Raw genomic sequence first — 70,289 nt, forward strand, 5'->3', positions numbered from 1 at the left:
ATCCAGATACCTGGCCATCCCCAGGTGGCAGGGGGCCCAGGGTGTGGGGAGGGCCAAGACACTGGCCTAACAGAAACTAGGACAAAGCTGAACACCAGGAACCCAGGAAACACCATTATACAACTTGTGCTAGGCCACACAACTTGATGGCGCAGCAGTGAGCTGACATTGGTATGGTCAACCACACATGGAAATCAGAGAAACACAAGCATACTACACACGGACAGGTGTGCATGGCACAAATTTATTCCATAAAATTCTTCATAGCACTTTTCCCTTATAGATTGAAAACCCAGGATATTTTCAAAAGGTTTTATATTGTGCTCAGTTTAAAAAAAAAAAAAAAATACAAAAAAAAAAAAAAAACAAAAACAATCACCAGGATTTGTGACATACTCCATGCGCCAGAGGAGAAGCACCATGGAGTCCTGGCGACCAAAGCCTGAGACTCCAGTTACAAATGTAGAGAGGACAGTCACAACAGAAAGAGCCCAGGGACTATTATTAGGAGGGAGCACGGGGCCTCTTCCTCCAAGGCCGGGCAGCTCCATCCCTGAAGGACTCCAGGATCTCACTGCCCGGCACACACCTGAGTGGTGGCACAGGGTCCCACCCAGGGATTCAAGTGCCTCTGGAAAGCAGAGCAATTAACATTAAAACGCCTGAGCCATTCCAACACCGTGCTGTTAAAACCCAGAGACAGTCCGGGACACTCGCCAGCAGAGGGGACTGCCGCAGCAGAGAGCTCCTGGCTGGCTAGAGTGTCACTCGCAATTCCCTAGAATGGTGTTCTGGCCGTGGCAGACATACATGAGCAGGGGTCCCAGCAGACAGCTGTGAGGTGACGGGCATGCTGGGCAGGTGCCCTGGCTTCAGCCAGCGCTTGAGAGAACAGTACAGCTGAGGGAGCCAGGCCAGTTAAGGACAGGGAGTATATGTAAAACTTCACCTTCATAGAGCGAGGTGGAACAGTGACCACATCGCTTCTCCGGTGTGCTGTCACCAAATGTCACCAGCCCCACATCCACAAGGCTTGTGCCAACCTACAGCAGCAGGGCTGAGACAAGCCTCAATGTGCCATTCTGGTCTCCGAAGGCCAGGGCCCACCCTGGAGCATGGGAGACCTGGTCCCCACCAACGACTCGGGAACGGGAGTGCTGCTTCCAAGCCCGCAGCGTGCACAGTGTCCGGGGCCGTCTGGAGCAGCTGTTGTCGCTAGAGTGTCCTGAGATCCCATCACATGCCAGACAGCATGAGAGCCACTGGCTCAGAAGTCCTGCAGCTCAGGGATGTCCCGGTACAGGTCCAGGGTCTCAGGGTTGGAGAAGGCCCCCCGGTGCTCCACGGTCCTCCCGGCCATCACCTCCTTCACGGCCACCTCCACTTTCTTGCCGTTGAGTGTGTACTGTGGGAAAGGCGCAGAAAACACAGCAGGGACTGTTTAAACCAGAGACACACAGCATAGCCTCATCTGGCTTCTCCCCACATTCTCTTCCAAGAGGACCCATGAAACCTGATAGGCAGCGGCCTCGGACGTGTGCCCCACACACCTGAGGGACCCCGAGAGAAAGGACATCAGAGGCTGTGCTGGCACTGTCCATGGAACCCACCGTGTGACCCCATGCCTATGTCAAAAAGCACGTGAGCATGTGGGCGACCCCCAAGCTGCGCCCTGCCCGGACCCACACGCTGGTGCTTTCTTCAGACGGGAAACAGTTGTGAAAACAGACTTGTCCCATCTGAAGAAAGAGGTCTGTCAGAGGGAGTGGCACCTGAGCAGATGTGGTGTCACTCTGGGTAAGGGCCCTGTGGCACCTGGTGTGCCCACTGCAGTGTCCGGTGCAGTACACAGCATGGTGATGGCTGGGAAGGCCATGGAGCACACACACATACAGGCTCATACACACACTTGCTTACACATGCACGCACTGACACACAACACATGCCCCCACTCCCAACTCTAAACGTTAGTGCACCAGAATGGGGAGCCGTCAGGCCCCTTCCTCAACACAACACACCCGCAGATCCCTTCAGGGTTCACATTCTCACAGCTGTCTGCAGGGCATATCCAGGCCATCAGCCCCAATATGGCATCCCACAGAGCTGCTGGAGATGCCGTCATGAGGGAGAAGGCAGTTGCTAGGCAACGTGATATACTTATAGAGACAAGAGCAAGCTGCAGCCACCCAAGCTCTCGAAGGCCCAGGTGAGACACAACGTACTGGGATGCCTTGGGTCTCCAGGATGAGGCTGGGCACGTGGCGAGCAGACAGGCCAAGGCGGATGGCATCACGGATGCGCTTCACGAGGTCTGGCTGGAAGGTGTGCCCAGAGGCCATCTTCAGAAACAGGACCACCCGCTCCTCGCCATCTCTGTTGTACTGGGGGACACACAGGCTGTCCTCCACCTCATCGAAGGCTTCCACTGTGGAAGCAGAAAGGAAACAGCCTCACACAAAGCTCTCCACAGGCCACCATGCTAATGGCCCCTGTCAGAAAGGAAAGGTTCCAGGTACCGGGGCAATGCTACAGCTGCACCTGGACTGGGGATGCCCATATGAGGGCGTACATCATACTCATGTACTAAGATGCCATTGACAGGGAGAAAGGGACCAGGCCCAGGAGGAACTGAGTTCAGATCTGGCACTACCTGGGTCTCAGGTCTCAGCATAGCAAAGGAGGTCTCCTCCCAAGAAGGGTGATTTTGGGGCCTGGCCCAGGACTAAGCCCCTAGGCCAGAAGCTTTGAGCATCCCTCACAGGTGTGCATCTGGTGTCTTGCATTGGGCTACGTGACCTTAAGTCTCCACATACTCTCTGTGCCTCTCTATGCTTGTCCAAAAGGCAGAGCTAATATTAACCAAAGTTCTGAGCTTGCTATGGGGACAGAACCTGAAGGAAGGCCAAAGCCAAGTGACCTTAACCCATTTTGAGGCCTTAGGTGCCACAGTGTGGCCAGGAAGAGAGAATGTGTGTATGGAGAGCCTGCTACATGGATGCCCCCCCCCCAGCTCTTTAAAACTCAGGACCCTGGTGCCTGTGGGAGCACCCTGGACCCAAGGGACAGGAGCAGGAGAGATGCACGAACCAATGTTGTAGATCTCTGAGCTGCCGAAGCGAACTCCATTGGGGTTGAGGGTGCCATCACTGCAGAGACAAGAAGCACATGGCTGAAGCACGTGGCAATGCCCCATCCCTCTTGGCAGTCTCCTCCCCCAGGACCCAACTGCTACCTGCTGCCCTCTCCTCACCCACTTAACAGGCATGTCCCCCAGGTCTCCAGGAGGAACGGCAGGAGGAAGGGGGACATCTCACCTCCGGCCCAGCATGACAATGCCTCCTGTCTTGGGGTTGATCCTGCAGTAGTCACCATGTGCCCAGACACCTGGAAGAAAGGCACCACAGATGGGCCACGCTAAAGGGACGGGCTGGGGCGCACCTGGACAGAAGCCTGAGGCGGGAACTAGTGGGAGGGGACGCTGGCCACGGAGTTCATAATTCTAGGAACAGGCAGTGTGTGGCTGAGCACTGAGGCCAGGGAGGGTAAGCAGTGGACTACATGAGCCAGGTGTAGTAGCAGACGCCAGTAACCTCAGCACATGCGATTGCACACATGTAGTTTACACAGAGCCAATAAGCCCTTGGAGACTGAGGGTACAAGCAGAGTCTGTCCCCGAAGTGAGGCTGCTTCTTCCCCTCAAGGCAGGAGTCAAGGCCATAGAGAACGGTCCTCTACAGCAGCGCCTGACAAGAACTGCAGGGGTTACTGAGTAAAGGTGGCACAGGTGTCATAAGTCAACCTGCCACACCAGCATCAGTCACCCTCCACTGTCTCCAGAGACCCGTCCCTCCAACTGTCACTTCCACTGAACAGGCAGACAAGCCCTGAGCAGAGGGCAGGCAGGCCTCAGCCCTCTGCCCAGTGGCCCAGGTGGCTCTCAGCACAGTGCTGGTGGCTGGAGGCTTTCCAGGCAGGGGTGGGTTAGGGTGAACTGAAGCCAGTCACAGATCTTGGAATGTTGTCAAGCTGACACTGATGAGACACAGAGACCTGCTAGGGGGGCGGGAGGAGCACCCGTGTGAGCAGAGATGCCAAGCCGCAGCCGGGCACGGCGCGGCGCCAGCAGGCTCCCACCTACCTGGGAATTTGGAGAAGTAAGCCTTCCTGTACTTGTTGCCGTTCTCATCGTTCCAGAAGTGTGTGGGCTGGCAGGGGATGGGTTTGGTGCACACCAGCTCACCGCTCTCTCCCCAGATGGCCTTCCCTGGCATATGGGAGAACACTGAGCCTGGCACACTCATGACCACAGTCTGGCACACATTCCCTTCCTTAAGCCTCATGTGCACCATGCCTGCCCCGACCGCCACCCCGGGATCAGAGGTGATCAGGACACTTCCCCACGGGAGAGTGGTCACTGGAGAAGCAGCATCAGCAAGGGAAGCATCTGCTCAGGTGTTTTTCCCGCCTTCCAGCCCAGAAGGGTCAGGGAGCCACTCACCTTCCTCGTCCCAGGCTTCCACGGCCATGCCAAGGTTCCGCGCTTGGATCTCCCCCTTGTACACAGGGATAGATGAGTTCTGGCCCATGAAACAGGAGATGATGTCAGTGCCACCTGCGAGCAACAGCACAGGACAGGCGACCCTCAGGGAGAGGTAGCCCTGGGGGACAGGCAACCTTCAGGGCTCCCTGTCAGCAAGACGCAGAGCCTGGACAAGCACTGGCCCTCCCTCAGACCCGTGCATGACAGCGAGGGCTTCCTTCAGGGAGAGGCAGCAGAGACAGAGGCTGGACCCAGCTCTCCATCTGTCCCCCGTGCCTGGTGAATCTTCTGAGCTTCCCTGCCTAAGGACTCGGGGAAAATGCTCTCAGCTGGTCATAGCCCAAGACTTAAGAGGGCACTCACACACCACACGCCTCCCCCCAGGCACACATGCACCCCAGACACACCTCACACAGACACATCCACCAAGCTGCACGTGGAGACTCACTCACGCTGGCACACAGCAAAGTGAGCTGGGGCACCGTGAGGTTGTGAACTCCCAGCCGGGAGTCCAGAGAAGGGGAGGAATCCACACAGACACCCTGCTCCTCACACTGGCTATCTAGATGCCCCCAAAACCTCGGCTTCCAAGGGCCACCTCCCACTTCCCTTCCCACTTCCCCGGCCCTCCTGCAGCCACTGCCTTTGCCCTACCTGAGATGGAGCCGAGGAGCACGCTGCTCTTGATGCATCTGTACACATACTCGTAGCTCTGGGCTTTCAGTGGTGAGCCAGTGGACAGGATGGTGTGGAGCGTGTGGAGGTTGTGAGTTTCAACTGGGGGAAGAAGCGACCAGAGGTGAGACCAAGCCCACTGATGCACACAGGACACAGCCAGAGCAGATGTCAGTTCCTAGAGGATGAACATGGGCTGAGGGGCTGCTCACCTGGCTTCATGTCCTTCTCCTCCAGCACTGACAGCCACTTGGCTCCCGTTCCCAGGATGGTGATACTATGACACAGGTGGGAGAGAGCACACCTTCAGGTCCCCAAAGCTTCCTACCTTAGTAACAGAATTCAGCCAGAGCCTCCCATTCAGCTCCCGGACAGCTCTGGCCCATCACCAGCCTGACATCCAGGTCCAGCAGAGATCCACATGGAACAAGAGACCTATGACTGAGAAGTGGCCGACTCCCTCCAGGGGAAGAATGGCCACTCACGGTGAGGACTCCATACAGGGCTGTCTTACTGCCACACAGGTGGCTGCCGTATGTCCCAAGATAGAGACTGCAGAACTCCGGCCCCATCTTTAACCAGAATCTTCTCTCCCTGGGTCACCTCAGTAAGATAAAAACACCCTTAGAGGGTCTCATCTGGGCCTGGGAGGTAGAGGTGGTGATGCTATGCTGATACCACAATCTAAAGGGTCCTTCCTAGTTTATGGACATGGATGAAAAACTCTCGAGGTCCTAAGGATGCTGCCAGCCTGCTGATCCTGGCCAGCGCCTCTGACTACAAGACAATGGCTCTCCTTCTTTCTTTCCTTTCTTTCTTCCTTCCCTCCTTCCTTCTTTCTTTCTCAGGACAGGGTTTCTCTGTGTAGCCTCAGCCAATCTGGATTGCTTTGTATTCTAGACTGGCCTCGAACTCACAGAGCTCCACCTGCCTCGGCTTCCCTGAGTGCTGCGATTAAAGGCATTCACCACAACACCCAGCTCTTCTCTTATTAATTATGTTTTTATTTATTTATTTTGTTGTGAGGAAAAGTGCACACATGTAGAGGTCAAAGGTCACCTTGCAGGAGTTTGTTCTCTCCTTTTACCATGTAGGCCCAGAGGACTGAACTCAAGACTATCAGGCAGGGTGCAACAAATGACTTTATCCACAGCTTTTTCTTTCTTTTTTTTTTTTGGTTCTTCAAGACAGGGTTTCTCTATGTAGCCCTGGCTGTCCTGAACTCATTCTGTAGACCAGACTAGCCTCAAACTCATGGAAATCCACCTGCCTTTGCCTCCTGGAGTGCTTAGCAACTACTAAGACATCTTGCTGGCCCCACAACTTCTGTGAGCATACTTAACTCACTTTAGTCTCAGGACTGGGTGGGAGGGGCCACCCTGACTACTGCCCATTCCCCTGCACCTGTGCTTCTCGCTGCCACGGACAGCTGAGCAGGGGCTTGAGGGCTGCAGCCCCCTCCTAGGGACCAACACCTTCATGCTGGGCAATAGGGAGGTGCGCCCCACCAAAGCATAGGTGGCTCCTGACAAGACCATGTCTTACTATTGGGGCACAGACCCAGTGCGTACACCCTGCATAGAGCCAGCCCACAGATCCATCTCTGAGGATGATGGCTTCGCATGTGTGCATGCACACAGCTGCAGTTCACACTCATGTGCACACACATGCGTATGTAATCTCGTGCACATGGGCGCCTTCACATACATACTCTCACACACTTGTACCACACGCTACACGGAGCGCAAAGCCCCAGTGACACCCACTTCCTTCTCCACCTCCCTTCTGGTAGCTTCCCTGACAATACTCACCCCGCACAAACACACACACACTCACACACTCACTCACAGAGGATCTTCCTGAAGCCTGGCTAGCAGCTACCAAGGGATACAATTAACCTTTGGCCAACTACAGTCTCACTAGGAAACAGACTCGTCATTAACTCTGTGAGTCACATGTTGGGATTTTTTTTAATAATTTATTTCTTTTTATTTTAATGCCATGATGTTTTGCCTGCAAGTATGTCTCTGTGGAGGTGTCAGATCTTGAAATTATAGACAGTTGTGAGCTGCCGTATGGATGCTGGGAATTGAACCTGGGGTCCTGTGGAAGAAAAGTCAATGCTCTTAAAGGCTTAGCCATCTCTCCAGCCCCAACATGTCAGGATTTTAAAAGGATCATCCTGGCCAGGCAGTTTTTATATAAAATGCTAAAGGCCAAGATTTTAAAACACTGGTGGTGGGCCCGCTCAGTGGGTAAAGGAGCTTGCCACCAAGCCTGACAACCTGAGTTCCATCCCCAGGACCCACATGATAGAAGGAGAAAAACCAACTCCAACAACTTGTCCTCTGACCTCCTCTTGCACACCATGGCATGCCCATAGCTCCATGCAAAAGAAATAAGTGTTAAAACGTTTAAATAAATAAAAGCCACTAGTAGCTCCTGCTTCTACCATGCTGGTTCCAGCTGGTGACTGAGCATGGCAGAGCAGCCTGCCAGCACCAGAACTGTGGGCCCTCATCACTGGCAAAGGGTCCATCCACCAAGTGCCGGCAGCACAGGGTGTCTAGGGGTCTCTATGGATGGCATTTTCAGAATCCCCAGCCACCAGGAGATGTCCAATGTTATGTCCTACCTAACCGTGACCTCTGCACCTTAGAGCTCCCGCTACGTCCACCAAGGGGAGAGAACTGGGCTAAGCCACAGGAAGGCACCAAGCCCTTCAGAGGCCACAAGGCACCTAGGGTACAGCTGATTCCCCAAGGAAGACTACAAGAGACAGCTGGCCACTCGGCCTGCCCCAAGAAGCCACTAAGAACTGGCCAAGCTGTCCTGAGAAGACTTTTAAGCAAGGCTGGTGGGAAGCTCAGTTTCTATAAGCTACTGGCCTCACAGCCCACATCCGTGCCTTCCTGCATGCACCAGCCTTCTTCTCCAGTTCACCTGAGCCCAGGGACATCCTATAAACAGCTACCTATGCCCTCAGCCCTGCTTGATCCGAGAGCCCTGGAACCTCACAGCCTTGGTTGGGAATAATCTACACCTTGTTCACAGTGCTGCATGGGTCCTAAGGCCTGTGCTCTACAGTGCACACAGAAAAATACAGGCACCACTCAAGGCCAGGCTGTGACAGCAGCTGATTGACAGCAGTTGCTCCTTCACCGTACATGGTCAACCAAAACATCACCCGAACTCCTTCAACACATGTACTTTCTACTAAAGAGTAATTTAAGTAAGAATTCAGAAACAAAAATAGTAAGGAATGGAAGAAGGGAGAAGAGGAGTGGAGGGAGGGAAAGAGGAGAAAGGCAGACATCTGCAGGCTGTAGCTCAGAGGTAGAGTGCTTATCTTACACATGAGGTCCTGGCTTCCCCCCCACTAGGACAAAAGCCAAGAGCTAGCCCCACTCCTTTGACCTCACAAGGTTCCCTCCCACCCTGAGGACCCGTCCCACTCCACAAGCAAAGGTGCTGAGGGTGGGACCTGCCTTGCCCTTCATCCCTTCTGCCTCCAGCACCCTCCACACCCTCTCAAGCAGAAAGACAGAGCACTCTAGAACAGAAGGAGGATGTTAGCTCTGTCTGATGCTGAGCCTCCCCCAGCAAGCCAACCACAACAATAGCTTGTCATCCTGTGGCTGAGCAGGACCCAGCGTACCTACCCTATCCTGTCCACAAGGTCCCACAACACATTGGGTGTCGGGACCAGCGGGGAGCCATCATACAGAACCAAGGATGCTCCTGTGGCCAGGGCTGACACCATCCAATTCCACATCATCCAGCCAACCTGCGGCAAACAAGGGGAGCAGGTAAGCAGGCAGAGGGAATCCTAGCACTGGGACCACTAGGGAGAGGCTGAAGGACTTCAAGTTTGGATCCAGCCTTAACTACATTGTGAAACCAGTCTAAAAGAAACAAACAAATAGATGTGTTTTCAAAGGAAATGACACAATGGGGGTCCACTGACTCCTCCATCTACATAGGGAAAATCTGGGAAGATCTAGAACAAAACACAAAAGGAGGGAATAGGGTAGACAGGTTCCAGCAGCACTCTCCAACCTGGTGGACATAAGGGGCACCAAGCTCTCCTACATGGGCCTACAAGGAACACGTCCCTCTGGAAAGCCTGGGCAACCTTGCTGGGGATCTCAGTGTCACCCAGGACCCCAGGGTCAATATTGGGAGATGGGGACATATAGCTGGTGAGGAAGCTCCCTGAAGGCAGGGAGTGGTGGTTCATGCATGTAATCCTAAGATTTGGGAGGCTTTGGCAAAAGGTCAGGAGTTCAAGGCTAGCCTGGGCTACAGAGTTAGACTCCATATACCCATGGCAACTCAGGTAGATGCTACCTCAAGATGACAAAAATGAAAGGACTAGGGATGTGCTTCAGTGGTAGAGCCCTTGCCTAGCATGCTTGAGGACCTGGGTTCAATCCTAGGCACTGAGAAAAGAAACATGAGCCAGTTCGGCCATGCACTGCTAGATCCTTCTGGGACCTCTCCAGACTGGACGAAAACACGCCAACTCCCAACTCAAGCTCTGCGCTAGCGGCAGCGCCCTACGCTGCTCTAGGCCATGCAGCAGGCCCAGGCGGGGCAGCAGGAGGCCGCGGGACGCACCGTGGTGTAATAGAGTAGAATGTCGCTGCTTGTCATGTTGCCGTGTAGCGCGTGCTCCTTCAGGTGCTGGATGAGGGTGCCCTGCAGGAGGAGGGGCGGACATCAGAGAGACACACCAGCCTTCCCCTCGCCCCTGGGGAAGCCGAGCAGTGCTCCCTGGCTCCAAGGGCCAGCATCGGTGTCACGCTGCCATCTGACACCTGAGCTTCAACAGGGAAATCCCAGCCCACCCCACCTGCCTACGAGCGGCTGCCCATCCCATCAGGGACACCATCAGGGCCACACTAACTTCACTGAGGTGGAGGAGAAAGCTCAAGGGCCAAAAGTATGTATGTCCCCACACTTGGACTTCTCCTGGAAGAAGACAGCTAAACACAGAGCTCAGGGACACCATGGCAGAGGGGACCACATGGGACACCTCCCACCCACTCTCTGCTTTTAGTTTCAGTATTTAGTAGGCCGTATAGTCCCAGGCTCCAAACCCACAAGGCACAACCGAGAAAATGCCCTCCTCTCCCAGCCCTGCACTGGTTCCTCCTGCTTCCCCGGAGCGGCTCTGCAAACCCCCTCCCTTGCACATGTGCAACCCCAAAGACTGGCTGGAGGCTGGGGGCCAGGCCTTCCTTCTCAGAGCTGAGTCTGGCTGATACAGTGAGTGTCCACTGCCCATCATCTTATCCTCGACCTTGGTTTTCCTGTCTCTATTGTGGGTCCCCTATTTGATCCTGAGGACAAGCTGGGGATGCCACCCTTTGATGGTGCTAGAATGATCGGCTCACTACCTGGCCCTGGCTCATAGGTTCGAGAGCACCAGGTTCACAGGGAGGCTCACAGGCTACAGAAAAGCCATGGGGCTGGTACAAGACCCCACATGTCACACACCAGACTCATGTCATACACTCACACTCAAGAGAAGTCAAAGGACAAGCCAATCGAAGGGGGACCTCCGCACTAGAGGTCATATACATGAACACATGGCCTCCAGCAGGTGGCGCTGTTTGTGAAGTTATGAACCCTTTAAGAGCCGGAGCCTTCCCAGAAGAAATAGGTCTGTCTTTCAGGTTTTGAAGTCTGGCCTCACTTCCTATTCTCTACTTCCTAACAACTAAGTGGCTTCATGTTCCTGTCGCCATGCCTTCCACACCCTGATGGGACCTGTAAGCCAGGAGAAGCCCTTTTCTCCTCTAAGCTGCTTTTCGTTGTGAGCGTCTTCCTAAGGGAGACATGGGCCTGCTTGTCACCCTCAGGTTCTAAGCTCAAATGGGGCACTACCTTTCTCCTCCAGCTCCACACCCACACTTGTCCTTTGATTGTTAAACACGCATGCTGACTGCCTTCCCTGGGGGAGGTGACACAGTAGCATGGCTCCCTGGGTCTCAAACAAGAGCTTCATTTTCCTTCCGGTGTTGGGGATGGAACAGTGTACATGTACTGGGCAGACGTCATGCCACTGAGCCACAGCCCTGGCTCTAGGTAAGTGAGAGGATGGAATGTGACACTGCTTTCTAGTGGACATAGGAATCCGAACAACAAGCCAGAAATGACCTCTGACACAACACAACGGGCAACACTCTCCTCTGGTCTGTATTCACCTTCTCCATGTCAATGAGCTCTCCACTATGAGTAGTAACACATGCCAGGATTCCCAGTGTTTAGGAGGCTGAGGCAAGAGGACTGCCATGATCAAGGCCAGTCTGGGCCACACAGTCAGACCTTGTCTCACGTAACATAACAAATGTGGGTGCGGGCCCTCAAAACCAGGCAAGAAGCTTAGTTAGTTGGAGTTACCAGGACAGGGTGAGGCGAGAGAAAACATGTCCCCTCCCTCCTATCTGTCCCTAAATGCATCAGACAGGAACAATGGGGGTCCATGAGCCCTCACCAGACCCTCCCTTGTCTGAAGCATTCAGTTATAGAAAAAACAAAACAGATTAAGGCCTGGTATCTCATGAGAGGCCACTTGAGGACGAATGAAGGAGGCCACTGAGCAGGCGAGGCTCTCGGCTGTGGGAGAAGCCGACACTGCTAACACTCAGTCTTCACTTCCCACCCCTAGAAAGCAGGTGTCCCTAGTGTGAGCCTCTGGTCTCAGCACAGGAAGCTCTCCGTGAAATATACCTTTGCATAACCCAGTGGGTTTCCAGTGTTCTGGGTCACAACCTGCAGTTCCATACAAGTTTCAAAGGCCACCCAGCCCCTGTTCAACTCCATACGCATGCTCTACACTGCCCTGAAGTCCCCTGCAAACCTGATGTGCTGGCACAGTCCGACCTCTTTCCTGCTCGCCTTCAGAAAATGCCGGCAGCCCACCCTCTGGGCTCACCATCCCTTATGGGGCCACAACCTGCAGTGTCACAGTGGCTGGCTCCGAAGCACCCCCAGCCTATCACAGCCACCACTGCCCAGGGTGCTCTGTCGCCTTGGCCCTGCTCCAGGTCTCCGGCAGGCATCTCGCTTAGAGAAAAGCATGCCCTGGGGACTCTGCAGAGGGGCCAGCCTGATGACTGTGAGGCCAGCCTCGGCCAGACACCTACCCCAGCAGAGTGCACCATGCACTTGGGAGCCCCCGTTGTGCCCGAGGAGAACATGATGAACAGAGGGTGGCTGAAGGGCAGCTGTTCAAACTCCAGCTGCGGCGCCTGCGCGCCTGTCCCGCTTGCCAGGAAGTCATCCAGGAACACGCTGTAGGCAGGAACATGGGAAACCAACAGTGAGCATGCCAGAATACCAAAACAACTCTGCTGATTCTGCCCCAGCTAGATACGACCCAGGATCCCACATCTACTGTAAGAGCCTGGAGGACTGGCTTGCCTGGTATCCAGGGATGCTTAGTGGGAAGCCCTGTGCCTGAGGAAGGGGAGAGTAGGTTCCCCAAATTCAAGATGGCTAAAGGGGAAATTGCTGAACATGAAGATTAGGTGCTGTAGTTTCTTGGGTCAAGGGCTGGCTTTTAGAGACACCACACATACACACGCACACACACGCCCACAGGTGATCCCCTCTGCACTGCTGGGAAGACTAGCTCACAGGGAACCTATCCACAGACGCAGGACCAGTGTGGACAGTCCACTTCCTCATTCACACTTCACCTCCTGATGAGCAGCCCCGTCTTCCCCACCCTGGGGCAGATGCAGAAGGGCAGCATGAGGAAGGGAGGACAACTGGCCCAAAGTCACCACAAGCAAATATCTGTCACCCTCATTTATTACCTCCTGGGGCTCCCCTGGGGCTCCCCGGCAGCCATGTGTAAATATCTGACCCAGAAGAAACACAACTAACCCAAGCTGTTAGTTGAGGCCTTCCCTGCCTCAGCCCACAGCCAACAGAAGCCACCAGATGTGGGTGACCCAGAACCACAGAACAAACAGGAACACTGGTTCTCCGTTTAATGATGACTCAAACTTTTTCTGCCAAGCAAGGAGGTAGGATGTCATTAAGCTGAACAATTTGCTGAGGCTAATGACATTGAAGCGCACCCACCTGGCAGGGGAAGCCAAGCCTGAGACCAGGGAGAGCATGGCTTTTAAAAAAGACATTTAAAATGACTGACAGCCCGCCCCGCTCCTCTGCAGCCCTGTTCTATGAAGTGCCCGTCTAATGGACACTTCCCACAGAGAAAAGCCCTTTCTTTCAAAGGCTCATAAATCACAGTAAATAACCATTGCTTTTGTTTCTCTTCTAAAAGCGAAAACACCAGGGTGGCTCTGCCCTGCGCTCTCTGGACCAGCGGTCCACTATTCAGGTTTATCTGTGACAGCCAGCAATCTTAAAGAAACAATGGCAGTGCCTGGCACCTGGGGCTTGATGATGGGGCCACTCTGTGTTAAACAGAGTCAAACCAGCCGGCAAATGTGGTTCTCCTGGCTACGTCACTTCCTATCAGTTACAGATAAACACAGAGGTGGCCCCTTGCTCTCCTCCTCACTGCCACATCACAGCCTCCATCAGACACACTAGGCGAAATCTCAGGTTGACTGAATAAGAACCCACCTCCATCTATCTGGTTGTAAGTGACCTGGTCGGCAAGGTGCCTGGCTCAACGGGAGCAAACACCTGGGCAGGTCCACAATGTGTGTCCACAGCTGTGGCTGTGGGTGGCTTCAAGGGACAGAACCCCCTGGGCCTCACGGGGACCCACTGTCACCCGCAGCTGACTATACACTTGGCCCAGCACTGAGCGATTTGACTCAGAGAGGGACGTGCCATCTGCATTTGAAGGACAGTGAGAGCACAGCCAGGTCACTACTGTGTTGAGGCCACCCAGCTGGGATCAGAAGCCGAGTTGGGGATATCTAGCAGCCAGGCCTTGCAAACTGCACACTGCCCTTAGCACACTTCCCAGGTAGCACACGCCCCATGTCGGACAGGCCTCAAGGCCAGTGAGCAGTGTAAGAAAGAGCAAACACGAGTCTTTTCTATCAAACACCAAAACTCCAGTGTTTAGTACAAAGAATTCAAATCTTTGTATCTCCCCACCTTGTAAGACTTTAATGCAAATATTTTATTCCCCATCCACCACTAAAACCTTTGTTTACCCTAAGACTCCAACAGTATTCCAGGAATTTGATAACCTGGGGAAGAGGAACCTTTCCCCTTCCTTTCCCATGCACCATGCCTTTTTGGACTAGCAAACCCAATGAGACTGTGAGGTCCGACCGTAGCCAATGGGGAAAAGCCAGTCACCACCTGAGTCATGAGAGCCCACCCTCACCGTGTCCAGACACCTCAGTGGGACTGGTGGTCTCTTTGGGACCCTGAGTTGTTTCTGACTGAAGCAACCACCCTGGTTCTCACATGGAAGCAGCCAGGCAGCTCGGGGCTCCTGAGTACATCCGCTCCCTCCTGATGGATGGATGGATGGATGGATGGATGGATGGATGGATGGATGGATGGATATAGTATGGCCTGTGGGCCTAGCAGTCAGGACTTCCCCACCCACAGGTGTGTCAAAGCCTCTGGAGCAGATGGCACCTGTGGAGGTCAGGACATATGCTTCACAGCCTGCAGGGCCCCAGACAGCACTCAGTGTCACCCATCTTAATCCTTTCCTCTCAAAGGGCATAGGGACCTCTGCCATGTCCCCGCCTCACAGCCTCAGATATTGGGGGGGGTGAGTATCTACCAGTAGCATGAGCTAAGGCTAAGGGAAAGAGCCCTGCAAGGGTACCCAGATCCACAACAAAAACAGACCCCCTTGGCCTAATCCACTGACAAACTACCAATGGCAGAAAAGCAAAGGAAGAGTCATTGTCATGCCAGGAACAAAAAATATCGTTCCGCAGTGTCCTGGGGAAGCACAGGTTCAAAAAAACCCCTGTAGGGACCAAAATCTGCAGGTGCTTGGCCCGCATGCAAAAGGGGACATTATCAGCACATGCTCCCAGCATTAGGTCACCTCAAGAGGACACACAGTAGGAATGCTGGGTAGGCAGTGTCCCTGGAAAGTCTGCACATGCTCAGTGCAGACGAATGTTTCCCAAATGTTTATCCTCCATAGTTGGTGATATCCACAGTCGAAGAGCCCACCGAGTCTAATCAGCTGCACACATGAGGCACATACATGTCCATCCACACAGCATTCACTTGCCAAGTACAAGCCAGAGCGTGCCACATGGGTGATGGGCGAGCATGCCTGTGCACACAAGTTACATAACAGCAGCCCCCTCTACCCCATTCAGGAAGCCATGCCTGGCGCCCTGTGGGCCAAAGCAAAACAGGAAGGAAGCTGACAGTTCATTGCGGTGTGGTCTGGAGAGAGCCACCCCTGGGTGCTTCCTGCGCTGCAAACGGCAGTGTGTACTCAGCTAACGGCTCCCCACCTCTACAGATGGGACCTAGTCAGTACTGTGGTGGCTCCTCACCTGTTGGGGATCTTGGAAATGTCTATCTTCTCCCTTGGGAGGACGTACGGGATCAGCACCACTTTCTGCAGGTCAGGCAGGCCTGAAGAGGGATGGGACAAGGTCAGGCCCAGCTGTTGCCTGCTCATGCGCCCAGCACAGTCTAGGGAGAGACTGGGAAGGGTGGCCCATGGGACTTCTGGGACAAACATTCTCTTCACACACATGTACATACATCCAGAACTCCTGGGCAGAGCCAGGAGTTATCTGCACACACAGCTACAGGAACTTACACAAACTCAGGGCTCCCAGGGACACAAATCGGCATGTGCACACACACGCTTGGGGCAGGACCCCAGTACCTTTCACAACTCGCTGCAGCTTCTCCAGGTGGCCGTGCTCCTTGCCATTGTAGACAACAGCCTCCACTGAGAAGATAAGTTTCGGCTGAATTTGAGAAAAACGGTCCAGAACACCCTAAAAACGAGAGGATGGGTCAGCAGAGACTATAAATGCCGGAGAGAAACTGTCGGTGTCAATGTTAAGCAATGCCACTTGTCCTCAGCACAATGCCACTTGCCCAACACGGGCAGTCCATATGAGCTCCATCTGCACCTAGGAAGCGGTGGCCACACCACAGAAGGTGAATGACAAGAGGGTCGACACCCCAGCAGAGGGTCCCCACCGCACAGAACACCTCTCACCACTCCATGTATGGCAGCTACCTTGGGTGGGGGGTGGAGAGACAAGGTTCTGTGAAAGCTCAATGCAAGAGGAGCCTGCATCCTCCTGTAGCGTTCACATTCTCCTGTAAGCAAGTGCACTGCTCAGGAAGCCCGGGCTGGAGGAGCAGGCTTGACCCAAAGAACTCTATACCACAAACTCCATACCACATGAGAGAATCTACAGCCAACCAGCATGCCCTTTTCCAACCTCTCATACAAATTAATGTGGGCAGGCCTTGGGCCCAGGTAGTTGCTGAGAATTGAACTCAGGACCTTTGAAAGAACAGCTGGTGTTCTTAACCTCTGAGCCATCTCCCCAGGCATGGGCAGGCCTTGGGATGCCTCAGCTGCACCCCCAAGGGAGAACAGATCAAAGCACCACAGAAGACGCTTTAGCTCCTTACCCCACCCAGGGCAGCCAGCAGGCCATCACCACTGCTGAGCAAGCAAGGCAGGCAAAGGCAGGTGGAGACATCTCAGCCCAGGAAGGCTCCACCCTTTCCCCTCTGTGCTCCCACCAGCAGCTGCTCAAGAGAAAAACAAAAACAAAAACAAAACAAAACACAGTGACAGCAAGCGTCACAGACAGGGTCCCCACATGGCTGCAGGCCCAGCCACCTGCAGAGGGATCATTAGGTTAATCAGGGCCCTAAATGTGACTAATAAGCTACTCTGCAGTGTTTCCAGAGCCCCCTGGGCAAGTCTCAGCAGGGAGAGGTGCTCAGCAGGAATCTAAAGGGAGGGGTCGGCTCAAGATGGGGTTCCACCAGCTACAGCAGCATCCCTTCAGCCCACCTGTAGTTCGGATGTACCCTAACATCTAAGCATACGGAGCTCAAGGTTCCAGGACTGGGTTCATTTCAATGCTGTCATTCTCCCTAATCCCACACGGTCTGATATGGTGGAGCCCAGGCAGAGGCTCCAACTCCATCTCCCGTGTGCCAGGCACTTTCAGGGAACCCACGAGGGTCCCCACTCTTCCAAAATGTGAACAAAACCAGAAAGCCATAAGGAAAACACCTGCTGGTGCCCTGCTTTCCGTTCCAACTCTAAGAGAACGCACAATACATACTGCTCAGAAAAAGGCGATGGGCACTTGCTGCGCATGCCTGTCAGCCCAGAGGCTAAGTCAGAGTTTACAAGTTCAAGGTCAGGCTAGACTCACAAAAACAAACAAACTGGCTGCTGAGAAGCTCAGAGTGAGAAGGTGGTACTCCACTGACAGCAAGAGTTTAATCCCTGGAGACCACATAAAAGTGGAAAGACAGAACTAACTCCAAAATTGTCCACTTTGTCCTTTGACCTCCACATGTGTGCTGTGTCATTCGTGCCACACAGACACAACACACACACACACATAATTATAAAAATAAAATAAAATAAAAACAAGAAGAAAAACAAGAGCCAAGCATGGTGGTACACTCCTTTGATCCCAGGACTTAGAGGCAGAGGCATTCAGATCTCTGAGTTTCAGGACAGCCTGGTCTACTCAGAAAATTCAAGGATTCTCTGTATAGATTTCATGAATTCTGCTGGGGGGGGGTAAATTAAAAAAATTTAAAACACAAAACCCAAAGGAAAGAATTATGGATGAATAGTGGATGTCACTAGTAAAGCCTATTTTTTTTCAAGCCTGGCATGCATAGTGGCACATGCCTTTAATCCCAGCACTTGGGAGGCAGAGGCAGATGGATCTCTGAGTTCAAGCCCAGCCTGGTCTACAGAGTGAGTTCCAGGACAGCCAAAGCTACACAGAGAAACTCTGTCTCAAAAAAAAAAAAGAAAAGAAAATATCTTTATCCCAATAAAATAAAATCCTTGCCAGATCTGATTGAGAAGAAGGTCAGTACCCGTGGCAGTCACTCACACAGCCCCTTACAGTGCAACAGGCCATGTGCAGAGTGGGGATGGCACCTCAGACAGTCTCTGAGGAGGGACCATCACTCACCTGCCCACAGTGAACACAAAGGCCTCACCTTCTCTGTGAGGGGCTGTCACCCCTGGGAATTCATGGGACCCCACTGTGGGGCTCAGGTCTGAGCAGAGAGAAAAGGGAGTCTCCTGTTGGGGTAGACAAAATCCAGCCTTCCTGCTCTACTCTTCCTTTCCCCTCTTCCCTTCCCCCAAGTTTGAAAGCCCCGTTTACACCCAAGACTCCCCCAAGACAGGGCTCCAGGGACCTCAGCCCTCTCTCCCCATCCTCCATATCTGAATAGCCCTGATTCCTCTCTGACTCTTGCCTCCCAGACACTGGCCTCTGAGTGGTGAGCACCCAGGACCTGGCTGCAGTAACCACAGTACCCTGCACCTATCTCCCTCCAGCCTCATCCACCCAGCAAACAAAGGGTACCCCAATACTGCAGGACTCCTAGACACCTGCAGCACAGACACAGGGGTCTGTCAACTCTCTGCTATAGGAAGCAGTTGACCACAAAAGCATATGAACTCAGTCCCTGAGACCCCACAAATGGAGAGTCCTTGGTTAGGGGGTCAGTAAAAATACATAACAATGTTAGAAGCTCTCAACCCGAAGGCATGTTTTAAGCTTTTCAAACGCACGTCCTCCTTTGACTCCCATGGCACCAGGACTGGGGAATGCCACTAAGAGGAAAGACTCAGTTAAGACCTTCAAGCATAGGGGATGGAGAGATGGCTCAGAGGTTACAAACATTGGCTGCTCTCCCTAAGGTCCGGAGTTCAATTCCCAGCAACCACATGGTGGCTCACAACCATCTATAGTGAGATCTGGTGCCCTCTTCTAGTGTGCAGGCACACATGCAGATAGAATGTTGTATAAATAATAAATAAATCTCTAAAAAAAAAAAAAAAAAACCTTCAAGCATGGGGGCTGGAGAGTTTAAGAGCTTTGACTGTTCTTCCAAAGGACCCAGGCTTAAAGCCTAGCACCCACCCACATAGCAGCTCACAACTATCTGTAACTCCAGAATCTGACACCCGTGTACATGCAGGCAAACCATGCACATAAAATTTAAATAATACAGAAGAAGAACAACAACTTCGAGCAGAGAGTGTCCAGTGGCACCACTCAGATTACAGCCTGGACAGACTACATCAGCACCTAGAAGGGAACCCCACAGCCAGGCATGGGACAAAAGAACGGTGACCAGTCTGCTAGAAGGCTGAGAAGGAGCTGGCCTTGGAGGCTGCTAGCAGGTGCGAGGCCTTCATCTCAGAGGACCATCTCCAGTCACAGGTGGCCATAAGAAGACCCAGTAGCCAGAGGTCTAAGGCTCAGACATCGCAGAGACACCCCCAATCTCGGTGACAGAATTCAGACATTTCCAGATCAGAGTCTGCAGATGGCAGCTGAGCAGGTGAGGCTGAGAGCTCAGAGCATGTGAAGGAGCATTTGACCTGCTGAGGTCCACAGAGCTGTGCAAACTGCCTTGTGCCATCATGGGTCTGCCCTGTGCTTAGCAACCAATCAAGTGATGAAACCAGGGGCCCCTGCTGAATCACACAGATGGCCACCCAGAGTGAGGACAGTGGCTGTCCTATTTCCACACACATGAGCAGCTGAAGTGTACATCAAGAATGAGGACGCTGCGGGCGGGGCTCTAAGCATGTGGGTCTTGGGGGGGGGCTCCAGATGTCTCTAAAAGCACCACCAGCTCAGAAGAAAAAGGAAAGCCCAACGCTGCTGGCAAGTACGGCACTGGGCGGGTCAGGTCCTGTGGGACAATGGCCACACGTGTGGGCTACACAGCACAGCAGGGTAGCAGTGGCGGGGGACTGAGACAAGCCAAAGTGGGGCACCATGGTGCTTGTCAGAGGAGTGGACCCCCATCATCACAGAGAGATGTACCCATCCTTCCTGGGGCACCACAGCCAAGGACATAGCCCTAGAGGACTCCCTGGTCACTGATAGTGATCCCGACGGCAAACCCACCTGCCTTGCCCCACCCTACTGTAAAAAGGCTGCCTCAAAAAAACACACCAGGGCTGGGGATGTGGCTCAGATGATAACACTGACTGCCTAGTGGACACGAAGCTCTAGGCTTCCTCCCCAGCACTCCATAAAGCAGTATGGCACACCATCATCCCAGATCGAGACAGGAGGACCAGAAGTTCAAGGGCATCCTCAACTACACAGTGAATCTCAGGCCGGCTTGGCCTTATGTGCTAGGGTCAATATGGATCTGGGGCTGACCCCACCACGAGGAGGTCCTCAGTAATTGATAGCAGAAGACACTAGTCAAAATAGGAAATTGCCTGACTTAAAAATGGAGCCTAAAAATGGGGGTGTTGAGTTGGACATAGTGGCACATGCCTTTAATCCCAGCACTTGAGAGGCAAAGCCAAATAGTGTAAATTAGAGGCCAGCCTGGTCTACAGTGAGTCCAGGACAGCCAGGGCTACAAAGACTCTCTCCCTCTCTCTCTCTAATATGTATATATACATAATTTATACATATATATACATATATAATGTATATATACATATATACACATATATACATAATTTAAAAATTAAAAGGGGCTGTGGAAAGCCTAAGGCACGATGCCCTCTCTCTTCAGGAAAGGCAGAGCTCAGAGCATGAGCCTGTGGCTGGGCCTCTGCCCAGTTCCAGGTCTCTGATTCCCATTCCAGAAACTCATCCCAGCTGATTTTCACCCTGAACAAGGGTGATCAGTGTTGGGTAAATAGCCTGAACAGCAGCTTCAATGACTTTAGATCTGTCCCAGGCCACAGTTCACAGGAACAGGTGTGGAGATGAGCAAACAGTGGCTCTGCCAGAGGATGCAGGGCCCTAGGCCAGGGGCCAGCAGGCAAGGGGCTGTCCCTGAAGCCTTTGGTGCCATTGATCTGTCCCAAGCTATAACAGCCAGGTCCTCTGGCAGGCAGCTCTAGACTCACTTTCGGTGTAAGAAAGGAAACCCTCCCTAGAGTCTGAAATTGAGTGGCTAAGCACATCTGAAGGATGCAACCTCTTGTATGAGCTGAGAAGACAGTGGGGCCCTGCTGCCCTCTAGTGTCCACAGCAACAAAGAAGTATCACACACCCAGCCAGTAGCCTGCAAGACAAGAAGTCAGGATGCCAACCACTGGAAACCACTCAGGAGTCACAGGGACCATCTCCCCAGGAGAGGGCTCTCCAGTGCACTGAAGGGTGCTTCCCTATCTGTTCTCAGCATCCGATGGCCAATTCTGACCTGAGGTGAGCTCTACCTCAGGTCCGCAGCCCCCACCACAGGCCACCCCAGCTCTGACAACAACTCTGCCTCCTCTTAAGGCAGAGCCAATACTCACTGACCCCAGAGTTAACAAGGTCCCAGGCACACAGGCCTCCTGTGCCCACAGGTGCACTGTGGGTCCCCATCCTAAGCTCCAGACCCCAGGTGGGTAGCCTCATACCCAAAGGCCCTTCTGCCTCCTTACTCTGGCCAATGCCTGAGGAACCCAAGCAGGACTGCACCTGAAGCTACCTTGTTAGAACCTCCCATGAGAACTCCACGGGCCCCAGCTAGCTCAGACAACTCCACAAAAGACCCTGGGGCTGGAAGTCACCTGTGGTGTTTCAGTCTAGGCCAAGCCTTGTTGATCCCAGACAGTCTTGGGGTTAGGTATGGGACAAAGCTAGTTAGTGCCATTAGGAGGGGAAAGGGCATAGGAAGTGGAAAAGGACACACGGGCACCACCTTAGCCCCCTGGGCCATGGACCCAAAATGAGAGGCCCTAAGCAGCCCACACTCCTCCTCTATGGAAAGACAAGATGATTCCTCAAAGGCCTTTGCCAAGAGAACACACCTGAGAGCAGATGTGATTTTACATGTTCACCCCTGAAGAATGAGCCAGGGAGTACCCCAAACTCAGCCCATGCTTTACCAGCCCAACACCCAGACCAACCCTCAGCTGCTGGTCACACCCACTGACCCAGCCGGGAAGAGAAGCGGCTGGCCCACAGCAGCTGGCATGGACACCACGTGTCCTCCTACTGGGCACATTCTTCTGGCACTTGTGAGTCCATGATGCCCAGGACCCTACTGACCCGATGATGACAGCCAAGGCAGGCCGTCTTCAGTTGCGACAGCACACTTCAGTCACCTAAGCCACTCTGACCACGCTCTGAGCATCATGTTTCCTCAGAGCAACCAATCCAAGAAGGTCAGGGCAGGCATTCAGGAAACCTCAGAGCTCCAAAGTCCCCCACAGAGAAGGCAAGGTGACCGCATGACACCAGCCCAACTCTCATTGCTACACCGGCCACCTGACAACCGCACACACCACCTGATAATGGAGAATCGAAAACCAGTAGGCAGGACTTTGAGGAAGGAAGCAAGAACCAGTTTGCAAACTTAAAAACAAGGTCCGAGCCGAGTGAGGTGGCTTATGCCTGTAACCCTAGAACTTTAAAAGGCTAAGGCTGGAGGATTGCTCAAGGGCAAGCTGAACTAACAGAGTATGACTTGTCTACAAAAAAAAAAAAAAAAATTTTTTTTTAATTAAGTTACTCAAAACCAGATCCCTGTTCGTGCTGCAGATATGAGGCCATGTGCTCAGTCGCTCAGTCTATGGCACCCAGAGCAGATCCAGCCTTTGCAGCCTTTCCCCTCCCTCTTAGGCAGCCCAGGGAGACATTGGCAGCTCAGCTCAGACAGCCACAAGCTCCAAGGGAGTGGGGAGTCCCACCCCAGCAGGGACACTCTTTGACCCAGTAGCACCCCTCCAACTGGACCCCCACTCACATTCACACCAAAGTCTGGTGAGGTAGAACTCCAGATGGCCCCAATACTGGCAGCGGCCAGCATGGCCTCCACAGCATGCGCACTGTTGGGGAGATAACCTGTGGGACGGAGGGGAGAAAAGCCCAGGGTTGAGCAATCAAAGCAACCGACTTCCAGAAGTTTCCCTGAGAGCCCTAAAGTACCCAAGGAACAGAAAAGCCAGCCTGTCCATTCACTGTGCCTCACTGGTTCATCTCCCACATTAGAATCAGAGTGACCCCTATGCCCTTGGTAAACAGCTCTACCCTTCCCAGTTCTTCTCCCTCATTCTGCTCTCTCCATTCACCTCCACAAGTGCTCATCTCCTGCCCCAGGGCCTTACAAGCTGTTGTACTTAAGCAGCTCAAGTACACATATACCAGTCTTCCATGCTCAGTATACACCTGTCCTTCAGCTCTGACATCACATGGTGCTTCCTCAGGGAGGCCTTCTTTAAGCTCAGCACCTAAGAAACACAATGGTACTTCCCCTTTGCTGGGAGTACTAGACCAGCCTGACCACGTGTGCACCAGGTATTCAACACAGAGACAGTGGTTCTTGCCTTCCTAAAGCTGCGACCCTTTAATAAAGTTCCTCATACAGTGATGATCCCCAACCCCAAATTATTTTACTACTGCATAACTGTAATTTTGCTACAGTTACAAACTGTAATGTAAATATGTGTTTTTGAATGGTCTTAGGCAACCCCTGTGAAAGGGTCATTTGACCCCTAATGGGGTCATAACCCACAGGTTGAGAACTACTGCCCTAAGAAATGTGCTGGCTGGCATATGGCTGGGTGGAACAGGAGAGGACAGACGAGCACACACACAGGGAGAGCTATGTATCACCCTTTGGGGCAGAATGAGTGGAAGCCCCGTCACCAGGGAGGTTGGCATCACAACAGAGAGGCAGAGAACATCTATGGTCAGAGGGATCACCATCAACAAAATGGACAGTGACAATGCTCAAGTGAAAGGTCTTCAACACAGGCCTTGGGAAAGGCGCCATGAACAAGCATCCTGGGGCCCCCTAACGACCTTCTCCAGAGAAACACAGCAGTTTGGACTCTGCCTCTCTAAGCGCATGTGTGTGCCCTGTTAGCCCATAGGCACTTGAAGGGCAGGGCTCCAGCACCGTTCCCCTCAACCTCACAAGAGTCCACCGGTGCCTGACAGGTGGCCAGGCCCGTGGCAGAAGTGTACTTTCCTATGAGCAGAACTGTGAAGAGCCTCATCATTGTTGTTACCCCAGGGTGCCTGGCCTCCTCCTAAGTCATCAGGCCTAGCATGGGGGCCACGTTGCAAGCAAACGAAAACAGCTATGAACAGTTTGATGCACTACCTCTGCCCTGCAGGGACCTGTGCCACTTGCTACTTAGTGACTCTTTATGTGGAGCTATAGTCAGGGCAGCTGGAAGCCAACTGAAAGCCACAGAAGGCCAACAGCCAGCCTGACTGAAGAGCCAGTCTCCCAGGAGAGCCCAGTCCCAGGAAGGGTCTCCAATGTCCCCAGGCCACCCTGGCTCTGTGTGCTCCCTTTTCTCTGAAACACCTGCTGTGGACCGATTTGAAAAACTGCAAATGAGGGCTGGCTCACGGCTCAGTGGGGGAGTCTTGCCAAGCATCTGCCCAGAGTTCCAGTCCAGCCCTGTGGAACAAACTGGGGGGGAGGAAAAACAAAAACGAGAAGAGGCTTCGGCACTGCCAAGCTAGATTTTAAAAGGTAACACCTAGGGTGCCTGGAGAGATGGCTCAGGGATTAAAAAGACTTGACTGCTCTTCGAGGGGTCCTGAGTTCCAACCCCAGCAACAACATGGTGGCTCACAACCATCTGTAATGGGATCTGATGCCCTCTTTTAGTATGCATGAAGACAGAGCACTCAAACACATAAAATAGATGAATGAATAAATTTTTATTTTAAAAAATGACAGCTTATATAGGGCCAAGAAGGACACAGAAAAATGAGGTTTCAACCTCTAAAGCCTACACTGGCTACAAGCAGTGATACAGAAGGACCAAAGTTCCAGGCCAGCCTGGGCCACACGACAAGAACCTGTCTGAAAACACAAAGAAACGAAAACCCAAACGAACTGATTTCTGGCCCAGTGCTCACATGCATTCACCTAACAGCTATTTATTAAATGCCGTCTGTGTGCCTGGCCTTCCACAACATGTATCAGGCCAGGAACAAAAACAAAGCCTATCTTCAGGGACAGGCATAGAACCTGTCCCCGGGGGACTTCAGGGCAGACAAACAACATAGAGATGACATCAGAGCTCACAAAAAAAAAAAAAGTCAAGCTGACTTTGGAGACTGGGAAGGAATTGCCAAAGCATTGGCGGGGTGGCCCTTTGTGAGACAGGGTCTGTTCACCTCAAAACGCCAGGTACAGTGGGGACAACAGAGCGGGGTAAGTTGACACGTGTGTTTCCTACCAACCAGCACGGGCCCTGCCCACTGTCTAAGAAGTTGCTGCAGAGCTCTAGGGCCAGCCCTGGACCTGGTCCCTGTGATGTGGCTGTACAAAAGACCCTCTGCAAACACAAGCTGGCACCTGCCGTCAGTCAGTCCCCTCAGGGAGGGGCATAACCTGCCAGAAACAGCACGTAACTACTCAGATCATCGCCCTGGCCTGTGGCCTTGTCCAACTGAGGGTCGGGCATTGCACCCCAAGATGCCCCAGATGTTCACCCCAGGCACAACCTTCCAGCCGCCAGCTAACTGAAGTTACTGTAAAGAACAGCTCCCACAGGTCTTCGTGATGCCTGGAAGTCAAGGTGAAAGGAAAACTAGAAAGGTGGCTGAGCTCTTAGCGGGAAGTCTGAAGCCAACTGAGGGAACAATGGGGTGGACAGGAGGGACATCCAGGCCCAGAGGCCGGCAGACTCCAGTGTGCCTCCTGAACAAGTCTCCAACAAGGTCCAGAGGAGCCCTCTGCCCACTCCTCCTGCCTTTGGGTTCTACTATAAATGGAAAGGGGAGGGGAGGCAGTGAGAAGGAGCATGGCTTTGAGCAATGCGGGTGGGGCAGGTAGGTAGAGGTGGAAAAACTGACAGATCAGTGTGGGGCATCTGTCACAGTGCCCTCCCTCCTACAGACACTTTGTTCTAGGCAGCCACAGAGCCTTTGCACAGGCTGCCTGGCTGTTTCTTCCTCCACAATGCCCCAGGGCAGTGCTAACTCCTATAGGTATCTCTGTTAATCCACCACTGCACAGATATCCTGGCCCTTTTCCGCTGAAGAAACATGATGAAGAGCATTCCTGGCCCTCCCAGAACAACAGAAGAGGGGAATTCTTGCTTTCTCCTTCTTTGTCTTGATGTTCTACACAGTTAATTGGTTTTGTTTTGAGACAAGCTCTCCCTGTGAAACCTGAGCAGGTCTGGAACTTACAATCCTCCTGCCTCAGCTTCCCAAACTCTGGAATGACAGGTATACCAACACACCCAGGACTCTTTCTGAAATGCATTCTGTGTCAACTCTGACCCGTGTATATGGCCGGAGTCACACAGGGGTGTGTTCTTCACACAACTAAACTTTTCAAGTCTTTCCACCTTCTGGGCATTTTTGCTGTTGGTTTGATTTGGTTTGAGTTTGGGTTCTAGGGATTGAACTACCACAACGCTAAACAGCATTTACCAAAGAAAAAATGGAAAGGAAGGGAAAAAGGAAAGAGAGACAGAGAGAGCCAAAAAAGAGAAAAGACCCTTACCGACCACTCGGTCCCCTTTCTTCACACCCATCTTCCTCATGGCAGCTGCGAACAGGGCCACCTGCTGCCGTAGCTCTTCGAAGGTCACCTTCACAATCTTTTCTCTGCCTTCCCCTAAGGGGAGAACAAGGATGGCTCAGGCACAGGAAGGGACCCCAGTGAGCCATGTCAGAAGGGGGATCAACCCGTGCCCAGAAGAAAGGGACCTGGGTATCTGGACACGGGAGAAGGCAGAACAAGGCCCACGGTGGCGCCACTGGCTCACCGCAGGAAAACCAGGCAGGGTGGAAGCCAGGCTCAGACCCCACGGCAGGATCTCCAGGAAAAGATGATGAAAATAACCAGACTGGTGGGATGGTGGGAGGACCCCATAGCCCTGGAGGTTACGTCATATAGTAGGAGAGTGCAATATGGAGACTGGGAAACTAATATGGAGACAGCATGTGTCCAGTTGTCACCTGTAGCACTTCTCTGGCACTGCTACCATCACATGTCCATCACCACAGACCCATTCTATGGTCACATGAGCCTCATGGTCACCTCTGCCCCAGGCTGTTGCCAATCTACTGTCCATCAGTACAATCTGAGTGATGAAAGAGGTTCTGATGCACCAGCCTACCTCCATCTTAGGCTTAAAAGGTATCTTACAGTAAAGACAATTTAGGTTCATTCCCATTTCTGATTAAACCTATTCTCAAGGATTGGGCTATGCTCCACTTGTGCCCTTAACTACAAATGGTTCTGTACTGCCTGTTCTAGGAAATGGCAACCATGTCAAAGGGTTGTTATGACTACCTTGTTATGAGCACCTTGCAATTACTTTTTGTTTCAGGAGGTTGTTATGAGCAGTTTGTTATGCTTATCTTCTGCCCCGGTAACCCCTACCTATTTTGCCCACCAAGTCCCCCATTTGGAAACCCCCTAACCCTGACCTATAAAAAAACTTCTTTTCCTCACATCCAACACTGACTTCTTGAACCTTGCCTTAGGGGGAGGCAGCCTATGTACAAAAGTAAAAACGCTTGCTTAAAGTAACTGCTCACTGGGCTGAAGAGATGGCTAAAAGCACTGGCTGCTCTTCCAGAGGTTCTGAGTTCAATTCCCAGGAACCACATGGTGGCTCACAACCATCTATAGTGAGAATTGATGTCCTCTTCTCATGTACAGGCACACAGGAACACTGTATACATAGAAAATAAGTGAATCATTTTTTTAAGATTTATTTACTTATTATTTATTTAGCATCTGCCTCCATGCATGCCTGCACACCAGAAGAGGGCACCAGATCTCACTATAGATGGCTATAAGCCAGCATGCAATGCTGGAAATGGAAATTGAACTCAGGACCCTTGGGAGAACAGCCACTGTCCTTATTTTTTTTTTTTTTTTTACAATTTATTTTCTTTAAACACTTTTTTTTAATTTTATTTATTTATTATTTATACAGCATTCTGCCTGCATGTGTGCTTGAGAACCAGAAGAGAGCACCAGCTCTCATTGTAGATGGTTATAAGCCACCACGTGGTTGCTGGGAATTGAACTCAGAACTTTTGGAAGAACAGCCACTGTTCTTAACCTCTGAGCCATCTCTCCAGCTCCAAAAATAAGTATATCTTAAATAATAATAATAATAATAATAATAATAATAATTGCTTTAAATAATTTGGCCATGATGATTGGTGATGTTAAGCTTTCTCCTCCCTTCCTTGGGATTAATAGTTTCTATGGCCAGACTGGCACAGCAGCCACCCTTGAAACTTTCCTTGGGCTGACTCAGTGCACACACTTAGGTCTCATCTAGCCTGCTTTCAACATCAGTCAGTAACTCCACTTCATTGCTGAGTAGCCATCCACCTTTGGCCGGGCTTCCATATTTTTACTGACTACCTAATGCAAAAATTAAACAGTATGAACAAAAAAAATAAATGAGCTAGGTTTGGTGGTACAAATCTTGAATTCCATCACTCAGGAAGCTGAGAGGCAAGCTGGCCTCTGAGTTTGAAGCCAACCTGATCTACATAGCGAGTTCCAGGCCCGCCAGGTTTACATAGTAAAGTCTTGTTAAGCCCCTGCTTCCCCCCACCCACCCCCCCACACAAAGAATTTTAAATGACCACTGTTGCCTGCAGAGTCCTCACTGTGAGGGCTGCTCAAGGCTTGCAAGAGTCATCAGCAAAGAAATTCTGTCAAAACATTAAGGCCAATTTTTACCTATTGATTAGTTAAAAGTGGCAGTAGAGTACGTGCCTCACACAGACCTCCCAGCTTCACAGGCCTGGCCCCGGTGACCAGTGGCTCATTGTGGGGCCACAGAGTAACCACAGAGCCTTGGTCACAAAAGACACTGCACCAGCTGGTGCCTCGAGCCTTTTCAGGAGCTGAGGCTGGAGGATCACATGCTCCAGGCCAGCCAGAGCCACTTAGTGAATGACGCTGTCTCCAAGTCAGCGGTTCTCACCCTTCCTCATGCTGCAATCCTTTAATGCAGATCCTCACAATGTGTGGACCCCCAGCCTCAAAATTATTTTCCCTGTTACTTCATGACTGTGATTTTGCTACTGTCATGAACTGTAATGTATGAATCTGATATGCAGGATATCCGATGTGCCACCCCTATGAAAGGGTTGTTCAACCCACCACAGCCCCAAAGAGGGTTGTAACCCACAGGTTGAGAAAGACTGCTCTAAGTAGAAGTGAAAATTGAGCTACAGTACCACCCCCCCAAGGCCTGCTGTAGGGAGCCAGCCTCCTGCTGTGAGGAGGAGGGGCCCTCATTGTGAGGGGCTAGGCCCTGGGACAGCCCTAGTCAGGCAGCTAGCTATGTCACCAGGACTGAGGAGGCAAATCAGTCCAAGACGGGCTGTCAGGTGACCTGTCACCCTGCACAGCAACTGGACTGCGCTGAGAAGGAACTGGAGTCCTCCCTGAAGGAGAAACAATGCCCTTCGACCACCATCTCTGAGGCAGGGTGTTTTCTGGCTCAGAATTGCAAAAGCGCCTTTCCACAAGTAAATGAGTCTCCTTATCCCGAGGCACAAAACTAGTGTCCCCCATGTGTATATGATAGGCGTAAGCCCAGCAGTCTCTGTTTGACCCCCCGCAGGGCTGGCCATGCAGCCACTCCTGTGTCTACAACCCAGACCATTTCTATCCCTGGCCATAGTACTCAAGAGACAAAGTACACTGTGAGGCCAGCTGTGCTGACAAAGCCAGCTGAAGGGCTGCTGGCCAATCACTGGAGCATGAGGGCTGAAGTACCTGTGACTTTAGAGAAGGAAGTGTGGGTGCTGCTGTGGATGCCTGGGTGAGCAGACACAGCCACATGACAGGGGACACCTGTCAGGGCTGGGGGGAGGGAAAGGGACTAATGTGACACACACATGTGGTTTGGGATTTAAGACTTGTGACAGCTCGCATTTTACAGTGGGAGAAATGGAGTGGTCATGAAGCATCAGGTACGAGTAAAGCAAAGGTGTTTCTATGGATCCAGAGAGGAAGATGAGGTGGCATCAGGCCAGAACCCCGGGCCTGGACCACAACCAGCTTCCTAAGTCTCTGATGCACACAGACTTAGACATCCAGGCAATGCATTCAGAAAGGAAACTGAAGGGTGTGACGGGACAGAGCTTGAAAAGCTGATGCTGGCTGGGCATGGTGGTGCTCAACATTAATCCCAGCACTCAGAAGCAGGAGGATCTCTGTGAGTTCAAGGGCAGCCTGGTCTACAGATCGAGTCCCAGGACAGCCATGGCTACACAGAGACGCCTTGGCAGGGGGGCAAAGGGGGTGACAGAAACAAGCAACAGCCTTCTCTGTCTAACAACAGAGGTGTCTTTGTGCCAAGATGGTGCCAACATCCAGCTGGAACCCTCCCTGCAGCCCCTCCACACCCACAGGGCCACACACATTCACCACCCAGGACACCCATGGGACTCACGGGCCACGTAGAGGGCAACTCTGTCATTCTCCTTGTGCCTTAGGAGATTCTCTGCGTAGTTGAGGCGGCTGCCTCTGAACCACTCGGGGACATCTGCAATTCCTTTGGAAGTGTCCACAACCTGCAGAGGGATAGCAGAAGGGAGCGGGACTTTACGATACTACCCATACACCAACCCTGACCTGTGGAGACAGCAGCCCTGCACCCAGGGAAGCTGCTCCCGGAAATTCTTACAACAGAGTTTACTGAGCACGTATTTAACACAGTTGCTCAAGAGGAAGTAAAGGAAATGCCCAGGCCAGAATGGGAGGAAGTTCAGGCCTGTTATCCCAGCCAGATGGAAGCAAGGGGATTAGGAGCTGAAGGCCACCCTGGGCTACATGAAACCCCATGCCAAAAAGAAGTGGGAAATGATGCCTGGTTGTCTCAGAAAGAGAGGGATCACAGACGGACACAGAACTCAGTAGCAGAGAACCTGCTCAGCATCCCAGGGACCCTGGGTTCATCAAGTAAATGAAAAAAAGCTAATAACCAGTTAGAGAGCCCTATCACACAGCCTGGGGCCATGCCCCACCACCCACACATATCTGGGAAAATGACTCTGCCTTTCCCCTGGTGCCAAGACCTTGATCTCCTTCTGAGTGCCAGCATATCAGCCTTCTAGAAGACTTTGCTGCAAACAGGCGGTGAAATGCACTTCAGACACGGAACCCTTTTTCCAGGGCATCATTTTATTGACCACTGAAAGGAGACAGAAGTCCTTCAGAAAGTCTCCTCAAAGACCACAATGACATGGATATATTTATACTTCAGACTGCACACTTCAAAGCCACGCTCACACCACATCTCAAGCTACATGTAATATGGGGAGGGTTGTTTGGGGTTATTTGAGACAGGGTCTTCCTCCGTAGCCCAGGCTGGCTCCAAGCTTGTAATCAGACTGCTTCAGTCTCCTATGTGCTATTTTTTATTTTTTTTTAATTTTATGGCACATGTGGGTCTTTTGCCCACATGAATATCCGTGAGCCACACATGCGCAGTGCCTGTAGAAGCCAGAAGAGGACTGGATCCCCTGCAACTGGAGTTATATGCTGTTGTGAACTGCTGTGTGGGTGCTGAGAACTGAATCCATGTCCTCGGGAAGAGCAGCCGACGCTCTTAGCCTCCAAGCCATCTCTCCAGGCACCACCCCCATACATTTTTAATGTGTGCATGCATGCATGTGTAAGGGGTGTTGTATGTACCACAGCACACTCGAGAAGGTTGCAGGACAATATGCATGAGTCAGTTCTCTTTCCACCATGTGGTCCCAGGGATCAAGCTCAGATCATCAGGCTAGGCAGCAAGCCTCTTTATCCACTGAGCCATGGTGCTGGCCCAGACATGGGATTTTAAAAGCAGGCATCATTCAGGATTCCCCAACCAATATTTCACTCAGAAACAACCGTGAAGGGAGACAAGAGTGTGCCGGGACCCACTTACCTCATCATACATTCGTGAGTAGACTATTCCGCTGAACTTCCAGAACTCAGCCCAGAAGTCTGAATATGACCGGACGGACCAGTGGTACAAGTCATCATAATTCTCTAAAAGAACAAGCAAAACAGCAACTCTTCATCCCAGCCTCAAAGGGACGGCCCCTCGGTGGGAAGCCGGGGGGTGGGGGGCCTTGGTGGGAAGCCAAGGGCACAAGAACCTCACATGCCAGGGACTCAGTGACTCTGATGCCCCGAAATGCCCGGGAGGAGCCAAACCTCATGACACAAGCCCTTCATCCACAGTCCCCAAAAAACGCAGTGATTGATACGTGTGTATGTACTTATACTCACACACACAAACACACATACATATGTATGTATATATACATATATATGATCCTCCTGCTCCACCTCTCTGGGATTACAGGAGTGTGCCACCACACCCAGCTTAGTATCTTTGTGTGTTTGAGTGCGTGTGTTTACATGAAACAAACACAGGTCAACTTCAGGTGCCATTCCTCAATCACCATCCATTTCTTTGTCTGGGCATTTTTATATTTTAAACAAATTTTAAGTAAATTTGTTTACGTGTGTGGGTGTTTTGCCTGCCTGTATGTTTATGCATCACATGTGTGCCTGGTATCCATGGAGGTCAGAAGAGGGAGTCCGGTGCCCTGGAACTGGATTGACAGACAATTGTGAGCCATCATGTGAGTTCTAGGAACTAAATCCAGGCCTTCTGCAAGAGCAGCATGTACTCTTAACATGGCATGATCAACTTGATTTTTGAGACAGTGTCTCTTACTGGGACCTGGAGCTAGCTAAGGAGATTGGGCTGGCTGGCCAGCGAGCCCCAGCTCTCCACCTGTGTCCACCTCTCCAAAGCAAGGATTACAGGAACACCCAGCTTTGTTTCATGTGGGTCTTGGGACCCAATTCAAGTCCTTATGCTTGCAAAGTGTACACCTGAGCCGTCTCCCTGCTAAATACACTTTTTATTTGGGGGGGTGAGTTAGTACACATGGGTAGAGGTCAGAGGACAATGTTGGGAAGCCTGTTCTCTCCTCCCACTCTGTGAGTTCCAGGGATCAAACTTAGGCCCTCTCCCCTAGCTGCAGGGCCCTTCCTTACTGAGCTGTCTCTCCAGACTCTGTTCCACAAGTTCATTTTCTCTGTGTGTGTCTCTCTATCTCTCTGTCTCTCTTTCTGAAATAGACTCTCACTATGTAGCCCTGGATAGCCTCATACTCATTATATAGATCAGGCTGGCCTCAACCCCATAGAGATCTGACTGCCTCTGACTCCCAAGTGCTAAGAAGATTAAACATATAGGCCACCATGCCAGGCTATCTCCAGTTTTTCTTAGAAGGACATGCTCAATCAAAAATGACACATGGGCCTGGTTTGGTGGCAAGAATTCTAGCTGCCCCAGAAGCTGAAGCTGGGAGATCCTAAATTCAAGGCCAGCCTGGGCTACAGAACTCGTTCAAGGTCGGCCTGGGCAACTTGACTGAGACCTTGTCTCAAAATAAGAAGAGAGGACACGGCTGTAGCTTAGTGATAGAGGACCTGCCCAGCATTCACACAGCCCTGGGTTCAATTCTCAGGATGACAACGGATAAAAAAACATCAAATGGCGAAGTCCCCTCAGTCACAGGGCTCACCAAGACAGGTGAGCACTGCTGTGGAAAAGAAGCCGCAACACGAACGGAGCCTGGTTTAGCCACTCCTGGAGTTTTCTAGTTTCACTGATGATATCCCACCCCCGTGCAGATCAGTCCCTGTAGGCTCAGGAGAAGCCACGAGCTCTCTCAACAAGGGTGGGGCATCACTGACACCTAGAAGTCACTCCCTCAGACTCCCGCCTCAGGAGGTGCAGGGGCACCTGATCTCAATCTCCACCATGTCCCCTCAGTGCCCTAGCCCCGGCCCTGGGCAGGATATATACAGAGCAGCTAGATAAAGCATTCAGGGAAACATCAGGGTCCGTAAGTTTATAAAGGTTGAGCCATCCATGACCTCTGACTTTGCTGGAGACCTCAGAAGGGCCACTCTGCCTCTCCAGGACATAGTTTGCCCCATGGGTCACCTCACTGGCTACAGATCCTACCACAGCAATGGAAGAATTCACTCCGTCTCCAGGTCAGGCTGGGTGACTTGGATCAGCATCCACTCTACCACTTCTGAGCAAATGGCCTCGGGCGAGCTGCGCTACCTCTTAGCAGTGGCACTCCTGTCTGAAGAGTGGGGGTGGTAACGTGGCTGTTGTGAAAAGCAACAGGACACACTGCTTAAGGGGTGGTGGCGGCACAGTGGCACACTCCTTTAGTCCCAGGACTGAAGAGACAGAGGCAGAAAGATCTCTGTGAATTCCAGGCCAGCCCGGTCTATAGGACTAGTTCTAGGAGAGCCAGGGCTACATGGAGAGACCCTGTCTCAAAACACAAAATTAAGGATCTCTGTGACTTCGAGGCTAGCCTGGTCTACAGAGTGAGTTCCAGGATAACCGGGGCTACACAGAGAAACCCTGTCTCAAAAAAAGCCAAAAAGGAAAAAAACAAAAACAAAGAGTACAAACCACTATGTTCAACTATTGCATTCAAGCCCTGCCACCCTGAGTGACCTCAGCCATTGCTGACCTCTTACAAGCTTCAGTTTCTCCCTCTGTGAGAGGGGGCTGATGGTGCTTATCCTCGCGCACTGTCAGGACCTAGGAAGTGCCCAGAACAGTCCCCTGCAGAGTGAAGGCACCCAGGCATCTGCCATTCCATTTGCATGCAGATCCCACATGGCACTTCCGTGGCATATGCTGAGCCCATGCGTGCAGCCAGCCAGCACAAGAGTTAATATGAACTGGTGCACTGCACTTCAGGCAAGGCGGGTGGAGGGCAGCGCAAGGCTTGGACAGCTGCGGCAGCTTTAGGCACCTGTGGGAACCAACACTAGCCAAACAGGCCCTACTGCTCCTCTCCCTCCCTCAGGTTTTGTCACCTGGGTCCTCACAGACGGCAGGCTCCCAAGCTGCTGAGACTAGCTTCTCTGCACACAAAAGTGGGCCTGGTGGCTCAGGTCTGTAATCCTAGCTACTCAGGAAGCTGAGGCAGGAGGATAAAAAGAGCCAAGCCTGTGCCTGGTCTACAGAGCAAGTTCCAAGCCATCCTGAACAATTTTTTGGACCCTGCCTGGCCATGCATGTCTTTAATTCCAGTGCTCAGGAGGCAGAGGTAGGTGGCTCTCTGTGAGTTTGAGGCCAGTCTGGTCTACAGTGTTAATTCCGAGACAGCCAGGGCTACACAGAGAAACCCTGTCTCAAAAACCCAAACAATAATAATAATAATAATTAATAATAATAGGATTGGAGAGATGGCTCACAGGTTAAGAGAGCAATGACTGCTCTTCCAGAGGTGCTGAGTTGAATTCCCAGCACCCACATGGTGGCTCACAACCATCTATAACGGGATCTGGTGCCCTCCACTGGCAAGCAAATGAACACACAGGCAGAACATTGTATATATAATAAATAAATCTTTTAAATAATAATAATAATAATATAGCTGGGTGTGGTGATGCAGACCTGTAATCCCAGCACCCTAGGAGGCAGAGGCAGGCAAATGTCTGTGAATTCAAGGCCAGACTGGTCTACAAAGTGAGTCCAGGACAGCCAAGGCTACACTTAGAAACCCTGTCTTGAAAAAACACCAAAAAATAAAAATTTTTTAAAAAGAGGGTTGAGGGCTAGAGAGATGGCTCAGAGGTTAAGAGCACTGGCTGTTCTTCCAGAGGTCTTGAGTTCAACTCCCAGCAACCACATGGTGGCTCATAACCATCTATGAGATCTGGAGCCCTCTTCTGTTGTGGAGGTTTATATGCAGACAAAACATTGTATGCATAATAAATAAATCATCTTTTTTAATTTAAGGGGTTGAAGTGTGGCTCACTGGTAGAGCCTAGTCTAGCATGTGAGAGACCCTGGGTTCAATCCCTAGGACTTAAAGAGAACAGAAGAGCACTCAGCAACAGCATCATTGAGGGGTGTGGTCAGCCCCACAAACCTGGGGTGTTAATGGTCACAAGGACATCTAAGCACCTCCAGGACCTAGTGTGGAGACTTTTCCACTGTCATCTCCTACCTCAGCCACATCATGGGGTGAGCCAGGAATCCACTCAGAGGCTGCAATCAGAGACCCAGATGACCACAGGCACATTTGGTTCAGTGTTTAACCCTCAACCAAGAGTGTAAACCAATCTTCATTTTAAATGAAAGGGGTGTGGTGGTGCATGACTATAATCTCAACACTCAAGAGTTAGACTACGCAGGAGGATCTTGAGTTCAAGTGTGGTGGCACATGCCTGATTTTAATCGCAGCACTTGAGAGGCGGAGGCAAGTGGATCTCTGAGAGCGTGAAGCCAGCCTGATCTATATGGTGAGTTCCAGGGCTGGAGAGATGGCTCCACTGTTAAGAGCACTGCCTGCTCTTCCAGAGGTCCTGAGTTCAAGTCCCAACTACATGGTGGCTCACAACCATCTGTAATGGAATCTGATTCTCTCTTCCGGTATGCATTAAAACAGAACATTCATGTACATAAGATAAACAAATAAATCTTTATATAGTGTGTTCCAGGCTAGACAGGATTACATAGTGAGACCCTGTCTCAAAACAAAACAAAAAACGAGCTGGGAGTGAGCCATCGTGGGGGGCTCTAACTTTACCTGAGAATACTCTATTCTCTGCTCCGTGTACATAAGCCAGCAAGGCAGGAGCAAAGCCCCACAAAAAAGAGCATGGATGGTGGAGAGGGGAAGACTCAACACAGAGGAATACAGAGTTGAGACGGCATTTGTGTTGGACCTCACAGCCAGGCAGGTGAAAGGGAAGAAGAAAGGAGGAAAGGGAAAGAGGAGGGGCCATGCAATCACCATCCACAGCTGCCGGTGAGAAGACGGCACAGATGGCAGATGGCAGGCAGGCTCTGGATTTTCATATCCAATCCCTCAGCTTTATTTTGCTGCCATTGCCTCTGAGACAGGGAGACTACAGACTCCCTCTATAGCCCAGGCTATCCCTGAACTCACAGCAATCCTCCTGCCCAGACACCTGAGTGTGAGCCCCTAAGGCTGGTAAGCCTCCCAACTTTTAAACACAAGAAACAGAGCTTTTAAGATCAACCCAGGCCCAGCCAACAGCCAGACAATTGAAGGAGGGAGGAGATTAAGGCAAAGGGGTTACTCGGCAAAACTCCAGCCAGTGACAACGTACAGTGGTCAATGCTCAGCACTGGGCCTGCCATCTCTCCACTAAGGTATACTGGTCCTTTCATTACGCTCATTTTATAGATGAGGAAACCAAAGCCTGGGGCGACTGGAGGACTTGTTCCTGTTCACACAGCTATAAAGTGGCAGCCAGGTCCCTGCAGGGTGTCACGTTACAGCTCTCTACAGTTGCTCTTGCCACAGAGAAAGCTTTGGCCTGTTTCAAAGGGCTGCCCTCAGTGGAGTGATGCTCTGAAGCATCAAGCCTGTCAAGCCCACACGAGCACCAGATCGATACTCCCCATCTCTGCTGGCAAAGGAGACAGATGAAGTCCAGGCACAGAATGGCGGGCAGGAAACAGATATGATCCCAACAGAGATCCAGTTGGGTTAAGGTTCTTCTATCCAACACCCACAAACAGCCCACAAGCCCTGTAAGTGGCCAGGCAAACACCGGTCTCCAGGTGAGAGGGAAGGGGTGGAGGACGATTAGTGAAGAAAAGAGACCCCGCTGAAGCCCCACTTCCACCTCCAGGATCTCCAGCAGCTGCCTGATCAACAAAAGACCTTCGCTTCGAGAGTACCGCAGCCAGAGAGCAGGGTGCACGATGCTGAGGGGAAGGTAGCAGGAAAGCCAAGTGCTGCCCCGACACTGGGAAGAAGACCCAGAGGATCGGTGCTCAGGGTGGGAAAAGAGAAGATTCAGGATCTACCCTGAGGTAGACCCTGGGACAAGACAGACATTGATGCCAACAGAAACAAGGGGGTCCCTGTGATGAGGGGCACAAAGAGGCAAAAATGAAGAACGCCACTGTGAGCTGAAAACCCCAGGCAGACACCTGAGAGAGAGACAGAGGGGACCGCAGGACTCACTAAGTTCTATGGATCCCTGGGAAGAGATCACCCAGAAGGGCCTCTGCCCCACCCACAACCAGACAGACCAGGGTGGTGGTATCTGGAACTACCACCAGAGGGAGGAGGAGCGAACTTCTTCCTTTTCGGGGAAATTTCAAGTTGGTCCCTAGCAAAGGCGATGAAGGAAGCCTGCCACATAAATCCCATGAACTCAAAAAGAACGGCAAATCAGACCAGAAAGAAGCCCCTCAGGCTGGAAGTTAAGACCCCAGGAGCCACTTCCCGAGCAGGCAGGTCTAACAAAATATCCAAGAAACAAGAGGGTGATTTGCCACTTCCAGGGGGAAAGCCTCACCTGCACGGAGGTTCTGCAGCCAGGAAAGGGGCCTCTAGATGCAGTGATGCTCCCCCAAAACAGTGGAAGATACACCATCGGAAGACCAGCACCTCCTAGAGGATAGCCCAGAGCAGGGGTCTCCTCCAGGCCCGCGACAGGGACACTGGCCATCTATCCATCAGAAGCAACAACTAGGAGAGACCTCTCTAGAGGGGGATCCAATACAAGAGGGCTCCCCCAAGTCCAGGACCATTCATATGTAACCATCCCAGCAACTAAGGGAAAAGGAGGAACCTTCCCAGAGGGATACCCCCAACCCTAAGACAGCGGCGCTGGCTATCCATCCATCTATCAGAGGTTTCTTCCAACAGCTAAAAGGGACCTTCTTAGAGCGGCCCTCCTTGGAGGGAACTGCTTCCGGAAAGGCCCGTGACGGGGATGTACTAGCCGCGTGCTCTGCACTCACCCAGCGCCAGGCCGCAGGCGGCACCCACGGCCGCCCGGAAGCGGTCCATCTGCGTGTCCTTCTTGCTGTCAGGCTCCCACATCACCTGGCACTCCATGATCTCATCGCGCCCGAGCCGCGCCAGCTTGGACATGGTTGCGGAGCTGCGTGGCCGGGGCTGCCGGGCTGGAGCTGTAGAGACGGCCGAGAGCGCAAGGCACGAAGCGACTCAGCGTGGCGAGGACGAACGACGGCGCGAGACTGAGCCAGCGCCGGCGCGGCTTGAGGGACATCCGGCTTGGTCACACCCCCAAGCAGGCTTCGCCACGCCTCCAGAAAGCCACGCCTCTTGAAGCCACGCCCTCTGCTGTAACCCTCCGCCGTGCAGAGCGGCTCCTGCAAATGGTGCGCCCGCTGCCAAAAGTAGTGCTCGCCTGCGCAGGCGCCGTGCATGGTCCCCGCCCTCACCTGTTGCAGAATCTGCCGGATGTTGCCCTCCTTGCGTTCGTTCGTTCATTCATTCATTTATTCAGGATTAAGTTGCTCCTCCTACAGTCATTTAGTTGCGGAGGTGTCTTAGACAGAAAACTCTTGCTGACAGGTGTGCAGAAGAGAGAAGGCTTCTAAAACGCGTGTCCTGTGCACTCACTCACAGGGATGCTGTAACGGATATGTGGGTTATAGAGTGTAACAAAAGGTACTGAGTGAGACCGTAGGTCCATCCTCAGAACCGAAAATAAAAGCATTAAGCACAGGATATTCTGGGGCAAGCCTGAACACCAGCACTCTGAAGACTGAGGCAGGAGAATGAAGGTAAGTTCCACTCCAGCCTGGACCCCAGAGAAAGACCCTGTAACCCCAAAACTTGAAAGGTAGAAACAGGAAGGTCCGGGTTTCAAGGTTAGCCTTGCTACAGACTTCAAGACCAACCTAGGTGACCTTAATAAAGAGAGCCCTGTGTCAAAACTAAAAGAAAAAGAGAGGGCTGAGGATGTGGCTCCGTGACTTCTCCTGGTGGATTGAAGGCGACAGAAAGGAGCTTTGGGAAGTCTTACAGAAGGTTTCCAAGCAGAGGGAGCAGCCAGTGTGGAGGCGCCCAGGCAGGGACACTGTGTCCTATGGGGTGTGCGCAGACGACGTTCTAAAAATATTAGGTCTTTGGTACCAAAGCCCTGGGGTCCTGGGGAGCATCAGAGATGTCGACTTTGCATCTAGGTGACTTGAGACCATCAGAAGGTTCCGGCAGAGGGAAGGCCTGCTTTTTTTTTTTTTTTAACAGGGTTTTTCTGTGTAGCCCTGGCTGTTCTGAAATTCACTCTGTAGACCAGGGTGGCCACACATCTTCTGCCTGCTTCTGCCTCCTGAGTGCTGGGATTAGAGGTGTCTGCCACCACCACCCTTCTGGCGGTGCTTGCTTATGCAGCCCAAGACTATCTGCCCAAGGGTAGCACCTTTTCCATCAACCGGTAATCAAGAAAATCTCCCATGGGCTGGAGAAATGGCTCAGTAGTTAAGAGCACTAGCTGTTCTTCTAGAGGTCCTGAGTTCAATTCCCAGCAAGCACATGGTGGCTTGCAATCATCTATGATGAGATCTGGTTCCCTTTTCTAGCACGCAGGCACACATGCAGGCAGAATGCTGTATAAGTAATAATAAATAAATCCTTTAAGAAAAAGAAAAGAAAATCTCCCACCTGTATGCCACAGTTCCTCAGTTGAGGTTCCCTCTTCTGAGGTGAACCTAATTTGTGTCACTTTGACAACTAATGCCAACCTGTATACAAGTTGTGAGACCCTCCCCTCCCATATTTATTATCCTAACTTGATCTCTCAGCAATCCTGTCAGCCTCACAGTGTCACTGGAGTCTGCCACGCAGTCTTTGCCCACCATCAGATCTTTCTAAAAAATGTATGTGTATAGCTGGGCATGGTGGTGCACGCCTTTAATCCCAGCACTCAGGGCGGCAGAGGCAGGCGGATCGCTGAGTTCCGAGGCCAACCTGGTCTATAAAGCCAGTCTAGGACAGCCAAGGCTACACAGAGAAACCCTGTCTGGAAAGCAAACACACAAACCAAAAGTGTGTGTGTGTGTGTGTGTGTGTGTGTGTGTGTGTGTTTATGAATGCAACATGTGTGGGCCCGAAGGGGGAGTCAGATTCCCTAGAGCTGGAATTACAGGTGGTTGCGGGCTGCCAGATGTCAATGCTGGGAACCAAACTCGGTGCTCTGGAAGAACACCAAGTGCTCTTAACCAGTGAGCCATGGCTCTCTCCAGCATTCACACCAGCAGGTGGTAACCAGTTCCCATCTGTCCATCATCAGAAACACACAGATTCCATTTTTAGGCTGGGCATGTGCTGCCCATGAGTGGCTTTCAAGAGTCATCATCTCCCTCATGAACACATACGCACACCCCAGTCACATGCCCGAATGTGTGTGTGTGTGTGTGTGTGTGTGTGTGTGTGTTTTCATGTGTGTGTGTGGGGGGGGTGATTCTCTGTGTGTCTACTATGTCTCCAGTGGGGGGTCTTGGGAGTATGTTTTCACTCCGTAGTTGGTTCACCTGGAAGAGCTCCTCATTCCTTCATCAGCAGAAGGCAGGGTCGATGAGAGCAGAACCCCAGTCCAGCTAGGCAACACAGCTGCAGCACCTGCTTCACTGAGAGCCACAGTCTGAGTAACGCTCATTCAGGAAGAGCCCGGTGGCTGCAGGGCGCCATGCAGGGGCCCGAGGAAGCCTGGGTTGGCCAGGAGCTTTACCATTCTTCATGGGGTAAAATGATGGTAGCCACCTGAGAGCCTCTTCATCCTTTGTAACTTTTTCCTCTTGCCTACCCGGCCAGATGCAGCCCCTGTGATAGGATCCTAGGAGAAGAAAGCTATAACCAGAACAGCCAGGCCTGTTCTACCTCCTGTCCTTCTCTAACATGCCCCAGACATGCACGCAACCCAGGACCACCTGCCCAGGAGTGGAAGCGCTTCTGAAGGAGCCTTTCAGGCATTTCCTGCTGCAGCCATACCCTTCCTGTCACGGAGAGGGAGGAGAATCATGAAAGGCTGCAAATTGCCTGCAGACGTGGCTCGGTTGGTGGAATGGTTGACTGGCATGCAGGAAGTCCCGGGTGTGGGGTGTGACGGCCAGCATCACAGGAACTCGGGGTGATGAGGCAGATCTGTAACCCAAGCTCTAGGGAGGTGGAGGCATAAGGATCAGGATTTCAAGGCTAGCCTGGGCTGTATTCAACTCTGTCTCAAAAATATTGGAAAAGAAAAGTTTTAAATTTAAAATGAGACAAAAGGGCTGGGGGGGGTCTGCCTCAGGCATAGAGCACCTGCCTAGCATGGGCAAGCCCCCCGGGTTCAATCCCCAGTACAACACTCAAAATAACAGAGCTAGAAGATGACTTCTTTTTATTTATTTACTTTATTTACTGACTTAATGTATATCAGTACTTTGTCTGCATGAACATCTGCACACCAACAGATGGCATCAGATAGTTGTGAGCTGCCAGATGGGTACCAGGAATTGAACTCAGGACCTGTAGACAGGCAGTGCATCCCGTTAACCACTGAGTCAGGACCTTTAGACAGGCAGTGCATCCCGTTAACCACTGAGTCACCTCTCCATCCCTAGAAGGTAACTTCTTAGTTATCTCTCTCCTGACCCACCCACCCATCTCTTCATTGCCAGTCCAAGGCCAGCCTGGGCTACCAAGTAAGACTCTTATCAAAAACAAAAATAAAGGTGGGTTGGAGACCACACTTTTCAGAATTATGCTCCTGGAAGAACTTTTTTTGTTGTTGTTCCTCTTGGTTTTTCAACACAGGGTTTCTCTGTGTAGCCTTGGCTGTCCTGGACTTGCTTCCTTGATCAGGCTGGCCTCGAACTCACAGAGACCCACCCGTCTCTTCGTCTCTGAGTGCTGGGATTATAGCTGTGCACCACCATGCTCAGCTCAGTAGATACAAAGTAAGCCAGAGAAGAGGGCCGGTGGATGGCACAGCGCGCAAACCTGGTAACTTGAGTTCAAGCCTCAGGTCACACATGGAAGGAGGGACCTGACCCCTGAGAGTTATTCTTTGAGCTCCACCCACATCCACCCTTGGCATGTGCCCCCACTCTCACACACAAAGAGCAGCCCCCCAAAATACATCGTATGGATTCCATCCCCACCTATGTGTCTCTTTCTCTTACTCTTGTCCAGTTCCCCTCACTCGTTTCAAGCTTCTGGGTTCCAGTGATCCTCCTGCCTCAGCTTTCTGAGTGCCAGGATTACAGGCATGTTCTATACACCCGGGGCATTTATATACTTATATATAAACACTTACATAAATATATATTTATATATTATACTTATGTAAATATAAGTATATAATAAATACATTCATTCCCCACCATTACAAAGTGGTGGGTAAGTCACCTATGCTATGCTTTATTATTCATTCCTAAGTTAATGGACTTTTTGGTGGGGTTTTTTTTTTGGGTCAGGTTTCCTCTGTGTAGCCCTGGCTGTCCTAGAACTCACTCTAGACCAGGCTGTCCTGGAACTCAGAGATGCCTGCCTTTGCCTCCCCAGTGCTGGGATTAGAGGCTTTCGAGACCACTGACCGGAAGGCTTGTTAGTGGACTTTTTAATTGTTTATTTGGTGCACAGGTGTGTAGGTGTGCACCTACCAATGCACAAATGTGAAGACAGAGGTAAACGACTCTCTCCTACCACATGGGCTCCCGAAATTGAACTTAGGTCCTCAAGATTACTGGGAAGCACCTTTAACCCACTGAGCCATCTCGATGGCAACCCCCACCCTTTTTAATAATTTATTTATTTTAATCTTATGTGCATTCGAGTTTTGCCTGCGTGTATTGTCTGTGTGAGGGTGTCAGATCTTGGAGTTACAGACAGTTGTGGGCTGCCATGTGGCTGCTAGGATTTGAACCCAGGTCCTCTAGGAAGAGCATGTGCCCTCAACCGCTGAGCCACCTGTCCAGCCCACCCCCCACCCTTTTAAAGGACTTTATTTTCTAATTGGGGGGGGTGAGACGGGATTTTTCTATGAAATTATGGCTGTCCTGGAGTTCACTCTGTAGACCAGGCTGGCCTCGAACTCAGAGATCTGCCTGCCACTGCCTCCAGAGTGCTGGCTTAAAGACATGTGCCACCACTGCTCAGCTTTTTTTTTTTTTTTTACTTAACTTTTAGATTTATGTCCATGAGCACTTTGCCTGCATATCATGTATATACCAATCGGTATGCCAATTGTAAGCCACCGTGTGGGTGCTGGGAACTGAACCCAGGTCTTCTGAAGGAGCAGAAAGTGTTCTTAACAGCCAAGTCATCTCTCTAGCCTCCAAGTATATGTGTGCTTTTATTTATTAATTTTATTTTAGAAGTTCTGTATGCATATGCCTGTGTAGAATTTATGTGTGCTGCATGTGTGCAGGTGCCCTCAGAGATACAGGTGGTTGTGACCTACCTGATATGGGTGCTGAGAATGAACCTGGGTCCTTTGTGAAGAGCAGTAAATGCTCTGAACTGCTGATCCATTTTTTTTTCAGTCCCTCAAGTGTGTGGTTTTTAAGAAGAAAGTTCTGGGGTTTGCTTGTACCGGCCCTTGTGTAATGGAAACTCAGTGCACACCCTTCTCTGTCTGGTGGTCCAGCGCTCAGCATCTGAAGATCCTCTGGCCTGCCTACCTGCCCAGCGTCACTCGTCCCTGCAGGATTTCTCACTGTGTCTGTGGTCTTGTTCCTAATCCCTGCATTCCTGCTTGGGGCAGAAAAGGAAGTAGAGGCTTGGCACTGAGGCCTCGGGTGCCTCTGGCTTGAAGACATTGGCATCTGCCCTGTTTCCACAGCCCCTGGGGTGTAGTGGGAGGGTGAAGCCAACCACCTTGGAGAGCAGGAAAGGAAACCATCCCACAATGCACCTTGCCTTCCTTCTGGCCCTGGTCTGGAGGGCCTATGTCCTGCTTCAGCTCTGACTTGGCCCTGTATCAGAACCTCCTGTGCCATGCCTCAGAGAAAGGAGGTTTTGAGTCAGAGATTTGTTCTTGTCTAGTCTAGGCTCTGTGTTTGCCCCAAAGCATAACAGCTGGGTCTGCCATCCAAAACAGCTCAGTGTCCAGCTCTTTAAGACCTGTGATACATCCACACACAGTGTACTGGCCTACAGGCTTATGGTCAGATAACACACACACATGCACGCATGTGCACACGTGTGCGCACACACACACACACACAGAAAGACCGGTCAGGAGTTATATCTTTCCACCTGAGCCAGGCCACCATAGTGGTCCATGTAGCCCTCTGCAGTGCCCTTGATGGTGGCAAGCATGCTTTACAGCCTTTGTGCTCAGTACAACTGTGGTTCTTCAGGATATCAGTGGGCTGAACATCTCTGATTCACCTCACACATGCGTCAGGTCACACCATTCTGTTAGAAATAGTCTTTCATCCAAAGCAGGAGGATCTCCGTGAGCTAGAGTTTGTGTGGTCTACAAAGTGAGGCCAGGACAGCCAGGACTACAAGAGAAACCCTGTCTCACAAAACCAAAACACACAGAAAAAAAAATATTTTATTATCTATGTGTACATGCATATGTCTATATACGAGGTCAGAGGGTGAGGGATCACCTGGAGCTGAAGTTACAGGCTATTGTGAGGTGCCTCAGGTGGGTGCTGGAAATCCAACTCAGTTCCTCTGCAAGGACAATCTGTACCCTGAACTATTGAGCCAGCTCTCCCGTCCTGATTTTATTTTTGAGACAGGGTTCACATGCAAACTCATTCTATAACCCAGGATGACAGTGAACTCATAATCCTCCTGCCTCCATCTCCTGAGTGCCGTAACGACAGGTGAGTAGAGTCACCCCGGGTTTAAGGTGTTGCTTTCTTCTCTTCTGTCTACCCCTTTTCAGCACTATCCTGTGACACAGCAGCACTGCATTGCACGACTTCGGGCCCCCGTCCAGAGCCCTTCCTTCTGGCAGCACCCACAGCTGGGTGGCAGACCTTAAAAACTGTGCCTTGTTCCCAGCGCTAATACCAAAGCACAGGTCTTCCTGCCTCCGCTGTCCCTCGAGACACCTGGGCCAGCCACCCAGCCCTGTCCCTTGAAGCTTGCTCCACACTGCTGGCTTGCTCAGAGTGAGCAGGGTGACCAGATGGGGTGAGCTCGCACCCTCTGGCTTCACTTGGCTTTTTTTTCTCATCTTACGCAAGTTCAAAGTTCTCTCCTGCCGCAGCTTCCAGAGAAAAGGTCCTTACAAACACAAAGTCCCCAGTGTGTTCAGCTGGCCTCTGCCGAGAAAGAAGGGGAGCAGGAGCCAAGGTGCTGAATACATACAGGCCCCAGAACAGTGCATCCGGGATTAAAGGCATTCACCACAGCTCCCACTACCAGGCCCAGCATTTTATGTGGCTTCTGGGATCGGAATGCAGGTCCTCATGCCAGAGCACTAAGGGCTTATCCACTGAGCCATACCCCAAGCCTTAAATAAATGTGTGCGTGCGGCTGGTTGGTGGTGCTGCACGCCTGTAATACCACCATTTGGGGAGGCAGAGACAGGCAGATCTGTGAGTTTGAAGCCAGCCTGATCTTCAAGTCCAGCACAGCCAAGGCTAGACAGAGAAACACCGTCTGGGGGGGGGGGAAGAAGGAAAGTGTGTGTGTGTGTGTGTGTGTGTGTGTGTGTGTGTGGTGTGTGGTGTGTGGTGGTGGTGACTCTAGCACAGTCTCTGGAAACTACTGATTCGTCTCTGCAACACACACATTTATTTTGGGTGGTGAGGGGGTCCGTGACATGTGCCACAGCAGAGATCAGAGGACAACTGTCAGGAGTCAGTTCTTTCCAGCATGCAGGCCCTAGGAATGAACTCTGGTCCTCAGGCTTGGCAGCAAGCACCTTTACCTTCAGAGCGATCTTTGGGGCCCCCCCTTTTTTGTTTGTTTGTTTGTTTGTTTGTTTTGGTTCTATGTTCAGCTAGCCGCTATGGTTGTGCTTGCTGGTAGGACATGCTAAAGAGGCAGGGGCAGGAGAATGAAGGGCAATGCTCTTCCTGAATTGCTCAGACTGGCCCGGAGTTTGCTATGCAGCCCAAGCTAGCCCTGAACTTAGGCAATTCCTGTCTCAGCCTCCCAAGTAAGTAGGATTACAGGCCTGTGACACCACAACCCACTCACGTCCTTCTTTTATTGGTATCCTCTTGAGGTGTTTTGTTTTTGAGACACAGCCTCATGTGGCCCAGGCTGGCCTTTACTTGCAATGTACCCCAGGATAGCCTTCAAATTCTGGTCCTCCTGCCTCCAACTCCCCAGTGCCGGGTTTCTGTCGCACACACACTTTTTTCTTTTGTCTATTTACCTGCTTGTTTTAGAAGCGCTTCCCTATCTCATTTCTTTATTTTAACTGTAGATTTATTTACTTTGTTTTAGGGGTGCGGGGCTGGAACCCAGGGCTTCCCGGAGCGATTCGGGTGCTTTGCCGCAGAGCTACTCCGCACCCCTATTGGCCGGGAAGAAGGGAAGCCCAATTACAACGGAGCTCAAGCTCGGCACCGGCGACGACGAACCTCTTCTCCAGACCGAAGTAGCCACGCCCTTGCCGCATCCCGGCGGAGGGATTCTGTGCACAGACACGCGCCACACGGGACTCGCGCTCTGATTGGCTGGCGAGAGACTGGCCCCACATCAGCCCAGATCGCGACGCCCCAAAGGGCCGGTCCGAACGGCAGCCAATCACAAGGCAGTGCTGTGCGTGGGCTGTGCCTCTCAGCCAATCCAAAGGGGAATCTCGAAAAGGGTGTGCCCAATAAGAGTTAGGCGGAGGGGCGGAGCCTCCGGAGACCAGGTTGGGTGCGGCTGTCACCATGACAACCTGACAGCCGAGAGAGTCCGGAAACTTGGGAATTCTGGACCGTAGCCCTTGGTGGACGCCCGGGATCCTGGGAAAATGCTTTTTTAACTGAGGAACTTTTTTGTTTCACCGTATTTGCTTTATATAAGAAAAAAAAATTTCTGTACAATATATTTTTATCTCCTTTCCCTTCCTCACCAAAATGCTTATTTTAATTTAAAAAAATAGTACTGAGACACAAGGTCTCATGCAACCCAAGCTGGCCTGAAATTCGATACGTAGCCGAGGCTGGCCTTGAACTCCTGATCCTCCTGCCTGTACCTTCCACGGGTTGGGATGGAGGCATGTCTCACCTCCAGCATGCTTAGGTGAGCTCTGGACCGGCTGACCTCCATCCCCAGACCAAAAAGGTTTTAGACGTCTACACGCTGCACTGAGACAGGGGTAGGCCCATGCATGGGGACCTGAGGATCCTAGAGTACCCACCCAGCCCAATGCTTTACATAAAGGTCCGGGGGACAGTGTACAGGGGCCTGCAGCCCAGTGGCTGGGTCACAAGAGCAGAGGACTGCTTCCTATGCGACAGGGTGAAGTGACACTGGGACTCTGTAAAGTATGAATGGCAGCCTTTACCCACCGTCTCCTCCGCGGGGCACTTTGTTAAATAAAGGCAGGGCCCCTTAAGTGGACCCAAGTGAAAGCAGGTGCCCTGGCTTTCTCCCTCCCCATCCCAGCTGGTCCAAGCAGATGTCTTGACTTGACACAAAAATAGAAGTGAAGGGCATGAGACCTTGTTTAATAATTGCCAAGAACGGAGTATGTCTACTAGAGTCAGTCTCCTCCATACAGTGAGTTCAAAGCCAGCCTTGGCTACTTAGTGAGACCTTAGCAAAAATAAATAAATAAATACAACCGACAAAAAGCCCCGCATGCCACGCTTTGTCCTGGAATGAAAAAGGAAAGGGTGGAATTTTGTCCTGCCTCCAGGAAGTTGGTGTGAATAAGAGCTATTGGCAGCCAGTTCCAGGAGGACCAGCCACTGTTTGCCGAGGCTGAATGCTCCAGGAGTCTAGGCTTTCTTCTTTATTGACAAAGTCAATCCCTTCTTATCAGAGCCTTGTACAAACTCAGCAGGGGGAACTGAGGAAGACACAGGGGCCCTCTGCAGCTATCCAGAGCAGCACAGAGTGACCACCTCCGAGGCCAGCCTGACCTGGAAACCCATTACTCAAGCACCTATCCCTTCACCTACCCACACCTTCCCCAAGCAGGCAAAAACACCGGAAGCATTCCGCCCACACCAGGCAATGTTTTCCAGCCCTGTGGCCCATGTCCAGCCAGGACTGACTGGCCTTGGGGATAGTTTGACTCTTGTTATCGTGAGCTATCACAGGATGGAGACATAGATTCTGAAACAAGTATATAGTATGTGGGGACGAACAACTGTTCCAAGTTCTGGGAGTCAGACTGCTGGGGATCATTTCAGGCAGTGGGCCCTTCAGCACTAGTGACTTAGAAGGCTGGAGATACTTTTTCTGGTCTGATAGTTCCCCCTCATTTGCGTGCCCAAGGCTCGGGCTGGGCCAGCTCATACCAGGCAAACCATTTGGAAGCTAGAGGCTTAAGGCCTGAGGGCCACAGGGTAGAGGCTATGACTGTGGGCTTTACCCACAAACTTAGTAACTTTCATTTATCCTCTTCTGGTAGCAGGAAGCACTGGCAGCGTGTGTGTGTGTGTGTGTGTGTGTGTGTGTGTGTGTGTGTATGTGTGTGTAGGAGGTGGTGCCTTTCAAGGGCCTGAAGTTCCACCCCTTAGCTCTTGACAGCAACAAGTGCCAGGTGTAGAGAGTCGGAGATGGTACTTCTCCCTGGGCCCCTAGGCAGGTGTCAAACAATTAAAGAATCGAATTAAATCATTATTGTGGTGGTGGCACATGCTTTTAATTACAGCACTCAGAGAGCTGAGTTTGAGGCCAAAGCCAAGGCTACATCGTGAGATCCTGTCTCAAAAAATAAAGATCACCATTATTGCCAGTGGGAAGTTGTCTATAAGCACCCCTGACACCCACTTTGTTTGTTTATTCTTTGACGGTTTCATGCACATGTATATAATGTATTTTTATTATGTTCACTTCCCACGCACATGTTGGTAAGCAGGGGGGTACCTGTGTGTCATCATCCACGTGTGGAGGTCAGAAGACAAACTTAGGCGAGTCAGTTCTCTCCACCATGTGAGGCCTGGGGGGAGCAAACTCAGGTCGTCAGCTTGGTGGCAGGCACCTTTTACCTGCTGAGCCATCTCACTGGCCCCCCCATTTTATTTTCTTTTTCTCAAATACAGGGTCTCACATAACTCAAGGATATATGGAGGAAAGCCAGAAAATAAGAGACTGTAGGCTCTGGTGACTGGAAGTGTTACAGAGAGCAGTCAAGCCTTCGAGATCAAGGGCGTGACCATAGGATCTAAACTTACAATGCTGCAACTTGTAATTCGAGGCAGATGCTAAGAGCTAAGAATTCCAACTTCCCACAGGGAAGATGGAATGATGGCTGCTGGGAAGAGCTGCAGAATCTTCGTATCTGGTAGGCCTGGAATATAAAGGCCAGTACCCCCAGGCTGCAAAATCTCAACTGCCTAAACCCACACTAGCCTTGGAGCACGGGCTGGGTTAAGGGTACTGAAACTGAGCCCTGCAACACTAGAGGGCACCACCTGCCTGCTGAAGCCCAAAACTGGCAGAGAACTGGCTCTGGTTTCCCCCACCACCCACAGCAGCCACTACCCCACCACCCCATCCCAGGATTTCTAGCCAGCAGAAGCTTGGCCCTTAATGCTTAATAGCTTCCAGAGTACTTCCAGCAACAAGGTCCCAAGTGTGTTGTCTTTGCCCCTGTGGCTTCTACCCTGACATCTGTCTGCACCTCTTCAGTAGCACTTTTCTTGCTATTGCTGCTGTCTGTAGGTGAGCAAATGCAGGCAGACGCGCACTCACACTGGGTGTGGTGGAACATACCTTTAATTCCAGCACTCAGAAGGCAGAGGCAGGTGCCTGCCTGGGACAGGTGCCTGGCAGGGATTGCCTGGTCTACAGAGTGAGTTCTGCGATGGTCAGGGCAACATATTCAGATCCTGTCTCAAAAATAAAATAAATACATAAAATAAAAATGATGGGGCTGGAGAGATGGCTCAGTGGTTAAGAGCACTGGCTGCTCTTGCAGAGGACCTGGGTTTGCTTCCCAGTACCCGTAATGGAGGCATCTGTAACTTCAATTCTGACCCCTTCTTCGGGCCTCAAAGGGCACCAGGGACACACAAGGTACAGATTCATGCAGGCAAAGCAGTCATACACACAAAATTAAAATCTGAAACCATGAAAGTGACTCTCTAATTAGGGGAGTACCCACGGGTGCCTCACCAAAATGAAGAAATCCACGCAAGAGTCCAAACAACAAAATTACAGTAAACATTTATTAAGCCATAATGTTCACAATGTTTTCATCCAGTTCTTAAGTCGATCTACAAAGATCTCTAACATCAAAGCCAGTGATTAATAAATAACAGGAATGTATCCATTACTTTGCAAAAAATTAATAAGCCTTTTTCTATATAAGATATTCGTAGAATCAGCTTCCCAACTAAGGTATGCGCAAGCGCACGTGTGCACGCGCCCCACTTTGTTCACACAGAATGGCTTTCTATCAAACTAAACACTATATAAAATTTCTAAGCCAAGACACAAAACAGGAACTCGGACATTATTGGTTTAAAAAAAAAGGAATATAATTTGCAGCTAAGAACAGGGAAATAATTATCTCATGGGGGATTTAACTGCACACTAATCACCATCACAAGAAATTAATTTAATTACAGGATATTCAGAGATTTATCACAGTTGCAGACAGAAAACTGACACAACAGCAAAAAGCTTGAAATCTGCAGAGACGCTGGGGCAGGGAGTCAATCATGCCATCAGCTGCCACAGCTGTCCGGGTGACAAGGTGTGCTTCCTGTGCCACCAAGACAGAACAGGTTCTCCGTGTCCGTCCTAGCTATGGAGGGTCATCACCAAAGAGCAAAACACAGAAGGATGCCAGTCAGGGCATTAGCAGTTGTCTAGTGATAAGGATATTGGGGTTAAAATGAATACATATATATATATATTCAATATGAATATACATATATATATATATATGTATATGTGTGTGTGTGTATATGTATGTATATATATTCATTCACAGGTAAGGGGCCCAAAGCCCAATTACTTAAATGGTCATAAGCAAAACCATTGAGGAATGGGCACAGGTTGTTTTGAAAAGAAGCTTGCATGCTAGAGGAAGAGCTGACGAGCCCAGGACCTGAAAGTTAAAAGGTTGGGAAAGGCGCCCAGGGAATTCCTTGTAGCTATAGGTGCACACCAGGTGCGCCAGCACTGGCTTTCTGGTTAAATTAGGTAATGCAAAACCTGCTGGGGGGGGGGGGGGGGGCTGGAGAGATGGCTCAGTGGCTAAGAGTACTGTCTGCTCTTCCAAAGGACCTGGGTTCAATTCCCAGCACCCACATGGCAGCTCACAACTGCCTATAACCCCAATTCCAAGAGCTCTGACACCTTCACAGTATGCACATAAAATAAAATTAAAATTAAAAAAAAAAAAAACCTACTGGGAGGCTGGGTGTGGTAGTGCACACCTTTAATCCCAGCACTTGGGAGGCAGAAGCAGATGGGTTCTGTGAGTTTAAGGCCAGCCTGGGCCAGCTTGGGTAGAGTGCTTACTGACTCTTTGAGCAAAAATTGAGTTCGTTTGCTGAGACAGGGTCTTGCCTTGTAGACCAGGATGACTTTGAGCTCACCACCTTTCTGTCTATCTCCCAAGTTCTGGGATTGTAACCACACCTGAGTTCCTGGTCATATTATTTACAGCCATCTGAGAGCAGGCCATGTGAGTAACCAGAGCTATTCACACCGGCCCGCATGGGTATGCCAAGGCCAGCTCCCAACCACAGGCTGCCCCTGGAGGTTCTCAGGGAGTACCTAGGAAAGACGCGGCCACTTCCCCTGACGGTCATAAAAGGCTACCCTCAGCTCTGCTCATAACCCCTGTGGTCTGCTGGGCCTCATTTTCAGGTTGCCTCTCGGGACTGCCCCTGGGTCACTTTTATGAACAGAGGACCCCATTATGATTCACAAGGCCAGCAGGGAGGATATTCTTTTCCATACTTTATTGCCAGTAAGAAGAAAGCCAGGGCTCAACAAAGGCCCCAAAGGGCGGAAGATGCTGGTGGCAATGGAAAGTCCATCTGGGAAAGGTGCCTGTGCTACACCAACAGGGAAGAAATCACTCCATAAACACCGACCATAAGCTGGGGCTGGGCTGATTTGGTAGAGTGCTTATGCAGCACGGTGGAGGCCCTGGGTCCCATCCGGTCACTACTTAGCCAGGTGTGGTGGCACCTGTCTCTTAATCCTAGAGTGGTGTGGAGGCAGGACCAGGAGTTCAAGGTCATTTTCGGCCACACAGCCTGTTTAAGACCAGCCAGGGCTACAAGAGAACCCATCTCAAAACAAAACAACAGGGTTGGAGAGATTGCTCGTGGTCAGAGCTCCGGATGTTCTTCCAGAGGACAATGGTTTCATTTCCAGCATCCACATGGCAGCTGACAACTGTCAGTAACTCTAATTCCAGGGGATCTGACACCCTCCTCTCGCCTCTGCAGGCACCAGGCATGTACGTGGTACACAGACATACAAGCAGACAAAACACCCATATACATAAAATTTTCAAAATAAAAGGTCACCATTGAAAATCACCAACCCCAACATGCCCACCTAGACCCAGTACTTCAGAGATAGCCAATATAACCTCAAGCCTGTCCTTGGAAAAGTATTTAATGTGAGGAAGAACCCTCGGGGGTATTAACACTGGTTTTAAGACAGTTAAAATCCTAACCCTGTCTTTTCATTTAAAAACATTATATATGGATTTATTTGGGGGAAGGGGTTGCAAGCCATGATCCATGTGCAGAGGTCAGAGGAAAATCTGTGAGAGTGGTCTGCCTCCTTTCAACATGTGGGTCCCGGGAATTAAATTCAAGCTTAGTAGCAAGTACCTTTACCCACTGATCCACATCAATGGCCCCTGACCCTTATATATAACAGATCCACAGTAGCTGCCGTCATAATGTTTCTTTATCATGTTATTCAGTTGAGGAGATGTACACAGCCCTGAAATAAGGCATGAAATAAGGTACAAAAATACATCTTTCCACATACAAAAGAGATGGGGGGAAAGGGAGGTCAATAAGCTGCATACTTCCACAGAACAGAGAGAAAAAAAGATGTGTTAGAGATACATCCAAACAAGAGGGGCAGCAGTGCATACCTATAATCCCAGCACTCAGGAGGAAGAAGCAGGCAGATTTCTGTGAGTTCCAGGGCAGCCTGGACTACAAAGCAAGTCTAGGCTACACAAAGAAACCCTGTCTTAAAAAAACAAAAACAAAACCAAAACAAAACAAAAAAAAAAAAGACCACCACCACCGCCAAAAAAAGAAGAAAAAAAATCCACCCAGGGCTATACAGAGAGAGACCCTGCCTCAAAAAGAAAAAGAAAAAAAAAAAGAGAATACGTAAAATGTATGCATCAAACACCATCTGAAGCTTTAAAAACTACTAGAATTTCAACTAACACTCCATTCTGACTTGTGCATTCTTCCATTTAGAATGAAGGCATCTTGGGGCTGGACTCTAGAATGCTCTCTTAACATGCAGAGAACATGTTTCACACCAAGTACCCAAACACCGAAAGGACTGCATACAATGGGTGTGCTGCCCTCCATCTGTCATCCTTGCACTCAGGAGGTGGAGGCCAGAGGGTCCGAAGTTTAAGGCCAGTCTCAGCTACTTAGCAAGTTCAATACTAGTCTAATATACATGAGACCCTGTCGCTAATAATTAAATGTAAAAATTAAAATGAAGGCATTTTGTGTGTGTGTGTGTGTGTGTGTGTGTGTGTGTATCAAACTATAAAACTACCTTTAGAGTTTTAGACCAACTACATTTGGTCAGGCCAAAAAAAAGTTGCAGAATTTTTTTTTAACCTTTTTTGTTGTTATTATTGTTTTGAGACAAGATCTCAAATGTGACTCTGGCTGTCCTGGAACTCACTACATAGACCAGACTGGCCTCAAACTCAAGAGATCTGCCTGCCCCTGGCCCTTGTGTGCGTGCTAGTTCACCTGGCTTCTGTATTTGCTATGCTGGCCTGGAACATACTACTCAGACCAGGTGGCCTCCAAATAGCAGCAACCCTCCTGCCTTTGCCTCCTGAATACTAGGATTGCACACTCTGCTCCAGTGGACCAACTGTCAAGGACCCTACTTAGGACATCTCAGTGGCCATCCATAAGAGGAGCCAAGGCAAGAGCAGGCTTTACAGAAGGCAACTGCCACCAAGCCAACATCTGCAAAACAATCTTTTGGTAAGATACAGCCAGACATTTGAATGAAAAGAGGACATTCAGTGTGCCCCTCCCCAACTACTTGTACCCCATACTCCATGTAGATTTAGCTACATTATCTAAACAATATAAATGGAATGTTTCACATCAGAACTCATGTGTTCCCAGTGTCCTTGGTCTGGGTTCCAGAAGGGAATGAAATTCAAGAAAGTAGGAGTCTCATACAGTCACCTCGAGAACGGAGGTCTCTCTCAGACACACCCTCAGAAAGACCTGAATCTGTCTTCCAGACACTTGCAACCAAAGACAGAACTTCACAGACACACAGCACCAGCCCTGGCACTTGCTGGGTCCCTCCACCAAGGTCCGCCATGACAGCTGACAGGTGTCTCCACCAAGCTGAAGTTGGAACTCAGTGGCTCCAGGGTTCACTGAAGGACAGCAGAGACAGCAGCAATCCGGCAAAGGCCGGCTCTCTTTCCACAGAATGCTGGCAGAGGGATTTCGCCTCCAGTCTCTGACCCCAGAGGCTAAGCTAAATCAGCAACGCCCTGGACCCCAGATGAAAAGCACCTAAGACACATAATTATAAAAATTTCAGGACAAACAATTCATATCCCAAGGTGGCTTATGCCTAAGAATGTTCTAGAAGCAATGAAATGAAGGATCTTACTGGCCATGAACAGTTCCTTTTTCTTCTATGGTCCTGAGTCGGTTAAAAGCAAAGGAAACCTTGGGGGGTGCAGCCTTGCTGGGCCACAGAGGAAGACAATGCAACCAGTCCTGATGAGACCTGATAGGCTAGGGTCAAATAGAAGGGGAGGAGGACCTTTCCTATCAGGGGACTACGGAAGGGGCATAGGGAAAGGGGAAGGAAGGTGATTGGGAGGAAACAAGGGAGGGGGGGCCACAGCCGGGATACAAGTTGAATAAATTGTAATAAATGATAATAATAATAATAAAAAAAGCAAAGGAAACTAGCAAATTGTCAGGGTCCCCCTGGCTATCTGAGCTTCACGGGCAAATAGGGAACATGAGTTTTAGCTGGACTCTGGGATTATCTTCAGGGTCCACCCAGGAAGTTCTTGGCATCAAACTCCAAAGACATTTTGCAGCCCCAGCCATGTATTTTCCTTCTGGAAAGGCTGGGGGTTAGTCTACATTAAAAACCAGGAAGGAGAAAAAGATCCCAGGATGTCTGTGGGTACCTTCATTCAGAAATACAGTGGACGGGGTGGAGGTGGGCTCAGCATTCTCAGCACCATAAAAAAAAAAAAAAAAAAAAAAAACAGAAATGGACAGGAGGAAACACAATTAACTGAGCTCACAGGGCCCCCAGGATCCCAGACTCTGAACCTCAAGTGTCCACAATAACAAGAGACAGCTCTCATTAACCAAATCTCCCCCAACCCCAAGAGACATACAATAAAGGTCACATTTGGGAGTAGGAAGGTATCACACACAGTGCTCACCCAGCAGCCAATTTAGGCTTCCTTAAAAACTTCAAGTGCTCCCTTCAAAGTTCTGATAAACTTGACTCCATCTGCCTTTATTTAAAAACCTTACAAAAGATGTACTTAAATGGTTGAAAAAAATTAACTTTATGTTCTATGCACGGATAAACTTATCTGACTACACAGCTAAAGGAATATAGATCCGTTGCTTAGAAAATATGTTTTCCCACTAGCAACACTCTAAGTTCTACATAAGTTCATTCTTCTCCAATGGGTCCTAAGTAGAACGCAGTGGGAAATAACCATGTGTGGCATTCTTGCTTGGTTTATTGGGAGGGCTGGGGTTTGGTAGGATTGCCGGCTGTTTTCTTCTTTTGTTGTCGTTTGACCAGCTGACACTCTTGGGCGGCCGGGAAGCTGACGGTCACTTATCCTTGGCGCGGTCGAGGCTCTCCAGCACCCTGTTGAGGCGGATGTTGAGCAATCTCACCTGGTTCTCCAGGTGTTCTAGCTTCTCCTCCACACTGGGGCTGCTGAGGCTACCAGGACTGCCTCGCCAGTAGCCCATGGGCCCCGTCATGAAGTAGATAGCCACCACGAGGCAGAGCGGCAGCACGGCGTGCTCAGGCTCGCCCTCGTGCTTGTGCAGGATGTACACGCAGGACATGGAGAACAGGATGACTCGTACCAGCCAGAAGAAGCGGCCGAACACCAGGTGCAGGAGGCTGAAGGTGAAGCCCAAGGTCAGAGACAAGAACCAGTAGGCCAGGAGGACCACACCAACCAGCACCAGGGCTCGGGTGGGACTGCTGGACACGGAGGCTGGGCTGAAGTACTGGGACAGGTTGGACACTGTGAAACAGAGGACAGGGCCAGTTATTCCCATGTAGTCACGACCTTCTCTGAAATCAGCTGAGGCAAGGAAGCTCAGGGACTGGACCGTGGGCTCCCGCCACAACCCAACACAATGAAAGCAAAGATAAGCAACCACTTTGGCCTCTAAACTACCAGAGGAGGTATAAGTGGTCCCTCAGGATGGTCTATCTATGAGTTTAAACCACCTTTCGTGGGGCTGGAGAGATGGCCCAGCAGTTAAAAGCACTGGCTGCGTCTTGCAGAAGACCCAGGTCGATTTCCAGCAACCTCATGGTGGTTCAGAACCCCCATGGAACTCGAGGGGAACACTGACACGACCTCAGGTACTGCATACAAGTGTTAAACAGATGTGCATGCAGGCAAAACACCCATAACACGCAAAAACAAGTAATACATCTCAGAAATATTTTCATAAGCTCGGCGGTGATAGCTCACACTTTCAATCCCAGCACTCACGATCTCTGTGAGTTGGAAGCCAGCCTGGTCTATAGAGTGAGTTCCAGAACAGCCGGGGCTACAAAGAGAAACCCATTTTTATAAAAAAAAAAAAAAAAAAGGATGCTGGAATTCCATTTCAAATCCTTGTGTTTGCAATGTTTCCTCAGGCTTGTCACGGTGGCTCACATGGGCCATCCTAGCACTTGGGAAGCTGAGGGAGGAGGATCAGGAGTTCAAGGTCATCCTTGGCTCTACCATAGTGAGCCTGAGGCTACTGTGGAGTACAAGTGACCCCGTCTCAGAAACAAAGCAAAATTACAACCACAAAAACAAAAATTAACAGCAAATCAGAAATGGTAAAATTGATTTCACCAACTTTGCGTTGGTGGGAGGGGGGTCCTCATGTAGAACAGGCTGGCCTTGAACTCACAGAGCTCTGCCTGCCTCTGAGTACGGGGAATAAAGGCATGAGCCACCATGCCAGGGTAAAGTTCACCAATTTCTTTTCCCTGTGACATGGCCAATAGAACACTTCAATGTATCTCAAAGCTTACTGCTGTCACACTGATCTGAGTGGGGGAGTCTCCACTGTAACTAACACCCTGAAAAAACGATGGGAAAGGAAGTGCTCGGGAACTGAGAGCAACCACCAAGGCAGCCCTCACACCCTTGGTTCTGAGCTTGAGTCACAGTTCCCAGAGGCCTTAGGGTACCCTGCAGGTTATCAAAGCCAAGAGGGAAACTCACACCACAGAGACAAGGTATTTCACCTCCCCCACCAGCAGCTCTCAGGTGATAGCAGTCGGCCAAGTTTCCTCAGTGATGTAGCTACCCCGCTCTGCAGCTTCCCAGCCAGGGCTGCATGCAATGCCTTGCAATCAGGTTTATCTCTATAGGCTCGCTGCCAAGGGATGGCGTCCCGGAGTTGCACAATCCCAGTAGGTGATGGCTGAAGCAGCCTGGCAGGATTGCACGCAGTTGCAGCGTTTGGGGACGTGTTGGCTCAGCTCGGTCCCAGGGAGACTGCGCACCACACGGCATCCTCTGAGAGCCACACCTGTCACCTGTTCAGCACCCGAGCAGCAAGTTGGGGCGACCTGGTATGAGGCCTTTTGAAGGTTAAACTCAGTGATTCAAGGCTGGAAGTGGTAAAGAGCTGACAATAGTGGTGATGTGTGGGCTCCACCTTGAACTCTGGTCCCACACCTATAAAGAAGGGATGCCCAGGACTAATGAGTTCTGAGAGGATCCTGTTACAAGGCTATATCCGTGTTTTGAGTCTGCCACAACTGACCCCCATACACCAGGTAATTGATGATCATTACATGGTGAAATTCATCTTCCCAGTTCGAGGTCCAAGGACCACGCTCCCAAAGTGTGCCCTCCCCTGACTACTGATTTTGTCTATGACTATGCTGAAACATAGCTCTGAGGATGAGGGCTCTTCGGAGCACCCTTCTGGCCTCTCCTGGCTTCCAGGAACTCCAGGAGGCCCATGGCACCGTCACTACAGGCTCTGCCTCCATTATCTGCACAGCCTTTGAAACTCCATGGACCACACATTCAACTATTAAAGGTAAAACACTCCTTCCCACCTGTGGTCCTCCATTCCCTCAAGCCTTTCATGTACCCCCAGCTGGGGGGCACGGAATCTCCCCCATACAGTGAGACTGCACCCCAAAACAAAAGCACACAAACAACACCCTGCACAACATCCCCATACCTACCATCCAGTCCAAGGACTTCTAAGAGCTCCATCCAAACTTTCCATACTGTTTCTACAAACGTGTCCACTCCCTGCACGAACCGCTCAGTCAGCCTGGACAGTAACTGCAGGGATGAGAAGACAGTAAGAAATCAACCAACACACTGTCATTCCCATCCAGTCAAGCACTGGAGTGTGAGCTCGGGAGAGGGCACCTCAACAGGAAGACCAGGAGCAGCCGCACGGGCAGCCTACAGTCAAGCGATGAACAGAAAGTGATAGCTGGCCCACCACCAGGTAGAATGTGGAAAGCCCCTCAATCACACACACCGAGAGACACTTGGGGTGGGGGTGGCTACATCAAGTGTCTGCACTGCTCTGGCAATTTCTCCTATAGTTCCGCTGGTTTTTGATCAAGGCTTCTGCTTCCTCAGCCTGACAGTTTCTGTCCTTGAGATGTTTCACAGGGCAGCTGGCTCTCTGAGGGACCTCCAAGGCTCTCCAAGGAAGCCTGAGGCATGCAGCAAGGGCTCATGTTCTGTGTATGGCCTCAGAGAGTGTCATTAGCTCTCCAAGTTGATTTGCAAAAGCCAGTAGACCTGGAAATCAGAAATTCCAGCTACTGCCTGATTTCCTCTTATTTTCTTTTGAATAAGTGATCGTGCTGGCTAGTTTCATGTCAACTTGGCACAAGCTAGAGTCATAAGAAAGGAGGGAGCCTCAATGGAGAAAATGCCTAAGAGCGGGCTGCAGGGAAGCCTGTACAGCATTTTCTCAATTAGGGATTGACAGGGGTGGGAGGCCCAGCCCATTGTGGATGGGGCCGTTCCTGGGCCATGCCTGGGTTCTATAAAAAAGCAGGCTGAGCTAGCCATGGGGAGCAAGCTGGTAAGCAGCACCCCTCCATGGCCTCTGCATCAGCTCCTGCCTCCAGGTTCCTGCCCTACTTCAGTTCCTGTCCTAACTTTCTTCAGTAATGAATAGTGATATGAAAGCATAAGCCAAATGTATGCTTTGGCTTCTATCTGGGAGGAAATAAATGCTTTCCTTCCTTTGCTTTGGCCATGGTGTCTCACACACAGCAACATTAACCCTAATTAGGATGGTGATATTATATACACCTAGCATAAAACTCAAAGCCGGGGCTGGGATGCAAGTCAGTGGATGATGTTTTCCTAGCATGTATAATATCCCAAGTTCAGTTCTCAGCAGCACATAGACGGGGCAGCTCAAACTGAATGCAACCCCAGTTCCACCAGCTCTGATGCCTTCCTCTGTCCTGTGTGTGTGTGTGTGTGTGTGCACAAGTTCACGCACACAGCTTAATAAAACTAATCTTAAAAAATACAAAAGCCAGGCATAGTGGTGCTTGCCTTTAGTCAGAGCGCTACGGAACACAGGTGGGTGGACCTCTGTGAGTTCAAAGCCAGCCTGGTCTACATATACATAGTAAGTTCTGGGACAGGCAGAGCTTGCATACTGAGATGGTGTTTCAAGAAACAAAACAACAGCAAACCAATAAGAAAGAAACAAACACACACAGACACACACACACAGGAAAGGAAGAAGGGAAGGGAATAGGGAGAAAGGCAGCAGTACAGTTTTCAATGGCACCAGCTGCCCGGGTAGTACTGGGCAGGAGTTCTTTTAGGGTAAGCTTCTGACTCATGCTGGATCTTCCAGGCCTTGGTTTTCCCAACCTGAAAATGGGACCAAGAGAGAGGATTCAACACAGGCAGTTGAAAAGGCTCAATATGGTAGCAAGTCAACTGGGCCCATTTCAAGTGGCAGGAGTTCAGGGCTGCTGCGGTTGTCCAGTCAAACCAGTGAGTGACAGGATGGCAAGGAGGGGCTCCTGGGAGGTCAAATCCAGACCACTGGTTCTTTCTCAGGCTGGGAACTGGCCAGGAGGGAGAAGACACTCTAGGGCTGATCCCCACCCCTGCCCTTTCAGCCTTGGCTGGAGAACATGCAGGCCCCTCTGGCAAAGCTAGACATGGAAGGAGACCATGGACTTTATAGAAATGATAGGGTTCAGCTGTGTTCTCCCAAATTTGAATGTGAAACCTAGTCCCTAGTGAGGGAACATTTAAAGACAGGGTCTTTTTGTTTTGTTTTGTTTTGTTTTGTTTTGTTTGAGACAGGGTTTCTCTGTGTAGCCTTGGCTGTCCTACACTGGATTTGTAGACCAGGCTGGCCTTGAACTCACAGAGATCTGCCTGCCTCCACCTCCCCAAGTGCTGGAATTAAAGACCTGCACCACCAGGCCCGGATGAAGACAGGGTCTTTCAAGAAGTGATCTGTCTACAATGAGATCACTAAGGTAGGCCAAGTCTACTAGGGCAAAGATAGTGTGTAGGTAGGCTTGTCATCCCAGCTGCTCAGGAGGCTAAGGCAGGTGTGTGTGTGCACAGCGGAGTGGGGGTGGTGGAGAGGTGTCTCTGCCAACACCAGGGCTGGCAGAGTAAGGATCCGATGATTCCCGTGATCCAGATGGGGCCAGAAGGAAATCCGGTTCAACAAGACTCAGTAGCTGCTATTGACTCAAACTTCTAGAGTCTGACACCAGGAAGTTTATTTTAGGCATATTTAAGTACAGCACAATTTGAGGGGGAGGGGAAGGTTTCCTGGAGCAACATAATCCCATGCGCACAAGGAGACATAATAATTGCATCAAAACTCTTCTCAAAGTACACGTCAACGTCACTTCTTCCATGAAGATGGGTTCTAAACATGGGCTTCATGGGTTATCTTTTTTTCTTTTTCTTTTTTGCTTTTGGAAACAAGGTTTCTGTGTAGCCCTGACTGTCCTGGAACTTGCTCTGTAGGTCAGGCTGTCCTGCAACTCACAGAGATTAGCCTGCCTCAGCCTCCCCGAGTGCTGGAATTAGAGGTATGTGCCACCACCACCCAGCCACCTGTGTTTTCTTAAGGGCCTAGGGGAAGATCTGGTGTTGTCTCGGTCACACAGCTGGCACAAAGGTCATCTGGGTTACCAAGTACCTCTGGTCCTGTTTGTGGGAGCCTGGGGAAGCCTCTGGCCATATGGATAATGCAGGGGTCATCTAGACTATTAGCCACCTCCAGTCCTGGTTGTGGGAGCTTAGGGGGAGCCAAGTATGGCCTGGACATATACCCTAGCACCTCCATTCCCAGGCCTCTAGGCAGAAACAGGTTATACATCTTTTCCCTTAAAGAGACAAGGCTGCATGTTTAACATTCTTGGTTTCCCTAGTGCTTATCTGTGAGGGCAAGGACCTCTGTGCTCCCAAACAGGCAGAAGACTGAACGTTCAAGGCCTGCCTTGGGCTAAAGAATGAGCCCCAGACCAACCAGGACATCTTAGTAAGACCCCCTCATCTCAAAATTAAAACAGTTAAGGGGTATAGCTCAGGGGTAGAATGTTTGCCTAGCATGTATATGAGGCCCTGGGTCTCAGTACAAAAAAAAAAAAAAAAAAAAAAAAAAAGCCAGGTGGTGGTAGCATATGCCTTTAATGCCAGCATTTGGGATGCAAAGGCATTTGGAGGTCTGTGAGTTCGAGGCTAGCCAGGTCTACAGAGTGAGATCTAGGACAGCCAGAACTACACAGAGAGACCCTGCCTCAAAAAAATTAATTAATTAATTAATTTTAAAAAAAGGAAGAGAGAAATAACATCAGAGACACACAGAGCAGAGCACAGCCACCAGAACAGAGGAGGGCAGGACAACTCTGTGGAATGGGGTTCTCTCCTCCCACCTTTTTGCCGGTTTGGGGATTGAACTCAGTTCACTGTGCATCTATAGCAAGTGCCTTTACCCACTGAGCCACCTCTCAAGGACAGCTTTCAAATCCTGATCCTCCTGCTCCTACTCATTCAGTGTGGGGGTTACCCAACATGCCTGGCTTTATTTTTTTAAAGATTAGGTCCCATGTATCCTATTTTTCTGGTGTTTTGGAGATACCTATTTTAGTCTCTGTCTCTCTCTCGATGAGCTGGCCTCAAACTTTCAGTGACAAGCCCTTATCCCCCCACCCCCATCTCCTGGGTGCTGAGATTGCAGACATGCACTAATTCTCCTGGCTGCTTTTTATCTTAGCCTTTCTCCCACCTCCGTATACTTTTCTTTCCAGGGGATCTGATGCCCTCTTCCAGCACCCATGGGCATGTGTACTCACATGCTCAAGTCCACACACAGATACACATATTAAAAGTTATTTAAAAATAAGGTTTTTTTTAAAAAAAATAAAAAATTTAAAAAGTTGGATTGTTTGAAAAATGATGGCTCAAGCTTACACACACACACACACAAATACACAAACACAAACACATACACAGTGAGTAAAATACTTCCATGCAAGCAGCCACAGAAGGAAAGTTCTATAAAAACAGAAAAGACCAGCTGTTCAACTCCAGACTAGCAAAGGAAACAAAGCAAACGCCCTAGAAAAGACAGAAGGGGGGGGGGCACGGGACGGGACACAGGACAATCTCTTCTTCCCAAGCCAGCCTGGTCTACAAAGGACAGCCAAGGCTACACAGAGAAACCTTGTTGTCTTGGAAAAACAAAAACAAAACAACAACAAAAAGTAAACATTTAGAATATATGGAGACAGAGTTTACATAGTACAGCTCACAGGACAACAGGGATGGGATGGAGCCTCTCACGTCCAGAGGGCAACTTGGTCACATCTCTCTACAGTAAAATTTCAAAAGAGGGAGCTGCAGAGGTGGCTCCTTGGATGAACACCCTTGCTGTTCCTGCAGCCAGCATGCGCTCAGTTGCCAGCACCCACACCAAGCAGCTCACAAACACTAGCAACTCCAGCTCCAGGGCATTAGCGCCTCTCCTGGCCTCTGTGGGTATCTGCACTCATGTGCACAAACAAAAATAGGGAAGCAGTGGTACTATACTCCTTTAATCCCAGCACTCAGGAGGCAGAAGCAAGTGGATCTCTGAACTTGAAGTCAGCCTGGTCTACACAGAGAAATCCTATCTCATAAAACCAGAAACCATAAATAATAATAATGATAATTCATTTTTGTAAGTCATCCCTCCTAACATTCATAGAGCCCTGGGTTCTATCCCAAGTATGCCATGAGCTGGGTGTGGTGGCTCATGTCTGAAAATCTAGCACTTAGAAGCTGGGGGTAAGAAGTGTCAGGAGTTCAAAGCCAGCCTAAGATACAGGAGACCCTGGAGAGAGGAAGAGTGAAGGGGAGGGAGGGGGGAGAGAGAGGAAAGAAGGAAGGAAGGGAAGAAGGGAGGGAGGGAGGGAGGAGGGAAGGAAGGAAGGAAGGAAGGAAGGAAGGAAGGAAGGAAAAAGAAAGAAAGAAAGAAAGAAAGAAAGAAAGAAAGAAAGAAAGAAAGAAAGAAAGAAAGAAAGAAAGAGAGGGCTCTGTGGGTAAGAGAGCTTACTGGGCAAGCAGGAGGACCTCAATTCCAATCCCCAGGAACCACTTAAAAAGCCAGATGTGGCCATGTACTGGTATATTTCTGTAACCAATATTTTATAAGTGGAGACAGCAGGATTGCTCTTACTAGCCTAACTCCAGGCTCAGTGACAGATACCCTGTTTCAAGGGAATAAGACAAAGAGTGACAGAATGGGAAAATTCAAAAGTCCTCCTCTGGCCGGGTGTAGTGGCTCAAGCCTTTAATCCCAGCATTCAGGAGGCAGACACAGGTGGATCTCTGTGAGTTCGAGGCCAGCCTGGTCTACTGGACTTGTGTGCCCACACACATGCACACTAAAAATAGGGAGTATTTTAGCCCATGCCTGTGGCTCAAGCAACTCTGGAGGTTGAGGCAGGACAGCACAAGGCCAGGATGAATACATAGCAAGACTCCACCTCAAAAATTAAAAGAAAATGAAGCAAAAACCTTAAGCATTATATTTCAAGTGAAGTACAAGGGAGCAGGGCTTCCGTGGGCAGTGAGGACAAAGATGAATTGAGAGTAGATGTAATTATGATAGAATGGTGAAGACAGGAAGGAACTACTCAGTAATCTGGTGGTTGATTTTTTTTTCTCTAAATATTTAAAGTATGTGTATATGTGTGCCTGTGCACATGAGTACAATACCCATGGAGTCCAGGGGAGGGTGTCAAATCGCCTGGGACTGAAGTTACCAACTACTGATCGGAAGCCTCTGAAAGAGTAGCCAGTGTTGTCAGATCCTCAGGTCACCCCTCTAGCCCCTGGCTTGATGTTCTGACTGAATGAAATTAGAGGTTCATTTGTTAGGAAACTAAAATTATCTTAAGTTCATGAAGGACATCGCCTTCCACCATGTGGGCGAACTCGGGCCGGGCCATCAGGCTTGGTGGCAAGCACCTATACCTGCTGAGCCGTCTCACCTGTCCTCATGGATGCTTTGCATAGAGCTTGTGGGCCAGTGATGACCTACCACGGGGAAAGCACGATTTGAAAGAACAACTCTTGTGGGTGTGGGTACATTCCACCGTGAAGGTCAGAGGACAACTTACAGGAACCAGTTTCTCCCTCCACCATATGGGGGAGGGAAGGAACTCAAGACTTAAAGGCAAGCACACTGGCACCTTCACCGGCTGAGCCATCATCTGGGTCCTCAGTTAATTTTAACTAAAGGAAAAGCCTGCTGCGTAGCTCTAACAGGCCCAGGCTTACTAATTAGATTCAAACCTGCCTTGCGGGTAAGGATGTTTTTAAAGTTTGTTTCCCAGGCATGATGGCCCATGTCTTTAAATCCAGCACCCCAGAGGCAAAGACAGGCAGAGCTCAAGATCAGACTTTGTGTGAAATAAGCCTTGCGCATGATCACATGGCTTTGAGTTGCCTCCGGGGCCTCCACGCTCTGAGGGCTGGGCTGTGGAGTTTTATGGTTTGGCTGGTTGGTTGGTTTGGTTTGGTTTTTGAGGCAGGGTTTTTCTGTGTAACCCTGGCTGTCCTGGAACTAGCTCTGTAGACCAGACTGGCCTCAAAATCCACCAGCCTCTGCCTCCTGAGTGCTGGGATCAAGGGCATGCACCACCACCACCACCTGGCCAGGGGCTATGGTTCTGATCACTTCTCTATGTCTCATTTGGGCAGGAGAGAATCTGGGAGGTTGGTTGTGACTGGGTTGTACATACTGCACACTGAACACCTGCTTGTCAGTGGTGGGAAATTTTTATACACGGAAGGGCTTTGTCTAACAGAAGTGTATTAACTCCTTCATTCATTTGAAAGTTATTAAGGAAAGTGGGGCTCCAGTGGTAGCCTCAGTGCTTAGTGTGTACAAGGTTGTGGGTTCAATCCCCATCACCTGGTACATTCATGTAATACCAGGTTTCAAAACAACCATAAAGGAGGCTGGAAAGTTGAATCAGCATTTAAATATTCATGCTGCTGTTACCTAGGACCCAACTTTGGTTCCCAGCACCCATGTGAGACAGCTCATAACTGCCTGAAACTCCAGCTCCAGGGCATCCGATGCTCTCTCCTGGGCAAGTGCACTGTGTATAACCACCACAGCCATACGAATACATATAACTAAAAATAAAAATACAGCCAGGCTTGGATGCACACACCACTACTCTCAGCGCTTGGGAAACAGAGCCAGGTGAGGCTCTTCTGAGCTAGAGGCCAGCCTCGTCTACATACAGAGAACCCTGTCTCAAAAAAAAAAAACAAAAACACAACAACAAAGAAAAAAGGGGGCAATTTGAGTTCTTAATGTTTTCCCTCATGCTAAGGACCAATAAACTTTCTAAACTTTTATATCTTAAGTCTCTAAATACTCCAGCAGAACTAAGAAATGTTCAATTAAATTACCCTACAGCCAGGAAATACCAAAAGGGAACTGTCCAGAGCCATGATTCTGGCCCAGGAAGGAACCAGCTGCATTGACAAATCATAAAAAAAGAACTGTTGTTCCCATCCCCATTTAACAGGCAGAGAAACTGAGATTTAAAGAAGTAAAGCCAGGAACAGGCAAGATGGCTCGGCCTGTAAAAGTGTTTGCCACCGGGCCTGATGACCACATATGGTTTCCCAAGACCCACAGGGAAGCAGAGAACTTTAAAGATGCTTTAAAGCTGTCTTCTGACTTTTCACCTGTTCATGTGCGCAGGCAATCAACAAATTGACGTAAAAAGTATTTAAAAGTAAAGTCATTTAGGGCAGGTAGTGGTGCTCACCTTTAATCCCAGCCCTCGGGGCAGACAGAGTCTGGCGGATCTCTGTGAGCTTGAGGCCAGTCTGGTCTACAGAGTGAGTTCTAGGTCAGCCAGGGCTATTACACTGAGAAACCCTGTCTCGAAAAACCACTAAATAAATAAATAAATAAATTTAAAATAAATAAAGTCGCCGGGGCTAGGGGAGATGGCACAGTCGATAGAGCTTCCGGTACAAGCATGTGGAGGACCTGGGTTCTCGAGAGGATCCGAGTTCAATACCAAGGAAGCTGCTGGGGAGGTGGAAGCAAGAAGCTTCCAGCGGCCCAGTGGCCCCCTGGCCAGCCAGCCTGGCCTAATCTTCGAACTTCAGGGCAATAAAGGAACTTGTCTCAAAATACAAAAGCGGGTGGATGATTCTTGAGGTTGAAAACCTGAAACTGACCTCTGGACTCCACAATCACACACACCAAAGGAAGCCACAGGCCTAGCCTCATTCGGCTGGAAAGAGAGGGCCCCAACTTGGGCCCAAAGTTCTCTGGACTCCACAAGCCCAAGGCCAGACGAAACATGAGGAAGGCAAAAGAACCGCGTGCATCTAGACTTCTCTTTTCTCAGCATGGTGCACCCAATATAGGTGACCCGGTGGAGAGAGGAGAGCCCTTTGGTGGAAGGAGTCATCCCAGGCTCGGAGACCCTAGTCCCCCAAGCTAAACCGAACACCCCCAGGCTCCAACCGAGAGGTGCCTCATCCCCACCCCAAACACACAGTAGGCGCTCAGGTTGCCAAAGCAATAGCTCAGACTCCATAGCTCCCTGGAAAGGAGAACTCGGCCCAGACATCTCTGAAGCAAGGGGTAAAAGGCGGAAGGCCCATGGGGCCCGGCCGCGAGGGGACCCGGACGTCCCCAGCGCCTGGCTCATAGTGGGCGACCATTGAGACGCGACCGGTGAGCGCGCGGGCGTCACGAGCTCCCGGGGGCCCGCGCTTGGCCCGGGATGCAGCAGGCCGCGATCGTCCCCAGCCCGGGTGCACCCCCACCCCCCCAACAACGGTCTCCCGGTCCCGCAAGGTGACCGCGGCGCGCCGCCCACCTTCTGAGCCGCGCGCACGTTGTCCTCTCCGAAGAGGCTGCTCACGCTCTGCGAGAAGCTGCTGGTCGCGCGCCGGTGGCTGTTCTTGTCCGCAGCCCCGCGGCCCCGAGCCCCCTGCGCTCCAGGGGCCACCAGCGCCAGCAGCAGCAGCAGTGCCAGAAGCAGAACTGGCAGCAGCACCGGCAGCCCAGCCCGGAGCCGGGGCTCCTGGGACGCGCGCGCGCCCATGCTCGGCCTAGGGAGGAGGGTCGTGAGGTTGGGGGGGGGGGAGAGGGCGGAGCACGCGGCCACCGAGGGCTCCGGTCCGCACCGCGTGGGCGCGCCGTCGCTCCGCCTTGCGGCCCCGCCCCGTCCGCGCACGAAGCCCCGCCTCCCGCCCGCAGCCCCTTCACTTCCAGAGCTGATAGTATCAACTCTGCTTGTCGCTGCACGCGGTGCTTGTAAAGGCATTTTCCTGGTCTGAGTCGGTTCCTTTGCAAAGCGATTGGAAAACCGAAGGGCAGCACCTCCCCGCACCCCGAAAGCAGGCCGCGCGGAGCACGCGTTCTTTCGTTCTCGTGGCCCTCCTGCGCGGATGGCCCTTCCGAGCCATAAAGTGGTCGGGGAGGGGAAGCTAGGGAAGGCAAGCTGGTTTGAGAAGGGAGAACCGGGGAAGTGGTTTGGCTTCGTGCAGCCCCTTTTAAAGGATTTGATGGGATCAAGGGACTGTTCCTCGGGATTCGTCAAAAGAGGTTGGGAGGGGAAGAGTGTCTAGAGTTGGTCCCGCCAGTCAATTCTGGTGTCAGGAAGTACCCGCGCCACCTCTAGGCGACTTAAGGACACTAAGACCAAATTTACAAGAGATGTAGGGATGCGAGGAATTTACAATCCAAAATTTAAGGCTTCCTACAAGAAAAGCTACTAGGCTTCTTGGAGATGAACCGCATAGCATGGCAGGCAAAAAGACCAGAGGACTATGGATATGAGAGATTTAAGAGCCCTGATAATCATGTTAGAGGCATGGTGGTGCACGTCTGTAAGTCCAGCCCTAGAGAGGCTAAGGGAGGAAGGATGGCCAGGTCAGGCCAGCCTAAGTTATACCGAGTCCCAGGACAGCCTTCCTTAGAAAGTAGGACCCTGTCTCAAAAAATAAGGTGTGTCGGACGGGT

The 70,289-nt window shown here is 50.8% G+C and overlaps 2 protein-coding genes across 4 annotated transcripts; both read right to left on the bottom strand.

Annotated features, from left to right (window-relative positions):
• Positions 1-222: 222 nt before the first annotated feature.
• Aacs (acetoacetyl-CoA synthetase) lies at positions 223-39,458 on the bottom strand. Of its 2 annotated transcripts, XM_021647238.2 has the most exons (18): positions 39,168-39,451; positions 32,262-32,365; positions 30,780-30,900; positions 26,843-26,956; positions 23,108-23,205; positions 16,038-16,152; positions 15,697-15,778; positions 12,370-12,517; positions 9,836-9,916; positions 8,878-9,002; positions 5,428-5,492; positions 5,195-5,317; positions 4,499-4,612; positions 4,139-4,264; positions 3,315-3,384; positions 3,088-3,146; positions 2,223-2,425; positions 223-1,405 (listed from the first exon to the last, which is right to left on the bottom strand). In XM_021647238.2, exons 1-18 carry the CDS (start codon positions 39,298-39,300, stop codon positions 1,268-1,270), a joined length of 2,019 nt encoding a protein of 672 aa, XP_021502913.1. In that variant the 5' UTR covers positions 39,301-39,451; the 3' UTR covers positions 223-1,267. The 2 variants fall into 2 exon arrangements, with proteins under 2 accessions (XP_021502913.1, XP_060238287.1); XM_060382304.1 differs by lacking the exons at positions 2,223-2,425; positions 5,195-5,317; positions 5,428-5,492; positions 8,878-9,002 and having other exon boundaries at positions 39,168-39,458.
• An 11,984-nt stretch (positions 39,459-51,442) lies between these two features.
• Bri3bp (BRI3 binding protein) lies at positions 51,443-69,470 on the bottom strand. Of its 2 annotated transcripts, XM_060382305.1 has the most exons (4): positions 69,142-69,470; positions 59,953-60,055; positions 59,665-59,754; positions 57,656-57,771 (listed from the first exon to the last, which is right to left on the bottom strand). In XM_060382305.1, exons 1-4 carry the CDS (start codon positions 69,367-69,369, stop codon positions 57,656-57,658), a joined length of 537 nt encoding a protein of 178 aa, XP_060238288.1. In that variant the 5' UTR covers positions 69,370-69,470. The 2 variants fall into 2 exon arrangements, with proteins under 2 accessions (XP_021502915.1, XP_060238288.1); XM_021647240.2 differs by lacking the exon at positions 59,665-59,754 and having other exon boundaries at positions 51,443-57,763; positions 69,142-69,469.
• Between the last annotated feature and the right edge of the window lie 819 nt (positions 69,471-70,289).

The sequence above is a fragment of the Meriones unguiculatus genome, chromosome 4 (assembly GCF_030254825.1).
Source record: "Meriones unguiculatus strain TT.TT164.6M chromosome 4, Bangor_MerUng_6.1, whole genome shotgun sequence".
Classification (NCBI taxonomy): Eukaryota; Metazoa; Chordata; class Mammalia; order Rodentia; family Muridae; genus Meriones; species Meriones unguiculatus.

Bases quoted from the DNA above. Each gene is read 5' to 3' on its own strand.
- Aacs (XM_021647238.2), bottom strand. From the start codon at position 39,300: ATGTCCAAGCTGGCGCGGCTCGGGCGCGATGAGATCATGGAGTGCCAG. The intron at 5,493-8,877 runs GTAGGTACGCTG...CCTGTGTCATAG, and splicing joins GACCTTGTGGACAGGATAGG to TATCACCATCCTGGGAACGG. The intron at 4,265-4,498 runs GTGAGTGGCTCC...CCCATATGCCAG, and splicing joins GGAAGCCTGGGACGAGGAAG to GGAAGGCCATCTGGGGAGAG.
- Bri3bp (XM_021647240.2), bottom strand. From the start codon at position 69,369: ATGGGCGCGCGCGCGTCCCAGGAGCCCCGGCTCCGGGCTGGGCTGCCG. The intron at 60,056-69,141 runs GTGGGCGGCGCG...TCATCCCTGCAG, and splicing joins ACGTGCGCGCGGCTCAGAAG to TTACTGTCCAGGCTGACTGA. The intron at 57,764-59,952 runs GTAGGTATGGGG...TCTGTTTCACAG, and splicing joins AGAAGTCCTTGGACTGGATG to TGTCCAACCTGTCCCAGTAC.